Raw genomic sequence first — 72,089 nt, forward strand, 5'->3', positions numbered from 1 at the left:
AGAGTTCTTAAGTCAACTGTTGTGCTCCTTTTCACTCTGTTGTCTCACTTTTCTTTTGTCATCTTTGCCAGGATTGCAGTACTTGGGAACCCAGAGAGGAATAGGGAATCCTTATGCAACTAGACAGTGGAAATGGTTTTGAACATGTTACATGCTGAGAACTAGAGCCTGTGGTGAATGGTGCTGAGGAGCTCATGAGATGCGTTACACCACATCCTGAGCCTGGTTTGTAGACCTGGGCTTGGCTGCAGGCACCCTTCAGGGGCTGGTGGCGGGATGTCTCTTGCTAGCTCCATCCTTTAACACCCCATGATCCTCAACCCTTCTGCCACCAGAACCTCCTCCCTTGGCTTTTCACAGTGTTTGCTGACTTATCTAGGAGATTGGGGTTAAGTGCCCCAGGTAAATACCTTACAGCTGCTGTGTGTACTATAGGCAAGGAATTCTAATTGTTGATGTTTGTATTGACAGCTGGTCAGCTGAGCAGCGCTGAGGGGTGCAAGGGCAGGTGAAGGACCAGGCTGGAGTGCACAGGGGACAGGCTGAAGTTACACATACTTACCTGAAGCTGCATGGGAAGGAGTCAGTGAGAGCTGTGGCAGAAACAGGAAGGCTGACATGCAAAGTCAAATGCAGAGTTGCTATGCATCTGGTAAACATTAGTTCTGTATAAACCAAAACAGATTCTCCATTAGTCATCACAATGTGCCATTTGATTTCTGTGTAGTTTCTAGGAGTCTGCTGGCCTTACTTCTGCCCAACTTCTACTGCTTAACCTTAAAAAGCCCACCTTAAATACCAGAAGTGAAGTAATTTGTTTGAAAATGACTGGGAGAAACCAAGAAGTAAAGATGAATGGAAAAACCTGTCTAAATTTTAAACTGAATCAAAACAATATATGTATTTCTTCCTTCTCTTTAGAAATTCTTCATTTGCATACACCTGGAAGACAACAGATTATGCTGGAAATACTTCCTGCACTTCCACTTCAGTGCTGTTGCTCTGGGATGGCAGGATGGTGTCTCAAACAACAGGTACAGAGATGTGCTAAATCTCACTCATTTTTCACTTCACAAAGTGCAAACAGAATGAAGAGGAAATTTAGCTGTCTGGCCCCAGACTTGTGTCATCATTGAGGATGTTGTGTGCCCCTAGTCTCAGGACAAGTCTCCAGGGCCTTAGAGATCAAATGGGGAATTAAATCTCAGGAGCTTCTCCCTCTCAGAAGAATACATTTGAAAAATCTAGGCAATAAATATGTGTGAACATCAAAGAGAAGTTCAGATATATGCTGGTGGTGTGGGTGCACAAACCTATACTGTGCTCAAAAACATTCTCTTTTTAGTGTCTTAAGAGGGCTCAGAGTGGAGAGGAGTTACTTCTTATAACTACGCTACACCACTACACTTGTACAATAAAATTATTCTTGTATTGCATGTATTGGCATCATCTTGTGACATAGATATTCAGTAGAGTCAGACCATATGCCCTCTTTATAATAATTTTTAAAATTTCAACAATTATGAATGGATAAAAAACATCATATGGCAATGAATTCCTCTTTCTTGCTTACTATTAGCAGCCTGAAGGCGTCATGTGTTAATTATTGCATCACTTTCTTGCCACGCTTGCCTTTTTCAAAAATGATGGTTGTAATTTGTGTAAATGTACATTTGTTTCATGCTAAGAAGAACTATTTCAATTTTCTAGTTTAGTTTCTGCATAGTCCAGAACAGGTCACCTGTCGGTAGATGGTGACAGAATTGGGGCACAGCTGTCTGATCTTGATTGAAGAGTTCTCAAGAAAGGGAAGGCTGCTGTCCTAGTTTCCTCAGGACAACTGTACCAACATCTATGCCATCCTCAGAACCTTATACTTTTCTACCTTCATCTTCCCATTTCTGGACAATACTGTGCATTTATTGATCCATCTGCAAAATATTTTTTGCATATGGGAACTTTAGCCTTTTCTCCATATGGCAGTCAGCAAGTGAGAAAGATTTTAATACGGTTTCTCTTTTTTCTTTATGACTTTGACCAAAATTCCTTTATTTTTTTTTTTATTTTTTTTTTTCATGATGGGCTGAAAGTGCACCAGAAACATGTCATACTGATTTCCATGAATGCCATATTGTATGTCTTGGAAAGAGCCATGACGACACCTCGGCATGCAGAACCTACTTAAGAATATTGCCTGGAGTTGTTAGGACTCAGCAGGAGGGACTATGTAACCTTTTAGCTTCCTCTGAAAAGCAGAAGGTCCAGTTTGTTCCTTCCCAGTAGTCTAGGGTCAAATGTTTGCTCAGTGGGGAGCAAGACATTTTCTGTATACTCTCCAGCTTCAAAGGAGAATTGGTGTGAGGCCAAATGCCAAGTACTTTGGAAATTTTTCCCAATAGAATGAGGGCTACAGTTTATCTTAAATTATTGCTAAGAGAGGGCAGAGGTTCATCATGGGGAGTCTTGATAAGAAGCTCAAATTTAGGAACTGCCTCAAATCCTTAGCAATAGGTGTTTGGAAAGATACGTTGAGAATTGGGGGTGGGAGAATTTCTCCCTTTACAAAGTCTGTTGTCTCCATCAGATAATCTTGAGTTCTTATGTCTCCTGGACTGAGAGTTGGGAGAATTTTCTGAAACATATTTTTAAAATTGACAGAGCAAGTGTGCCTAGGTATATAATTTCCATCAACATATGGAGCAAAGCTCAAATGTGCTGTTTGTGTTAGGTTGCAAGATTGTCTGTCGTTAATTCATAATGTATTTAAATGTTCTCAGACTGCATTAGTATAGCTTGCAAGTTGAATGTCTGACTGAAAGAGAAGACTGATATAAACAGATATGAATAATAGTTGATTCAAGGGCATAAAAAATACAGAAGAAATAGTTGGAGTATTCTGGATATTTTTCATTTTTTATGTTAAAAAAATCCTCCATCTGTAAGTATGTAAATCCATTTTAGTTCCCAGAATAAGAGGAAAAACATTTTATTGATATATTGATTATTGGATATTACTGCTGCTATTTTTTAATCTCTATGTGTAATCTGCTATTTTTTAATCTCTATGTGTAATTATAAAGTATGGGCAATGATGTTCTACTCTTAAAGTTGTGTGCTATTATCAGTGATTTAAGGCACTGAGAACACATTGCCAAATTTTCACTGTGCAGGTTTAGTTTTTCCGTATTTGCTCTATGCCTCAGGCAGAGTGTTTTTAACAGTTGAAGCAGCAACAGTGATGCTGATTCTGAGAGCGATGTCAAGGAAAACAACTTCACTTGGCTAATGCAGAAAGATTTAGACTGTTTCCTGGAGAAGCTCTGGTGTTCTCTGGGAGCACTGAGTAGATCTCTGGCAGGATTTATGCTTCTATCCAGGATTTGCCTTTGCTAGAGCCCTTGAATTTGACAAGTTTATAATTAAAAAACAAACAAACAAACAAACAAAAAAACACCTCCAGTCCATGCTTAGAGAACGATCAGTCAGCTACATTCCTGGAAAGCTCCACAGACCTGAAAAGCACCCTCCTTTCCCACCGTCCATGCATCCCTCTGAGCTTCCCCATAGCTGCCTGCCCAGGCAGAGCTGTGGAAGCCTGGGTACAGGAGACATGTTCAGGTGGTCTCTTGTTACAACTGTGAGAAACAGAGGAGGCTCCAGGTGCTTCACAGCCACACAGGCAATGCAAGAAGTTACAGAGCTTCAGTGCAGATCAGTCACTGCTCCTCTTCATCAGCTGAGACCTGGTAATGCCCTGAATTGCCTTCCTCCCTTTCACTGTGAGTCACCCAAATGCACAGCATTTCTTGTAATCGCATGTGCCTGACATCTACACATTACTGTTTAGTGCTGAATTAATAAAATTGCTCTTTTCAGCATGGGCCAGCAAAGTTAATCTCTCTATTTGATACCGTAAGTTTCTTTTCTTCATTCCAAACTTAGAAAGGTCAGGTAATTGCCTAAAGAAAAGCATGTCCTGATGAAAATAGCAGGAGTAGGGAGAAACCATGTCCAACAGGTGGCAAAGAAGCAAATCACAAGAGGATGAAGAGGGTAGATGAAAGCCTGTAGGCAAAGTTCAGAAATAGAGGTAGAGACTACTGATGGCTTTTGAGCATGGCAAGGCAACGTTCAGACACTTGCATAGGAAATGATCCAGGTGCCACAGTACTGGACAGAGTTTATTAACTTTTGCATGCTTCTCCTTCGATGCGTAGCAAATAAGTGTTCCTCAAAATATATTGGAATAGCTCACTCGAACTCAGAATCTGATTTTTTTTTTTTTTTTTTTTTTTTTTGTCAGTTAGGCTGAAAGCTGGTCCTCCAGCTTCTAAATAGGTTTAGTTACAGGGAAGCTTGTTGTCGCACTCACTGTCAGCTCAAACAAGTGAAAATACAGGCTCTGTACAGCAAAGCATTTAAGCATGTAAAAAAAAATAAATGCAAACCAGTTTAGTCTGGGTTTGGCTTTAACCCTAAGCATAGCCTTAAAGGCTTTTGTCAAGTCCCATGTACAATGTCTGAGTCCTTTGCTCTGCCAAAAAAAAATCTGCTGAATTACATTGATTTTTTTCCCCTCCTCTCCAACATAAATTTTGAATATAACTAGTGTTTCTAATTTTTGTCTACTTACTTTACACAGGTACATGTCTGAGTTATAGCATGGCCGCTCAGCATCACGACTGTCATTCAGGATTTGGCAGAAACAGCCCTTTATCTGATAGTAGTTTGGTTTCTCAAGAGCAGGCTGTGGACACAAACAAGAGATGTAGCCCTCAGAAACATTCCCGAAGTATCCTTCAGGAAAGGAGGGGAGGTTATCCAAGTCCCCATGCTGCTGTACTCATATAAATGCTGCTGGACTCCAAAGAATAAAACCAAAACACAAAGCAGAGGCGGCACCACTGAGCGAATGCCACAGTGTTCCCTTAATCCATGTGGATCAAAAACATGAACGTTTTGATTCTGTAAAGAATCTTCCTCAGCATGCTGGATTAATCACATGGATTAATAAAACACTGTTGCACTCGCTCAGTGGTGCCTCCTCCGCTTTGTATTTTCTTTTATTATTCTTTGGAGCCCTGCAGGAACAAAAGAAGGAGCATTTATAAGAGTGGCATAGGCACTGGGAATTTTATAAACCTATCCCTGTATAAGGTATGCTGCTTGTATTTTTCCCCATGGATTGTGCACTGCAGATTTGTCTGTCCTAAAACCTGTGCTAGTGTTCCTCTCTGCCTGAAATGTATCCAGTTTTATACCCAAGCTTTTTTCTTTCATTGTGTTTCTATGCAAAAAGTGAGGCTAACGGCACATGTGGAATGCTCTCACTTGGCTTCTTTTGCGGAGCAAACACTTTTGTGTATAATTTCTGTGACTGGCTGGAAACTGGAGCAGGGGCCAGCTTCAGAGAAAGCCTTCTCTAACGGCTTTCATATGCAGGAGTGATTTGGGAAGTACAGACTCACACTTTTCATTAAAATACACTCACATGCAAAAATATATGCTAACGTTAGCTCTGTGAAGCCATGTGATAAGCTGCCAGAGTCCAGCATCTGACTGTCCAGTTCGCTCTCTGTTCACTGGTTCCAGCTCTCTGTATTTTTTACAACATCTGCTTTCAAAAATCATCCCAGGTTTTGGCTTGTAAATGTGAGGTTGACCACTTCCTCTGCTCTAGGCCCCGCAGAATGTAGGTGCCACAACAAATCAGTCCAGCACTGCAATTTTTCTCACGCAGTAAGTTTCTATACACATGCTACGGTGGGCATTTTCTCTAATGGCCAGCAGAACGTCTTTCTCAGGATAGCCCTCCTTGTTTCTCTGTCTTCCTACATTCTTTCCACTCCTACCTTCCTACCCATGCCTCTGCCCTGGCACACTACTTGCAGTGTCCTATCTGTGCATGCATTGCTACAGTGCTGGATGACTCTTAGTTTGTACCCAGTGCTTACAAAATGCTCCAGAGCTCATCCCCACTGACTTTGGTCATTCAGTGTCCCCTAACCTTCATGGGGTACAGCTCTTCAGACTCCTTTCCTTTGTGTGCTTCCGTTTACTTCCTCCAAGGACAACTTACCTCCCCTCCCAGAGATTCATAATCGATTGACTGACTGTAGCATTATACCACCATTTTCTTTTTCTTTTCAGATGCTGCTCTGAAAACAAGTCTTTTTTACACTGATAAGGCCAATTTCAAGCACCAGACATCCTGCAGTGAGCTCCTACTTTACTTTCATAGCGTATCTGCTTTGTCCAGGATTCCCCTTTTTGTAACCTTCTTTATTCTTTGAATTTTAGAAATTCTCAAGTGAATCAAGTTAAACAATTGATTTGTACTACTTAACATTTTTTTTTTTATCCAGTATTACAGAAATTGTGGCACTTTGTTCTTCAGTTTCATTGTGTGAGCTCCTTCTTTTGCTATCATGTTTTGCATCCAATATTATTAAAATATTGTTTGAGAGTATTACCTGTCAGTGGTAAGTGATTCCAAGGTTGGGCAGCATAATTTTCCATATAAAAAGAAATTCTGAAAGCAAAAAAAGGTAATTACATGGGAAGAATCACCCAATAAACAGAATTTAAAATATATAGGGTGTAAGTTCTTTCACTCTGTGGTAGTTGCCATTCATTAATGATGAATATAGAAACATATTCCCGTACAGACTGGTGTCACTGGAGTGTCCACTATAAAGTTTCTTGCATGTTTCTTTTTTCTCTTAGGTGCTGGCCAAAGTCCTGTGGCGAAAAGAGTGTAATATCCCTGATGAAATGGTAAGGCTGTTGGTATATGCGATATGTGGCAAGGGAATCACAGACGATATGTGAATATGTATTACTACTGCCAACATGAACAACAGCTGTAGAGTTACAGTTGCCTAAAGTGGAAGGAATGACTGGCACTGCAAACATCTATTTGTTATCCCTTAGTACTTCTGTGTCCAAACATGTTTCTGATCCACTGAGGTGAAAGAAAAGACTTCCTTCCTCCCAGTATTTTCATGATAAATGAAATGCGTGGATTCCTTTCTATTGCTAGATGAGAAGCATTCATGTTTTGAGCTTATTAAGGCTTTAGAGAACACCTGATGTGACACTCTTCTAAGCAACTAGAGAATTATAGTATAGCATGCTCTAGGATAGACTAGGTGCAAAACTGACTACATAACTAACTATTCAGCAGGCAAACAGCTACAATTTGCAGTGGCTGAGATGATGACTGAAAAACGTGGCTTACCCTGCCAGACACAGGACAGAGCCTATCTGTTCTGCTTAGCCCTGGTCGCTGGGGTGTTTTGGGTACCAGGCCACAGGAAAGATGTGCTACCCATTGTGGAGCAAAAAGGATAAGAGTCTTGGCAAATCAGGGAAGAATCTTCAAGAATATGAAAGGCTGTTGCAAGGAAGAAGGCAGTAATTTTTTCTCCCTGTCCATGGCTATTCTCAGAATAGCTTCAAGAGAAATCTGTCAAGAGTAGGACAGGTAAGCTGATTTTGCTTGGAGTGGGAGATGGAATGAATGATACCTGACTTCCAGTGATCTCAAACAGATGCATTTTGAAGTGATTGTCTAGACACTCTCTTCCCATTTCCCACCAATAAGGAAGTAAGAGGCAACTTGCCTTTCATCAGGCCAACCCAAGGTTTAATGTTTTGGAGAACTGGGACTTCTTTTAAGACCTGAAAACCTGGGGTTAAAATAGCTTTATTTATTTATTTATTTATTTTTAAACTACAACGCCCCCAGGTTAGTTCTAACTTCGTATTTCTGTGTCTGACTGGAGGCATGTTTCACAGCTTTTGGGTGTTTACCAGTTAGTCAGTTAGTTCATGTAAAGAATGTGAAAAGAATTTATTGTAACACATCAAAGACAATTTTGGGTGGGCTGACAAGAGTGGTGAGACAATTTTTTTTAAACTTTTAAAAATTATTTTAATTTTTTTAATACTAATTTGACACACCACTGTAGCTGAAAGGGACAATAGCAAAATCATTGCCACCATGCATTCTTGCAATGTTTTTCTTTGGTCTTCTTGTCTGAAGTTAAATGTCAATGCTCAATCAGAGAAGGAAAAACAACACTAGATTTAGGTTGTTCTCATCTCCTAAACTTGAAAAGACAGTCAGTATAACCTAATACCACAGCCTTCCAAGTGATTTCCTTGGTCTCAGACATATGCATATTACCTTCTGAATTTTAGTTAGTTAATTAGTTAATTAGTTAGTTAGTTTGTTTTTGTGCATGTGTGTATTCTGTAGGACTTTGTTGGCTGGTGCAGAGCAGTTAGTCTGAAGGTTATTTGTGCATTTTTGCAGTATACATGCTGCACAGTCTGTAGGCATTGATTAGAATCATTGTTTGCTCTGGCTATCCTGATTCCTTATAAGTGAAGGGAAAAAGTGTATGTGCTTTTCACTCTTAAGTACTGCCTTAAGTGCCCCTTGCTTTCAGTGTTAGATATCTACCTTAGAAGCAGGGCTACACGTTTCTCCCCATTGACCCTAGATGACTGCCTTGTCCTTCATCATTAGATGAGTCCCAAAATTACAGAGAGGTAACAATGACTCTTGCAAGATATAGGAAGATTTGGGTGTTTGGTTAGAGCTGGATTAAAGCTATCACAGATTGGGATATGGAAAAAAAGAGAAGGAGGGAGAGGGGAGCGAAGAGCCTTAACCTAAATCATAGATGAGATGAGTGTTCCTTTTATAAAAAAGAGGCCTCACACCCTCTGTAATACATGCCAAAAAGCGAACAATCGAGTGTACTGTAAATGGTCTCTCTTACTGGAGCAGTGATTATATTCAGTGTAATAGTGAGTACTGGATAAGCTAATTGCTAGAACCAGGAAAGAAGGGGAAGAGTGTGATTTTGCTGGGACTTTGTTCTGAGACAATGTGTGTTACAGGAGCAAAGAACCAACCCATCCTCTTGAAGGCATATTGCAAGATCATACTGACATACTGATAATGCCGGTTCTGGTTACTGAAGATTGCAGCCCGTGTCCTTCTGCTCAGCGCTTGAGTCTGTCTTTGTTCGTGTAACTTCTTGTGATGTACTTGTCTGTGCACTTCTTCCAGCATTAAGCAGTTTTTTGTATTTCTGAGAACCAACCCAACAGCGTGCAGGATGAGTATGGTGAAAACCTAATGCAATATGCCTTTCCTCCACTGGAAGACATAACAATAGTACTTAACTAATTAAATTGTGAAATTAAGCAACCACAACAGGCATCTTGTGGAAATCTTGAAAATATCATTAAGAGGATATCTTATGTGAAGAGTGTTTGATACTGTCCATATGATCAAAATAATAATAATCTGATGCATTTTTTCAAGACTCATTCAGAACAGACGTGCAAGCATCCTGTATCCATCTTCAGTGATTCATGTAGTCTTGAGGTGACAACAAGGAATGAATAGGAGGGGTTTTCTGAAGCCCCAATTCAGGAATTTTTAAGTGCTTTTAAGAATGTGTTGAGTTGTATTCTCTTCCAGGAGTGTATTTGAATGGGATTTAATCCTATTCTCAAACCCTTTTTCTGAAAGTGGTTGTCTTCTGGAATCAACTTTCATTTCCATTTGTGGTCCAGTGACAGCCCCCACCTGGATTTGAAACGAGGTCACTGGACCTGAAAGGTGGGGGTAAAGGTATCTAAGTAGCTTTCATGGAGACTTATGCTGTTGCCTATAGCTACTTTCATCTTAAATAAGGAAGTGTGGCATGTTTGTATTCACAAATCCCATTGTGCAATGCTCTGTCTCAATTGGGGCTGTCTGTGTCTCCATACTAAGTCTGAGGGCAGCTGCAATTTCCTCCATTTCATGCAAATTAGCTTCAGCCTTAAAGCTCCTGGCAAGGCGCCAGCACAGCCCTCTTTGGCAAAATTTGGATTCATCTGGGCAAAGGTATTAGCCCTTTTGCTTCAAAGCCTTTCTTTTGGGAAATATTTCAGTATTTTAAAGGCAAATACTTAGGAAAACCTGTATTTTTTAAAGGGATGCATTCTTTAACTGCTAGAATATTCTTAAAGATAGGTAAATAAACTAGAAATAATTTAAAGAATGGTATACGTTCATGTTGCTTATCTTGAACGCTACTCTAAATGCCACTGCACCAGTGCCATTAAAATGCATGTCAGGAATTTTCCTTGGCTGCCTCTATGCAGCCTTTTAAGATCATTCAACTACATAATGACTTTTAAAGATATTCTTTTTGAAATGGAAGGATTTTTTTTATTTTTATTTTTTTCATGGTCTAGCTGAAAAAGATATTCCACAGATTTGCAATGCAGGTTTCAAAGATATCTTAATTCCATCCCTTTGAGTTTTGGAAAACAGTTAAAGTTTTTAGATTACAGAGTGAGTTTGTGTTTTTTTGTGGCTCCTACAGTTATTCTGTGAATATTTTAAACTTTAACTTCATTATAAATACTCTGTTTTGTGTTTTATTCTGGGTATGTGGTATTCATTTTAAAGTCAGATTTGATCCCATCCTGCCCTGCTGCCCCCGCCGCCTCGGCCCGGGGCCCCCCCCCCCCAAAAAAAAAAAATACAGTAAAAATACTTAGTTCTTCCTTCTATTCTCACAAGGATCACATTCGTGGATTTCCTAGGCACCAATTATTTAAATTCTATTTCTACCTGAAGAGTGGCAATTAAACAGCATCAGATGTTCCACATTCATGTTGCTACACTGATTTTTAATTTAAATGGTTAGCAAATACGGTTTTTCTTTTCCAGATATCCCTGCCATGTACTTTCTTGGCCAGTTAGAATCAGGATGTGTTTCTCCTATATAGATTGTCATTAACAAAAGCAAAGACCCTGCAGAAGAAAATTAGAGCTGTGGTTCCACTTGTATGGACACTTTACCTGATATCCTAATTTCTACAAACCTTCTATGGAGTTCCACAGGTATTACCAAAATAACTGTCTCAAAACAGTGCAATTTCAGAGTTGTCATTGAAATTGCTGGCTTTTCTCTTTCTTATTACTGTTGACATGCAATATGATAAGATTCCTGGTTGTTTGTAGCATCTGAAGTGTTTTCAAAGGCTGGTATTTAGAAAAACATCACTATATTTGCACTATAGTAACTGAAGGCACTTTGCAAGCGACTGGCCCCTTATTCTTGTAGTTATTGAGCCAGCATTCATAACAGCTCCTGATTTTTACGCTGTCTGTTGTTGTGTGCACTTACATCTGCTTTTATCTCTCCAAGATAAAACATCGCAATGATTTCAGTTTCTCTTTAAGAGCTTTCTGTGGCCTTCTCCAGGTCTGTAGTTTCACACAGTGTCCTGTCAGCACTGGAGAGCCCTCTGTGCACATAGGGGTGAGGGCACCAAATCTGCCTTGTAATTTTCCAGGGTGATAATATATATATATATATGTGTGTGTGTGTAAATATTCATTTTCGGGAATGGGATTGAAAATTTGAGAGTAATACAGGATTGTTGATTTCTTCAGTAAAATACAGCTAGCTTTTGTGGCTGCTGTAGTTGGTCTCCTGGCCTGATGTTGTAGGTTGTTCAAACTTTAGAAAAATTTCTACGATAGTTAGCAGCTAGTACAGTCTATTGTTTTATATGTGCTAGAAAAATTGGCTATGTCACGAGGTGAAGGGACAAACCAACCAGCTTGCTAGGGACACTAAAATATCCATTGTGAATAGTCACAGCCCTCAAGCGTGACAGCCACAAAGTGATGAATGTGTCTCCTTGAACAATTTAGAAAATACTAAAAACTTTGTGTTCATAAAAAAAAGTGATAACTCTAGGAAGAATAGCTTTGCATGGAGAATGGAAGAGTTCAATTTGAAATACTATCTCAACCACTGTCAGAGGTGGTAGATCATAAACTCCTTGTAGTTTTACCTTCTTGCAGTCATAACCTGTATTTTAAAATTGAAATTTATTTACCAGGCAAGCAGTTTTACAGGGAGTTAGGTACTGGTTTGAGTGCAAATGATATCAATTTGATCACAAAGAAGGAGAATTTCATTTAGATAATATACAAAAGTCCTCAGAGTTTGGAATAACAGAGACTAACTGTTGACATTTTCTCTCTCTACTTTGTATAGGTAAAAGTCCTACTAATATAAACAAGAGAATAACTGTCTAAGGCTTTGGCCAAATATGTTATTATTAGGCACATCTATTAGCACTGCTCACCTTTCTTATGAATGCTCTTAATTGCAATAGCACACCTTGTGTCTTAGCTAATTACTGATTGGGATGGAGGTCCAAGGTATTTTGTCTGTTATTTTAATACAGAATACTTCTCTGATGAAGCATAGCTGAGACTGTGGTGGAAGCAATTTGAAGGCAGATAAACACAGAGGACAGGAATGTCTTAAACTGGATTTGTCTGTTAGATTCTGAGTCATGAAACAGTACCCAGGAGTTATCAGTCTTCATCTCAAACTTGGCCTGGAAACTGAACCAGAGCTTCAGACCCGAGTCCTGGCACTCCACCTCTTGCTGTGTGGATATAAATCTTGTCTGTGTTCTCTGTATGTCATTACCACCATTAATCAAAATTGAAATACCTTTCCCAGAAGGTTTGAGTGACTAAACAGTATCCAAAATGCTCAAAAGTTCCAGTGAAAGAAACTGGCCATATATAAAATATGTGAATGTTTTCTATGTCAAGGTGCTACCAAGGAACTTGAGGGATCAGTGAAATCACCTTTATAATTCTGCAGCCCTCTGTCCCACAAACTTAAAACTCCTGCAGGTAGTGAAGGAAAAAGAAAAAAAGAAAAAAAGAAAAAAAGAAGAAGAAGAAGAAAAAAAAAAGACAGTGAACAGGTGCCCTAGTCTGGGAAGATGAAATCCACTTTTCCATAGGCGATACCATTATCTGAATTAAACAGTGTGACTCCTGCTTGATCAATGAGATTTAGGGGAACATCTAGATGATGATTTTTCTATTCAACACACAAATTAAATGGAACAATCAGTTCCTGGACTGCACCAGAAGGAGTTAAATCTGCAACTGCTATCATTTCATAAGAAAGGAAGAAAAAACAAAACCATTGATGCTGCCAGTGCATGTCGTCTGTGTCCGAGGTTTGGGTTAGTCCTGGGAAAAAAACTGCCTGCCTAGTGCTGAACACATGATAAGATGGCAAGTGCAGATGGAGATTTCAAGACCTGCCTGCTAGTCAGATCCAGAAGGTGCTTTCAGACCTGTGCACAGCTAGCTTTTGTGCTCTAATTGACTTCCGTAGTCCAGCTGGACTATGAGATGCAGCGAGGTTGAACAACTTGCCTGAGGTTTGACAGGGACAGTCACAGGATCTGAACAGGGATCAGGCTGTGCACTTAGGTTTGCTCTGTGCCTTTCACCACTGAATGAGGTTTCTGTGAAGGAAACAGAGGTGTCTCAGCTGCTTCTTCTATCTCCTATCTTCTGAACAGTAGCTGTTGCCTATTGTTACTAGAATTGTGATGCATATTACAGTGTGCATTTCTGTGCTATACAAAATGTGTACGCCCGAATTGTAACTGTTTTCAACAGCAGTAGTTAATTACCTACAGTCCTGTTTGTAAATGGTTGCTTTTATTTTAAAACAGCTTTGGTGTGCACTGGGGAATTCGTTTATGGCAGAAAATAGCCAGAACCATCACCTTTCCTGAATGTGATCACCAGTTCAGGATGTCAGCACAACATGGGGATGTTTCATCCTATAGAGGAATGCAGGTGAGATCTCTTTTTAATTAGAGGGCTAGAAAAAAAAAAAAAAAAAAAAAAAACACTTCAGGGAGTGAAATGTGCTTAGAGGCCTTAGCTGAGCTTTTAAGTTCATTTGATGGAAGCATCAGACATATTTACCAGCCTAGGTCCTTGGAGGTGAGTGTTTGCACAGAGGTCTGGGACCGACTCCTTGAGGAGCTTGTACAGTGTGGGTATTCAGTATAAATTCATATGCATCAAGCACTCAGACAAAGAGAAATGAGGAGGAACCTACATTCTGGCTATGTACACAATGTACCTTGATTGTCTGAGAACAGAAGAAATCTGTCTGAGAGCTCTAAATTGCCAATCCTTTGTGTGGGTTCAATTCATTATTTTAAGAAAGAGAGTAATAAAATGAGAAGAGCATGGTGGTTTTTTGCAAAGTTGTTTTAGTGTTTGAGAAATTTGGTAGAATTGTACATTTTAGCCATGACTTGATGCCATCCATCACTCAGTGCCTTACAAGTCATCAGGATTCTTGTGGTGAATGCAGCTTGCTGCCAGAAAATCTCAACTTTTGTTAATGTATAGGCATTCATCATCTGCTGTTCATTAACACACATATTGCTAATGCCTGGCAATAGAGCGAACATTTTTCTGGAGTGGGGTCGAAAAACTAATTATTCACCATATGGTGGCCAGCTCAGCAACAATTGCTGAAGCCATGGAAGCAAAAGGAAGTTGGCTGGTTGATTTCTTTGGGCAGTTTGCACAGTGATGACTCTCTTGACACATGCCATTCATGTGGCCGCTGAATAACAGATGGGCTAAGGCTGGGAACTGTGGAAAAATCATGGCAGAGATCTGGTGGCAGCCTCTGTCTTTTTATCCTTCAGAATGACTTTGGGTCACGTGGGCTGTGAAAATAACAAGTAGGGGATTGTGCTCTGAGGATTTCCCTGCTTCTTTCATAAAGCCAGAGCGTAATTTTGACTGCCTTTTCGTATTTTGTTTATTAAAGGGATCAGGGTTTTAGATGAAAGAGATTACTTGGTTTGTGGTAAGGGGGCTGTGCTGTGCCCATGACACTCGGCTCATTGTTAGCAGGAAAAATGCTGGCAGTTTGATAAGGGATAAGAAAATGGAGGGGTTTTAAATTAAAATTTAAATTACTCCTTATTTGTTCTTTTCTCATTTGTAAATCTCACATAGGCAAGTTAAGATAAGAGCTGTTTTAGATTCAGAATACTCAAATCTGAAATGAGTTAGTGTTTTTTCCAGAGAAGCTTAGGGAGGGTAAGATTAATTTGAGCATGCTGCCTTTGCAACTTTTATGCTTTCTGGATTTCATATCGTTCTGATGGTGCCTGAATGGGGAAAGCAGAGAAAGTTTCCAGCAGAGATTTGCTGAGCTTTAGCATCATTCAAAATTAAATCAGGTCAGTCTGAGCTATCTGCAAATTAAATTTTAACTGATGATAGCAAATTGTGGCAGTTCAGGATCCTCTCATGTCTCTTCTCTCAAGAGTAAGGAGGAGAAGTTGACGAGCAGCAGAAGTGTGGATGGGTCCTCTCTGAAACTGTGCAGCATTCCCAAGAGGGTGCTGGTCAGGCTGGGCATAGGATGTAAAAGGAAAGTTGAAATGAAAGTATGGCTGTGCACCAAGTTGCCCGCATAAGGGAAAATTTACATGTGAACCTATCATTTGTGACTTGGGTCCATCTTGTCCAAAAAAAAGACAAAGTTTCTTATACCAAGTGTGGTATTTGAGGTCTTAATTCAAGATTCACATTAAGTAAACATTTCTTACTGTCATATTTTATCTAAGCATATACAGGACACCCCTGCCCCTGTTAATTGTAACACAGCAAAATTTAAGCCATATTTTACAATTGACTATTTTTAGGATTTCTTTTTACAAGTAAGTGGATTCATGTGGCTTATCATTGTGGCATTACTGTTGGATGTTCAGAAGTAACACTCTAATTTCTGTATCTGAATGCCACAGAGACAGCATCGTGATGCTGAACAGGCCATTGCGGGAGCACCACGTCTTTGTGTCCTCACATCAGCTCTTGTACAAATCCTGCTTTCCATTCTTCTGTACTGCAGCCAGCCTGTTCCGGCGGTTGGTTGGAGGGACCCCTCTGCAGGCTGATCTTCACTGCATCAGTGCAAGTACACAGGAGGGAATGAGCAAAAAATAAAAATAAAAATTGAAAGCAAAAAATCTGATTGTTCCACTAACTCCTCTGTATTTTCTCCTATGATGAATATGTTTTTTATCTTGGATTCTCCCATCAGTATTTACCACAGGCCAAGGACAGATAACACTAATTTTCATTACAGCATTTTGACTGCTGAAAGGTTATTCATCCAGTGATCCATGCCATCACCAGGCCTTGCAGCATCCCAGAAAAGTGCTGGTTTGTCTGCCCATGCTGGCGGCACAGCTCCCCTCTCCCTGGCAGCCCTCCCGCGACGTGGGTTTCTGCTGCCCTTTTGAGCCATCCCTGCACTGGGTTGCCCAGCACCAAGAGCTGGTTGCTAATAGGTAGTGAGTACACGACTGCATCTGGAGCTCTGGTTTATACCTCTATATTTTTGCAAAAGAGTTGCGTCTTAAACATCCACATCTTCCACAAAAATGTATTTGACACTTTCCCATAGGTGACCAAGGGAATACATTTTACCAGTTCGGTCTCCTGAGAGAATGATGTTCACTGGCCAATAACAATGCTGGCACTGACTATGTTTTCTGGAGAAGGAATAAACCAGTGTGTTTAATTTGATGAACTTCCTCATTATTTTTTTTCCACTTCATTAATCTCAGAAAGCACTATGTGGAGTTATGCTACAGTTCCCTTATCCCTGTTGTGCATGATCTGCGCCTCCAGGCTCCTGTGACCTCCTTGGTCTGTGGTGGCTCTTTTGCTCAGTTGGTGCGTGCCCCTGCTTCCCTTGGTAATTTCCCTATGCACATTAAAGGGAGGGATACTTCTGTTTTTAGCAAGAAGTGAGTCCAGCATTTCTGGGTCTCAGTGCACCAGTGCTAGTGTGTTAGAGGGCTGGATCTTCATATCACTGCTTCTCTTTAGCTTTTGGAGGCTTCTCCATACCCAAGGCACCTAACTACTGACCCTGCATGTATGTTCCATCTACTTATCAGAGCTTGCAAAGCTCTCTGCTCACCTGGCTGGAAAAAGTCCCTCAGATTTTGCATAGAGATTTGCAAGGAAATCTTGTGGTTGCAGTTTTTAAATTTGAATGCCTGCCAAATCTGATAGCTAATAGTCTCTTTTCCCATGAGAAAAATCCAGAAGAGGTTAAATATTTATTAGGAAAATTCAGCAAAATTCCTAAGACCTCATTTGAGATGTAAAGGGATTTTGCGGATTTGAAGAGTGACAAAGATGGTGTGAAAGTATGTCCTTATACACACAAACCCACATTATATATTCACGCCACATATACACATAAACATGTATTATATATATATACTTCCACACCATATTCCGTCCCTATGTGTATATAACCATATATTGAATAGCAAAATCATTTATTTTCAAAATAAAAGATGCACATTAACAATATTGTGTCACAAAGAACAAAGCCAAAACCTTAATGTAAGAGTGGTCTTTTTTCAGACTGCAAAGCCACCTTCTCTCCTAAGACAATGATGGAAAACCATTGCAATCCAGTTTCTTCATAAAGTGCTTCTAATCCAAATTATGTTTTTGTTGTGATTTCACCGCACACAATAATCTTCTTTTTGGCTGTTGTTAGACACTTATCAGTATATTATTGGTATGTGTTCTTATTTTTACAGTGCAACTAGGGAACTGGAATCTGTATTCTTCCCCTGCTTATGAAACACATTACACATGCAAGGTAATCTTTTACACTTAAAAAAAATAAATAAATTGGTATGAAGTAAGTAAAAACCCAGCTATCTGCGTTGGGATGAATATCTCAGTCTATATTCCAATTACAGAAGACATTAAATCTCCATGTTAGTATCTAATGAGAGTTCAAATGACCCTATTTTTAATTTTTTTAATAATTTTGAATATCACACATTGTGGGAAACATCATAGGACTGAATAAATTGACTGTTTCTGTTGAAGTACTTCAGAAGATTGAAATTTGACAGAAATGTTTTTCAAATCAGAATTTGCTGTTATTTGCTCAGGTTCCTTCAAAAATGGAGATGAGGTGTACAACAACTCCTTGTGTAAAAACTAATCCATTGCCATGCTTTGGTAGTTCTGATGCTCACTGAACAATTTTGTTTTTATTTGATTCACAATAACCTTATCAAAGTGTTCAGGCTTTAAAAACAGATGTTAGATGAGCTTTTTTTTTCCTTTTTTTTTTTTTTTTTAATGAATGAAGAATGAAGGAAAAAGTTGTTTAATTTCATATATTGAGCTAGGTATCAGTCCTTCAAACACTGAAGTATAGGATTTGACACTAGCTTTTGTTTAACTCCCCCTTATATGACCAGCAGGAGAAGAACTTTGAAGCCCCAGATATAATGAAAAGCTTTGTTTTGTGTCAAGATCCAATATCTGCCATGACCTTCATATAAGGTTTTGATGAATGCTTGCCTGGGAAAAAGCTCAATAAATTGCCATAAATTATGGGTGCAGAGCAATACAGCCATTTCTGGCTAGGCTTTAGAGCCCAGAGTTTAGTACTTTATCCACTCTTCCTAAATCATAAAACAGCCCTGCGCTGAGCTGAGGGACTCATCCATTTGGATAGGACATGCTGTTTGTTCTGTTGCTAGGCTAAAATGCCTGTTACTTTAAGAACAGCTGAATCACTTTGCTCTCATCCTTGTTTAATACACATCTTATGTAGATTATATGAACCAATTGGTTTAAATCAGAGATTAAGCAAGGGATATGTAGTGATTATATGTGCCTCTAAGCGTTAGGTTGTGTATTTAAAACTTTGCTGTATATTTTTGTAAGTCCATTCACATATTGAATATTAAAAACATTCCCAATCAGAATATAGGGATTTTCTCAAGAATAACATCTTAAATGCTTCTTTAACTAGTTTTGTTTCCACTTTGTCAGCTTTATCTGCTGAATCATCACAAAAGTTTATTGGATTTTTTTTACAACTTTTGGCTTTGCTACCATCTCCACCATGCTGAAGCGGGCCATTAACTCAGTGTAGTTTGGGAAACATTCCACCGTCATTCTCATGTCGCACATTAGCAAGTTTCAAGACTGTGAACAATGAAAAAGGGAAAAAAAAAAAAGAGAAAGAGAGACTGGATATTTCTTTCTATGCTTCCCTATGTTTTATTTACACAATATGTTTCCATCCTCCAGCAGCTGAGGTCAAGCAGATGGTTTAATGGGAAAACTAAACAAAGAGTCTACAACCCCATTTTTTTGTGAATCTTAGCCCAAACTCTAGTACTCATTTCCCAGGAAGCAATTTAACCTGAATTTGGTTTTAATTAGATTAGGATGGAGACCAAACCTCCCTGCTGTTACTTATAGTTCTCAGATGAAAAGTGAAGTTTGTCACAAAAGTAACACTAACCACTGAACCTGATGGTTGACGGAGACCTCACAGTGTCTGGAAGCCCCTGATGAAGCAAAGATCAGCTATGGTCATGCTGGTCCTGACTGATTTGTCTCACTGGCTTGTAAAGGCCTCCAGAGTTGAGGGCTCCCAGGCAATGTATCCCATTGTACATACCCTTCTTGTAAGGGGCTGTGTTCGATGGGTTTGCCACCATACTTGGAAGCTGTTTAACTTTGAGCCCTGGAAGACTTTTGGGTTCCAGGCAGAGGTGTCTGGCAGTCAGAGTTTTAAGCAAGTTGCTTCAGATGATCTGCTAATGGCTTGGCACAAAGGGATGTTTTTTTTGACACAAATAAGATTAATCCCATTACCATGCTGTCAATACTCCTGTGGCCTCATAAACCTGTACTCGTTCTAATGCCACTAAATGCTTTGCTTGTTATTTGATCTGGCCACTGTTACACATATTTCATTTGATGTCTGTGTCAGACCCAGCTTTTTGTATCGTCTGTCAAGTGTAGCTAAGGAAGATCGATAGTAAACGGGTCTTGTGGTTTTCTTCTATTTGCCAGAGTGTGTGTAATGTTATTCCACTTACGATAATGTTCTCGGCCTTTTACGAAGACTGTACGATGAATTCTCTATGTATATGAGACCAAGTTACACTGTATGCTTTCTTGGCAGTATGCTTCAATCTGTCTTGGAGTTGGCAAAAACACAAGCAAAGTGACTGGTGAGCAGGTTGCTTTATGATAAGAGTAAGGGATGTCAGAAAAGAGGCCAGACACTTGTACGTATTGCATGAGTCTAAGTTCATATGTATCTGCACAATTAAACAGGATAAATGCTTGCGCTAGGTTGGTTTTGTTTAGTGAGCAGGTAAACTTGGCAAACACATGAGGTGGCGGACACTGGGACTGACAACATGGCAGTGACAGAGATGACGGAAGTGAGGGCAATGACAAAAATGGGGATCTAGTAACACGTGATATTTCTTAGTGGCTGAAGAGATTGTGGTACCTATATAGTCTAGCAGGACTGGAATACAAGTATTTGTGGCCTGTAGATTTCACATATAAAAATATTCAGTTTGAGTCTATCATAGCTTAGCCAAGAAATGTATTTTCTTTTTCCCATGTAGCTTTGGTCTAGTGCACGTTTATAACACTCTGTCCTGTAATTTTATGTGTGTAAATACACAAACATACAGATGTTATTAAACTCCTGCTCAGAGCTTACTGATACAGCTGTGTGATGTGATTGTACCTGCAAGACACTGTCTGGTCTGGTCACTTAGTGAAGATGACAGTTTTTCATAACACCAAAACTGTTTCTGGAACCTACTGTTTACTGTGGAAATCCTCATGAATCCTATTGTCTCAACTTACCTTTTCCTAGAGACTTGGTTTTGGAGGGAGAAATTTTTTTTTCGATCCCAATAATGATTTATTTTTTTTTTTTTTAAGTTAATTTGTTTAGGGGGGGAAATTGATCTCTGAAAAAAATTATAAAGTAAAATAATTTGTGTTGACAGCTGGGATGTGTTGATGCAGTGGCTTTTTTCTGTTGCTATCTAATTTTTGTTCTGGGAACGTTACACAAACTCAGGCACCCACCAATTCAGCAAATAAGGTCCCACTTCCAAAGCAAATTGTAACTGTGAACATGTAATCAGTTCTGTGGCTCAAATAGGAAAGTGCCTTATGCCTATGTTTAATTTCTGTGCACTTTTTGTCTGCCAGGCTGCTCCCTCTGTCTTTGAACAAATGCAGTTTTGCAGTCAATACAGGAGCTGACCCTGTCATTCTAATAATATTTTTCCTCTTTCAGCACATGAAAACATTTGCTGCGTGGGATGTTTGGGTTTGCGTTTGGGTTTTCATTAACACGACTTGAGTGGAAGCCAAATCCTCGCTCACGGCTCTGTGGGTGTGCTTTGACTGGCAGGCGGGTGTCAGCCTAAGACGTGGGTGGGAGGTGTGGGTGGCAGCAAGGGACCTGCTTGCTGGCAGCTTGTCCCCACCCCGTGTCCCCTGGGTGTGACGATGCACCCCAAGAGCAGAGAGCTGCCAGGGGCCGTCTGCAGGAGCCTGAGCAGGCTCTGGGGTCCCTGGGGGCTTCAGGAGAAGCAGTGTGTGTCCTGCTGATGTATTCCAGGGGTGGTTTCGAACAGGGCTTTTTCATCAACCTCCCCAGTGTTTAACAAATAAAACAGTGAAAATATGTGAGAAATATTAGTGACCCCTGTGCTCTGCAGCAATGAAATGTTTGTCTGATGTGCTTTTCCTCCTGGCTACTTCCTGTCATTAAAAAAGAGGCCTCTCTTTTATTATCTATGGTGACATTTACTTGATAATTCTATATTTGTATAAAGGTAGAGGCCCCAGACAATATCAGGGCTCTTCGGAGCTCTGCACTGTGCAGTCACACAGATGACATTGCTCTTCTGTGCCGAAGAGCTTGGGATGATCTGTCACCAGAGGCGAAGAAAGATGTCAGTGACCAAACTAGCCTCCTGCTCCCAGAAGACACCCGAGGGGATAAGAAGAGCCACAATTAGGAACAACGTGTCTGATGTGTGCTGGCTGCACCCAGTGTGTGCAGCCTCCTACCACAAACAGCTTGTATGGCCGGGAGCAAACCCGGTTTGAATTTACACTTTTGGGGATCCCTGGTTTTGCCCCAGATTTATCTGTGCAATACAGGCATCACCAGTAGAATTTTAAAGATTGACTGATTTTAATTTCTTTTTAGATGGTAAAGAAGATTGGTTCAAGTATATTACTCTTTAGTGCGGAGCAGCAAAACTGATTTTCACTGAACACTCAGACAAGAGCCCTTTCAGACACTTAGCTGAAACAAGCTGGATGAACTAGATTTAAAGTCTAGATGCAGTTGATATACGTTACCTGTACCTGGAACCAGCCCTATGCCTGTGAGAGCACTTAACACATGTGAGGTGGCAGATAAAGGAACACAGCTGCAACTTTTTATGTCCAGCACTGAGGGCACAGTGGGGCTGCGGCAGACTGACTGCAGAGCTGGTGTACCCAGCCAAGCATGCTCAGAAATGTTCTGCCAGACCATCAGAGAGCTTGTGTTTTGGGAGTAGACCTTGTGAGTCAGCAGCTGAGTCCCACAGCTACGCTTATTGCAGAGCTAGTGGGTGTATTTCTCGAAAATGTCTCGGGAAATGATTTCCCATTTTGTTCCGCTGTGACTTTTGCTGTTCTGCTTTGCCTTCTTGAGGAACATGGTGACATCCTTATCTTCACATTGCAAGTAAGGAGAAAAATCATCTTTCAGAGTAATCTTGCGCTGGCATGCTGTATAAATTTCACTAGAAAATTCCTTAATACTTGCTGAGAAAAGAAATTAATCTAGCTGAAAATCTTGGAACATGATTTTTAGGAACATATATAAGCTTACAGTTGAGTTTTGTACTGCTTTTACCAAACCACAGACTACAAGTTCTGATTAATTTGTCTTTAAAGGTCTGGATTGAAGGTATTAAACATTTTTCTTAGTTCTCTTATTCTGAGTAGGCTGTGCAAGGTATAGTATAGGTAGGCCAGAGCTACATAAGCCTTAAACTATTTGATCCCTGAACATAAGGATAAATTCATCGTGGCTTCGTGAATTTGAGTCCCCTGTTTGACTGACATTTTCCTTGTCTGCCTTTTTTTGGTGCCAGGGGATCCACAGCAGATAAAACAGCTATGAATCTGCAAGGAAAAATACCCAACACCACCCCTTCCTCTGAGCAGGTACTTCATTAGAGCATGGAGAGATGATTGCAAGAAGCCTGGATCAAAAATGTGAGTGCTCTGCTGACTGGGTAGATGCAAGCTGGGCTGAATCTTCTCTGTGGTGAGGAAAGGAGATGTTTCTCTCCAGCCCTCAGCCTTTCAGCTGGGCTATGAGCAGCACAGCAGAGCTCTTTGTGGGGCATGAGGCTGGTGGAAACCTGTCTTCGTCATTCTTGGTATCTCCTGAAGAACCCGTCCTGGGCTGTGTTAGTGTAAAACAGTAAAAATGCTCTGGAAGTGTACTCCTTTCAGTGTCCTCCTTTCCCTTCATTGGTGAGTTGTTACATAAATGGTCTTCCCACTTAAAAAGAAAAAGATTTTATACAAATGTATTGTATTCAGATTCTAATTTTAAGTATGTATCTGTACAATTCTGCTAACAGCTGACTGAAGCAAAGTTGTAAATAAATAATACTTTCTGGCTTCTCGCTGTTTAGTGGGGCAGAAGATGATTGGGAAGCTTTTATTTGCTCAGTGAACAAAGGAGTCAAACTATTTAATTTAACTAAATGAATGAGCACTGATAATGGAGTCTTCCTGTCATTTATTAATTTTGCTAAAGAGACTTCTAAAAGGTTTGTAACGGTTTTGTCCCTTCCATGCCATCTAAGGGCCAGACTGTGAATGTCATTTCCTGAGAAAGAGTTGCTATAACATAGGGAATAAAACTGGCATTTAATTGGAGTAACATCACTGGCATTATTTATGTGGCTACTGAAGGATCAGTCCAAGATTTTAGTCCCCTGTGCTATATCCTTTTGATCCTGATTTTCGAATGCTTTTACAATTGAAAAGTGCATTATCGAGCCTCAAAACCAGAACGTTGTTGTTGACTGCCTGTTCCTAGTTTGTCAATGCAAGAGCTATTGTGGGAGCTCTACCTTATAGGAAGAACTGCTGTTCAGCCTAATTATTACAGATTATTAGATTAATTTTTTAATTGAGTAGCCTAATTAAAGTAGCCCCCCTACTAGCAGTTAGGAAGAATATATCTATTATCTCGTGTTCACTTTCGCCTTGCAAAGTCACTGCTAAGGAGGAGGAGGAGAGCTCGAATAGTTGCTATGCTTGCATCAGTTGCCAACTTTCAGGCGTATTCCGACAATAACAGGTTTTGACAGAATTTTAAAGCATTTTGCCCCCCTGGTTTTCGGCGATGATAAATGTGCCATACAGATGACCTTTACACAAGGCCGCATGTTAATATTCAGAACCGTGCTTTTGTTTGTCTTGAACAATGGCTGTCATTAAGAAAGCTTGGTTTGCCAATATGCCCCCCTGGTCCAGCGCCGGACCCTTCCTGATTGGGCACCGGGAAGCATCATGTGCCTTTGACTGAAATGACATGGAAGATGTATGGTCCAAGTGCCGTCCTCGGCACTACTGCTGTGATGGGAAGAAAACCACTCTGACCCAAATAGACCTGTGCTCAAACAATGTCGCACCAAACGAAGACAACATATTGGGAAGAAAAATGCTTGTAAACTGTGTGTGCTGGAAGATGTATTGGTCAGACGGCCATAGGGCAATCTTTGAACTATTGAAATCTTTAGAAATATTGTTTAGTTCTTGAACAATACTTACAAACCTAATTAATCAAGCATAGATGGTTATTTTCACTCTTTACATACTGCATCATTTTGGAACAAGAATAGGGCTGTCACATTTATTTTGCTGACCAGTTCCCAGGTGCTTACTGGCAAAAGCAGAGTTTGAACATACATTTCCAAAGCAATCCTGAAAGAAGAGCCTTAGCAGAGCTCCTCTCCTGCTCCTAACCCTTAACGTGCTTCAAAACTTCCTCTTTGTTACCATTTCTCTTTTTGTGCATTTCTTTGGCTATGACACACCATTTTCTTTCTGGTTTAATTATCTTTATATTTAGTTATTGCTAGGAATAAATTTGACATCTCATCCAGAACAGTATTTTAAACGTGCCATGGACTTAAAGTATGATGGAGCAAGCTAACAGCACAATTTTAATGTCAAATCAATCACATATATACCTCACAAGAGATCGGCAGATAAAAAGTTCAGCACATTTAATTTTTTTTTCTACTGCTTCTACTACTGTCTTTTCTAGAGAAACTCTTGGGAATGACTCATGCCATGAATTCTTCTTGACTTTGATCTCTTTCCAAAACTCAGATTTTTTGAATCCATAGTCCTACTGATTTCCAAATTCTGGTATCTCTACATTTAGATTATTCTTATTGTAAAAAATGCTTACTGGCTTCAAAATTTTTGACATACAGATTGTGGCCAAAGCCTCTGGACGTTGAAAGCAGTTATTGAAAGCAGATAACTTGACATTTTGAATTAATCTTAAAAGCTATTATCATATTAGTAAGTTTTGAAACTAATGTTTACAGACTCTAAACAATTTATTAAAATGTTTGAGGTGGATATTAAAATTTTTAACAATTGTGTACAGCAAGAACCATTAAATATTGAGTTTCTTTTTTATAATTAAAATCACTGAAATGATATTTATTAAAATGCCAATAATTACTTTTTGCATTTATTATAATATAATAATCATACAAATATGTTAAAGAGATCTCCTAAAGTAAAATACCATTCAGAAAAAAAATAATATATATTTCAAATCACTTCTGATCCTGGGCTTTATGTTAAATGAACAGTCAGGGTTAAAATCATATGTTTGAACTGCCCTCAGTGGTAACACTTTCCTGCTTCAGGGCTTGCTTGCTGTAAGATTGGAGATCCTTAAGCACATTTCAGTATATTTAAATGCAGTGCAGTGAGATATGCCCAGAAAATATGGGCCTGTTGAATGTACATAGGAACATTTTTTCAGTTCCAGCTATACATGCTAGTCAGCTATTTTCTTTTTAAAAGTACTGCGTATAGCCTACCACCCTGGTAACCTCATTTATGCATGTTTAATATAATAAGTCCATATAAAAGCATTTCCCTACCAACCAGACTTGAGGTGGTATAGGAAAATGTTCGGTCATTGGTTGTCAAAGCCTGCTTCACGGGGAACAGGAATGTCCAGTGCTAGAAGTCTTCCTATTTGCAGAAATGAATGGAAGTAAGGCATGTGAAAAGCAGTGTTGCTCAGGCTAGAACAGTGAATTTGTCTGTAAACTAATTCTAAAGATGCTAAGCTGCTAGGTCCAAGCAACATTCCTGTCTCCAGCACTCAAAAATCACTTGACATTCAAACAGTCGGGATTTTGGAGTTTATTCTGCATGGACAGGAAAAGCGGTAAGTTTGTGTAACAGGGAAGAGAGGTGGTGAGTTAATGATGTGGTTGGCTTCAGAACCAAGGCCAACGTGAGGCATTCACCATTCAAAAGTAGTTACAGACCCACCAGGCTTCATGTTACTTTAACTTGATGACTGCTGCTCTGGTGCATCACATTTTACTTTTCCTCCATCTGTTTCAGTCCATTTTAGAGGAAAGGACAGACAAGTTGTGCCATCGCAATTCTGAACATGGCCTTCCCGGGTCACCCTCACCCAGGGAGGCTACCCCATCAGGCTGAGGGGAAGAAAGGACACAGACCTCCTTGAACACAGGTGGAGATGAAGATGCTGCGTTAGGTGTGCTAGCAAAGCTTCGGGATGCTGCTCCTTGTTGGTGAGAGCAGGGTGCTCACAGGGATGGCCATGTGTCTCAGGCTGATCAGCCGTCAGGCAGAGCTCAGGTGTGAGCAAACAGCTGATGGGCCAGGTAGGTGTTACAGTTGGATTCATTTGCTCTGTTTTGCTTTTGATCTCATCCTCAGCAGCACAAAACCAACATTTCGTTGTATCAGTTCCTATTCTGCAGTTTATTTCAAAAACCAGTTACACCCTTCACGTTTAAATGCCAATTAAAACAAAACCCTATTCTTACAGCGTGTTTTCCATAGTTTGGGAAACTCTCTTCCATTTCTCCAAGAGCAATTTAAATACTGAGTACAGTGAAAATGGAAATTTCTATGATAAGGAATGTATGCTGAGGTAAATGCAGAAGAGGAACTGTGTTTTACCCTGAACAGTCCACCTGTGAAATGCTGCTCTGGCTGAGCAGTGCCTGTTCCCAGTAACAACACTGGGGTCATTGGTGACTTTGGGCAGTGCAAGTAAAACAGTGTTTTGGTTTCTGTCTCAGTATACCTCAATGAGGATGGTGGTGGCTTTCTGGCCCTGCTTTGGTAGGCAGATAATCATGTAGGTGGCCTGCGTATATACACAGTGAGCACACTGTATAGGTCTTTCTGGCTCTTTCTGTGTGCTCATCTATCCATCAGCTCAGCTGATGAGTCAAATCCTCACTTTCGGACTTTTGACATAAATCCTCTCAGGTTTTCCACATCTGCTGAGGCTAATGCGGACAGAGAAGGGGCAGGAGCAGCAGGCAGCCCTGCCAACCCGTGCCGCACGAAGGCTGTGCCTGGGTGGCAAGGGGCGGCTGCGGCGCTGGCAGCCCCAGCATCCCCTGTTACCATGGCACTGCCGACATTCTCCAGGCTTCTTCATATTCCGCGAAAAAATGCTTGGGGCAAACACCTTCTTTTGCAGAAATTTGGCATGACCGTCTCCTTCGCCACTGGCCTGTTCTTCCACCCATCTCCCCACAAAGAGGTTAATAAATGTTTACTTTTTTTCCTGTTTCCATATGGTTTGTTCACAGGCTTTTGCTTGTGTGTGTATGAATGCTCACTTGCATTGACTGCTGTGAGGGAATTGTTCTACTAATGCTGGCCATCTTCAAATCAATGCCTGCACATAACAACAGAAAGTGCCTCAGATGTAGTGGTTTCCACAGGACTATTGTTAGGCCTTTGTTAAGCATTTTTGAACCTAATAAATAATGTCAAAAGTCTCTATCCTAGCCAAAAATGTTCCTTTTGAAACAGTTCTAATAGTATTTTTGTTCTGTGATGTTTCCCAGTGTTGTGAAGAATTTGTGCCTCACAATAGGAATCTGGTATATCGCGTGCCACTTTGCCATTTTTTTTTAACTTATTTTGAGATGGGAACCCTTGTTTTCTGGGCAGGCATTACCATTTCTTTACATAAATGTGACTTTTTCTTGAATAGCCATATCTCTTGGAACTTCGGTGTTGTAAATGCTACTAAAATTTGCAAAATACAGAAGGATCGAATCTTAATAACGATGGAATGAAGGGAGGGAAAACAAAATGCTCAACTTAATTATATGCTATTTCAGTGAACCTCCTTTGTGTTTTGTTGCATAACTCATAATTAAATTAAGTCTAAAGCAGGGTTTTAACAATTGCTTTATGCACTGAAAAACAATGATAACGATGGTCAAACATGATCACAGTAGTACCCTCTGGCCATAGTATCTATTCATCTAGACCTTAATGACTATTTATTCTGAAAGAAGTTCCAGTTGGTGACTCACTGTGATTCATTATATTTTATATAGTACCTATTAACAATAAACTTGAGCTGTCCTTAATTTGTAGTTTAATTTGTGGATAATATTCCCATTTCTGCAGTCCAATAGTGTGTAGCAAATCAAACTAGTATGAAGCATACTTGAAAGACATATTTTTTTTCTGTGCAGTTTACTTTGCTTATTTTAATTGGACTCTGGGGAAAAATGTCAAAAATCACATTTCTGTGCATTCATATTCTCTGTGGCACCAAAGCTGTTGGATGCTAGCTGTATCAAACTACTGTTCATTCTGTCGGGATTTTTGCTAGTCATCTCTTCTCAGTTTAGTGCAAAAAGTGACATTTTAGCTTGTTTTCTGGGTACAGGAAAAAAATAAATATTAGGGGATATACAGTAGGAAGTTCTTACTTGTGGTGTTAGGTGGGAGGGCCTAAAACAAGTTTCAGCTCGATACAGTTGTAACAGAGAATTAAACTCCATTTGGAGCACAGGCCTCGATAAATTGAGCTTCTAATATTCCTGACAAAAGTAGTGGTCATACTGATTTTAGCAGAAATTGTAGTAACGATTTTTTTTTTTTTTTTTAGCTGCCATCTTCCAATTGTAATCCCAGACAAGATCTCCAGATATCTCTGGAGAAGGTTTTGGCTAGGAATAAGTTTTCTATCAGAATTTAAATAGCAATAATATCAAAGTGCCTTCTAGAAAGGAAAAAGAAAACTCCAAAGCTTGTATGAAGATTTTTAAAAAGAAGTATTAGGAACTTTTGCTATTGAAATTATACAGAGGAATACTGGATGAAACAGATATATTGGATGGGATATGTGCAATAACAGTTTTTAATATAATTGCATTTTTCTTTTTATGTTACAGCATGAAGAGAAAACAATGTTGAACTTTTTCTTAATATTTGAAACTCAGTGGAATTTCAAATAGCAGAAATCAGAAAGAGAGTCTAACTTCAGTGCATCTATATGCAGGCATTAATGTCTGCCTGCTGCTTGCTTGGTCAGTTGGTAACAGCTATTGTTATCTTCGTTCACATTTAGGTAGTGTAAGAGGTAGCCAAAAAGGTCAGTGGGAATGATTTTTTTCCTTAGAAAATCCCAATCTTTTTCTTCACAGGAAGGGAGTTTTTGACAATATTTCATCTGATTATTTAGAACAGCTAGAAAAAAAAAGGGAGGGTGATATGATCTGTACTGAAACTGTCTCTAGTAAAAGATGTGTGGTTTTCTGAGAAATTAGTCTCAGGACCTGAGGACCGATTCAAAAATACCTTCATAGTATAGATTATCTGATTCATCTCTAGTACTTTAATACACAGGACAGTTGTCTGTATGAGATACATAACATAGTTTGATTTAGATGGTCCAAAGAAATAAAATGATATCTTGAGCATTGTAGATAATTAGCACACACAGCAGCTTTTTTTTTTTCCCTGTCACAAGTCATAGAATCATGTAATTTTTTATGTTGGAAGGGACCTTTAAAGATCATCTAGTCCATGGGCAGGGCCATCTTTCACTAGATGTGATTGCTCAAAGCCCCATCCAACCTGGCCTTGAACTCTTCCAGCGATGCGACATCCACAGCTTCTCCGTGTAACCTATTAACAGTGTTGTGCCACCTTTGATCAGTAATTAAAAGCATGAAGGAAGGTTACACTGTGGACTGGAAGAGAGAGAGGACACACAGAGGGCAGGGAAGAAATCTGTTCGTTGCTGTCGGGCTTTGGCAAAAGTAGAAAGGAGCAAGGGATCTGAGCAACCTGATTACCTTTCAGCTTGACGAATGTGGCAGCATCAGGTGTGCTGAGCAGTACCCGTGAGCATTGCTGAGCTAGTGGCAGTGCTTTGGGTGCCAAAAGTCCAGCTGTGACCACAGCTAAGTCTCCATGTGTGTGCAGTTTGAAGCTGTACTAATTTAATTTGAACTGTGACTCACTGCCTTTCAGCTGCAGACATGATATATATATTTCCAAGGGCAAGATCATTACTTCACAGTAGTTTTCCTTTAAATGAAATAGGCTTCCTGTGGGGAATCTTCACTGGTTCTGGTGAGGTATGTTTTCTTTTAGATTATGCTTCTTTCATGCATAAAACCTGGACAAAAATGCAACTGTTGCTGATGGTAAGGTCATGAAAACCTTAATATTAAATTGAATGAGAGACAATCTGAATATAAAGCTTTTTGGAGATGGGAGTTCTTGGTGACCAGTATCAGCTGTTTCTTTTTGTATGCCTATTTTTCCAATTTTCCTGGAGACTGCAGAATTTCTTAGAAGAAATCAAGAAGTCACTCAATTCTTGCCTCACCTTGCCTCTCTTCTCTCCTTGTCACTGTACAGTGAATACCTTTGAATGCAGCAGTAAGCAACGTGACTGTCATCTGTCATTCATAGCTGCTGTCTTCCCTGCTTGCATCACCTTCCTTGTGACCTCTTCAACTTCTCTGATTTTGAGAACATTCGCCTTTTGTGACGGCTATTAACCTTGCTTGCCAACAGAGCCCTGAGGAGGCACAGGCAATGCTGATGGTGCTCCTGCAGTGTAGCTTGCCTGTCCTTGGAAAGTGTCCAGAGCTGTCCTCCAACAGTGGGACAGGACTGCACAAGCCTCAGCCAGGGGTTTGGTTACTGTACACATCAACCCTTGTCTGAGTGCTTTTCATCTGGTAAAACTTTGCGTGTGCACCTGGCCTTGCTACCTTTTGGGCCTAGGTCATGAAGAGTATTATTTGGGACTAGAATGAGGAGAGTATACATGATTCCTTGTTCTCTCAAGCAAATAGAAATTTATTGTGAGAATGGTGGGGCAATTTCCTTAGCAAATCTAAAGGTTTGGTAGATGACTGAGTGAAATAACTGGATTTCCCCAAAAGGATGTTTTTACCCACGTTTTATACTTGGAGCCTCCTCCTGGCCTTCACAAGGCTTTTTTGAGGACTCCATGTCAAATAGCAAATATCAGCTAGCTCCTGGGAGCCTCATGTCTGAGTAGGATTTCCCGTCTACTCCTTGAAACACTGTCATCTGTCAGCTTTTCCATGCTTAATAAACACCTCAAAGCACCTTCAGCTTTTACAGTAGGGCTTTTTGCTGTTAGAAGTTCCGCAGATCCTGGAATATAATTTTAGCTAATCATTTTGATTGGTGACACTTGAAAAAGGACAAAGATGTATTTGTTCTCCTAATGATAGATAGTAAGTGGATTGTTGTGCATTGGTCAGGTGTACACTCCTGAGATCAGAGGATATGGGCTTTTTTAGAGAGGAAACCCCCTGATACTTGCTGCCTAAATGATTCATTACAAATACATTGTCAGGTGAACTAAGCACATTTGCTCTCTAATCATTAATTAAAATGAATTGAATTTTTGAAGCTGTTTATTGCCTGAAACAGACTTAAGTTTGTTTCAGAAAGCTTCCACCTGCATTTTCTGTGAACTGTTACTTGTGATGTATAGCTAGTCTTTATTCATGGAGCATAATTGCTTTTCTAAGACACATGAGATTGCCTCTTTCCCTTGATTTGAGGACCAGGTCTTCTTAAACAGAACAGTAACGAACTGAAATTAAAGATTGTTCTTGGGTACAGGTTCACACATGAATATCAGAGAATGGAGGATGCTGGAAAATCACTGTCTATCTTAAAACCGTACAAATATATATGAAAAGCATATAATTGTTGCAAAGATTTTATTTTTTATTTTTTTAAATAAAGGACAAATTCACTGCTTGCGCAACTCTCCCTTTCATAGAGACACACCAACAGAAAATCTGACTCAGCATTTCTCAGTTATCCACAGAATGATGTCAAACACTGGGAAATTTAAATCTCAATTTTACTTTAAGAAAAAGAAAACAAAATCTAATCACATTTGTCATGAGAAGTTTTTATACTTGATGTTGTATTTTCAGTTTATTCCATCTATGGTGCTGTTAGTGATGTCTGTACACATTTATCATCACAAAATCTTTTTTCATGCATGTCACTTAGCAGAGAGAATGTTAAAGCTGAAGTTTTTCTGCTAGGTGTCAATGCTAGGATAAATTTTTTTTGGAAAAATTTGGCAAATACAATTTACCAATTTATGTCAATAGAAATAGATGTAAGAGGATATTTTTCTTTTTCTTACAGAGAAAAAAAATGTTCATAATCATGAGAATAAATAGAAAAAAAAAAGGAAAAGTGTTTTTGTCTATATTTTACAGCTGGAATGTGGTGAGGAGGAAGACATGGTGCCTTATACAGGATGTGAATTTAGATTCATTCTTAGGTCCTGAAAATAATTTGCACATGTGCACTGTAGCTGTGTTACAAATCTGAGTTTGGCATCTCAGATTTCCTAAGATGCCACCAGCCCTGAGCCTGCACAGGTTTCATGTATCCTGAGGAGATGACTGTATTTGTAGCATCCCCATTCCATGATATCAAAGGCTGAATGTATCTCATCTCCTCTTTTGCCTCTGGCTGCTGCAGCCTGCTCTCATACTTGGCATCAGAACCCAACAAGGGGACAATAGGTCCCTTATTCTCTGAACACCCTGGCTGTTGAGACTCATGAACCACAGAGGGGAAGAAGTCACCCAAAGGAAATGCAGAGGGTGAGGAACATGGTGTTGTGGGGGATGGAAGAAGAATATCAGAGGGGCTGGAAGAGGAAAACCAGAATAATGACATAGCTTGAGTTGCCAAACAGTGCTGGGGGGGAAGTTTTGTACTTTGACCTCTTCCAAGGCATTTCTTCTGAAGCTGGGTTAGTCACATATGTTTGAATTACACAGGAGGACAGTAATTTTGTAATGATCATTTTCACCCCTGTTTTGAATGGTCTACTTTGAGACTGGTTTTGCAAAAAGCTTAAAAATCACAACTGCTGTTGAAAATAGTTCATTCTGAAAGAGGCACTGATAAAGTACTGCTGTGACTCCCATTACTCATTAGCACTAGATAATCACTCACATAAGGTCATAAAAACATGAAAAAATAATTTCTGAATTCAGATGTTAAGGATGTGCAGTAGCAAGGATTAGTCTATGGGGTTTTCAACTCAACATATTCATAGAAACGTTTAGTGACAGATGAACACTGAGGCATCAACGTTTTTAGAAATTTATTTTTTCTTGTTTGTTGTAATCCATTATATGAGTGTGAAGTAAAGAAACTGAGCAGATGAAATTGGATTTTTTATTTTATTTTTATTTTTAACCTTTAAAAACTGACCAGGGCTTGCTACGGGAGAAGTTTTCAGTGTTGTCTCTGGGATGAAATCATTTGTCAAGAAGAAGGCTAAAAAATATTTTATACCTGAAAAATGACCTTGGAAACTCTTGAAAACATTGAGTTTTGATTAATATTCTAGGAATAGCTTGCTTTGATTTAAAGAAAGCACAACAAACAAAATAAAAAAAAAAAGAAGAAACTTGGTAGCAGTTTTGAGTAATTTAAGTTACTTTTTGTAATGGGAGGGAAGATAATGGGAAATAGGTTGTTACATTTGTTATTTCTTACTCTTGTAGAAATAGGCTACTATTAGAAATCTTGATTTTAAATTTAGATGTGAATTTGAACTTCTTGAGTAAATAATTCAATTTTTCATGGTCTTCCTGCGTTTTATGGCCGATGTCATTTTATGTTGACTAAAAGAGAATACCGCAGGCCACATTCTCAGCAGCTGAGCGCTGGCTCATTGACTTGGGAGGTACAGAAGTTACACCACATTAGAGGCCAGTTCTGCATCTTAGTAGACAGAAAGATGTAACAAAGTTCAGCTCCATATTCAAGGATTTTCCAAAATGTAAGGATCCATTCAGTTGCATTGCACTGTTTCCTATTGTTGTCTTGCCGGGAGGTTGGAAGAGCAAGAAGGGAGAAGCGGCTAATAAAAAAACATATGCAAGACCATCACTGACCTAAACCAGAAGTACAAAATGTGGAAACAGAGCTGACTTCTTGTCCCCAATAATGTTATTGGAAGCTTTGTCACTAACTTCAGCAGAGTGGAAAGTTCAGGCTATTTCCTTTCTGAAGTAGCTCATAATGGAATGCTTCGCTGCAAATGCAGATGCAAATGAATACACTTAAATTCATGACTAGTTACGCTAAACTGAGACTCTTTCAGGCTTGGTGCATATATTCCTATGCATTGCTCCATTGAAGTATCAGAAACAAGCCAAAAAATTGATGAATAGACAAATTAGAGTAATAACAACAATAACAACTTAGTTTATATAACCAAATGGTTTTTGAAAAATCTTTTATTTCACAGATGATTTACTTTTGGAATTAAATTTCTGTAAATTAGATCTGAAAGCTTTTTTAAAATGGTAACTAGCTTTCACGTAAGCATAAAGAGAAGAACATGCACAAAAAGAGGTTTCAGTAGGTGAGATAATTTGCAGGCAAGGAAAGATATTTTTTCAAGTTTACATCTTTTTCCTTTAAAACATTTGGTAATGACATAATTTGGTAAAATCCATTTCAGTACCTAAGATGCACCCATTCTTTCTAGCTGTGAAACATTCAGTGATTTCCAGGAAATGTTGTGACAATTGGAACAAGACAGATAGAAAAGTCATAGGAAAATTATGACTATTTCTATCAAGGTTTGTGTTGTTTTTTTCCTTTGTTTGTCATCTCTGTTGTCTTTTCTGTGCTTTGGATGCATGTTGCTAAATAGTGTCATATTTAGACTAAAATTCCATTTATCCATTTTTACAGCTATTTTTTTTTTTTTTAATCTCCATTTCTTTATGAGATTACATCAGTATTGTGTGTTGTCCTCCCCCACAACCCCATAATTCCACAGTTTAAAGATGTGCTCTTTTAGATTTTTTGTGTGTGACTTTAACAATGTTCTGTTCACATTTCCTTGGATAGACCCAACAATTGCTTGTTGACCCATTTTAACCCCTTTTGAGCATCATCTTCAAAGTGTAACTGTCCTTGACAATGAAAGAGACCTTCCTATTGTCTGGTCCTTCCAGGCAATCTTTAGCATTGAGTTAAATGGCTTTCAGATGGAGGAGTTGGCTGGAAGGAAGGAGACAAAGTGGCCTGTTGTTTCTGAGTGACTTTGCCAGAGTTTCCCTTTTTTCTTTTAGAATGGTGCATTTCTATAGAAGATGACAGACGTTTTGACAGGTGCAATATGCTTTGAACTGTTGTGTCAGATAATTCTTTTGTCTTGGTTTTTCCCAGCAGAGTAGTACGTCTCCTTAGGATGCTGATATGCATATTGTTTGCTTTTCATTTAGTGTGGTGAAGCCTTCCATCCTCCTTTTCTCTCTCCCTCTCTCACTTTTTTAATGGCTCTTTGCATATATGTAGCTAACCCAGATGGGAAGGCGGAGTGACCATGACTTAAACCTCTCTCTCCAACCTTTTGATCGTGATAACTGACAGTTATAACTCAGGAAATGATAGTGGTAATAGAGAAAGAGCTGGCAAAGACATACAAAAGCATGACCTCAAATGTTATAATCTCATCTCTGGCTGCAGTGAACTATGTTTGTATCAAAATGACAGTTTCGAGACTGTTACTTCAGAACAGGAAGGATTTAGCTTTGCTAACTTACAGATTGGCCTAGGTAAAAACAGTCTGCAGTCCCATCACAATCAAAGCTGGGTTTAGAGGAAAAGAACTCCAAGCTAATGTTTTAAAAATTAAAAATTATTTTATTTTATACTCCCAAAGTCACTATGGACAGCATTTGTCAGTCAGGTAACTTCATTTTTTTGGAGTGTGTAGACTATGTTCTACATTTGTGGTCACTGTTTTTGCAGTGTCAGTAATAAGGGTTTTTAGGGCTGCTACTGTATTATAAATAGGGCCACTGTTAAACTGGTCATGTGGAGAAGATATTGGGATTTGTACCTGATAGTATCTTCATAATTGTCTCTCTGCCTGTCTGTTTGGGGCTTAAATGGACTTTCCTACTATTACTTTTGATGTTTTCTTTTTACTTTTGGAGTTAACACCTCTTCTTTTGGTTGCCTGAGTATGACTCTCATTCATTGTGTCATGAATGACATCCGTGTTACTGAAAGACAACCTGACCCTGAAAAATTGAAAACAAGATCTCTTTTTTGCAGTTGCTTCACATGGCATAAGCTCAACGGGGAAGAGAGATTTAAAGGCTGCCAATCAAATGGAGGAATGGATGACATAATTTACTGTAACAGGGAGAGGTGGCTTGGAAAGCTTTGTTTTATGAATTTCCAGAACATCTGAGAATTTGATTTAATAGCTCATGACCTAAGTGTTTAAAATATTTAGACCAAGATTTTTAAAAATTGGGGACTCACATTTAAATCTCTGTAAATGATAGCTCGATGACCTGATAGACTGATTTCTAAAAAATGGTAAAAATGAATCAACATTTGTGGTTTTCACAGCCATCTGCTCTGAGGAATTCTTCAGAACATCTTATTCTAGTGTTTCAGCCTGCTTAGCAATTTTAAAACTCTATGTGTTATAATGGTATATAGTGAGCAATCTTGCATTTTTAAAAAATGTACCTTTTCTGAAATAATGAAATTTATGGGAAGCTTTTGACTGGTGATTATGATACCCCAAACAGTAAATGACTATATTTATTTCTTTTCTAGAACATACTACAGTGCAGCAAAGTGTTCTACAGCAGATCTTAAGCATGTAGGATGAACAGGACTGAAATACATGGCTAAAATATCGTCTGAAGTGCTGACTGCTGCCGTAGAAGGATCCTAATAAACCTTATACTTGAGCGTAAAAGTGCTTCTTTGGCATCATTGAATTTTTCTGTCTCTTCAGTTATTTTTTCAAGTAATGCCAGTTTAAATTTTAACTCTTGCAAGTCAGTCGTTTAAACAAGATACAAAAGCTTTCAATTTTAGTAGCTGTACTTCTTAGCTGAAAGCACAGTATTTTTGCCCTCCATGTTCTGAACTCACCTGTTGCCTCTAGTCTTTGGTTGCAGATTTATCATGTAGACTGATATCTAGCTGGAACTCCTTATGTCACAACAGAACAAAATATTATTTGCACCACTGGGAAATTCAAAACACATTCATGTAGTTTTACATTGTAGGCAGCTGAAAACACATGATGAAGATGAAGACTGTTGGGCAGTCTTTCCAAGAGGTCTACTTACTGACACTGTCTCTAATTAGTATCTGTCACTGAAAGCTCTCATGTTAAGAGATTTGACATCTTTCAGTGAAGAACCAAATGGAACTGATGTTAAATTGCCTCAGACTCTTGCAAAGCAGAGTGCTAACTGAAGCTAGGAGAATTTTGTCAAAGGACCCATGAGGCAAGACTTTCTTGGGATGATGTGCATCACATTTGGTTTTATGGTTTCCCTTTCACTGTTCAAGGACATTGCATAGCTGAATAGGTTGAAGCGTAACCCACGCTTTTTCACAGGAGTCCACTGTAAGCATGGCAGACTCCTTGTTATGGTCATCAGTGAGCTAGTTGTTTATCACTTGATTGGTATCTAAAATTTCTATAGTGTTCTCTTTAATAAAATAAAGGTGGTTGCTCTTTTGATCAGTTCTAGTAGGAAAATATGCAGAGTTCTCACAGGCTGCTGATGTCTCAAAATATGCTCACTGTAACAATTCGGAGGCTGTACAAACTTCATGGTTGTCAAGTGTTCTGCTTGCTCTTGCCATATAAACTTCATGGTTGTCACAGGAGATAGAGAGCTGTACCTCCTGCTCCAAAAGCATAGGCTCCCACTGTCAGGATTGGTATCATGTTGCCAGCATGGGGAGACTATGCAAATTGGATAACGTAATGCTGCTCATATGGGAGCTGACTGGTCTAATTCCATTGCTAATCCTGTGAGCAAATGAACAAACTACTCATAGGCTCCAATGCTTGTTGAGGCCAAGCCATGTACTCCCACCTCGAGAAGAGCTGCGCCTTCTCTCCAGGTAATCTGTCTCCTGAGTACTCGGTAAATGCCACACCTGCCACCTGATTTCCCATTGCCATTGCTGTGCTGAGTATACAATAACCTGTAAGGAATCCACTGATGAAAAGCCAATTAAAATCAGCTGGGATTTTTTCCACCAATTTGGCAAAATTTGGATCACACTGTTAACAAGAAAGCCACACTGAACACATCCTTTCCCATGGGAATCATTTCACCTGCCTGGCAGGATAACAGGCTTTTTTAGAGTGACAGCACATGGGAAATCCCACTTTTTTTTTTTTTTTTTTTTTTTTTTTTTTTTCCCACAGTTGGTGTTCAAGAGTCAGTTCAGGCCCACAGGATGGGAAAGGGACGACTACTAAGTCTTTCTTTGGTAAAAGTAATATGTTGGCTCCAGAGAACTGAGTTAAGGAAGAGGCAACATTGGTGTCATCAGTGATAGTTGCCTACTGAAAAAAATCTTTGACATTTTACCTTTATGAAACTTTGAATGCCATCACATGAATGTAGTTTTGCTTTTACATAAACTTTGGCCTACTGTGACAGTTTTCTATATTTTTCTGTTCTTAGACCCAACAAATGAGATAGCAGCTTGAGCATCCAAATGTAGTGGTTCACAAGAGCCCTTAGATAATCTTGGAGGACTTCTTCCATCCACTGGCTCCTCTTTGTCCTGACATAAAATATCTTGTCTGACAAAACAGAGCCATATCTCTCAGGTAAGCTTTCCTGCTCATTCCTTCTCATGCCTACCATAATACCTTTGCAGAGAGCGTAGCATTTTATGAGTGTGCTCTTCACTGAGGTTAAAATCCAAAAAGAAAATTTAAAATTAAGTTTCTACGCTCACATTTAGACTGAGTCTACTCAGTCAAGTTTCTACTGTTTTTTAAAGCATGTTAGCATGCTACAAAATTAATGGTAGACAATAAAATCTCCATGAAAAGGCATGAAAAGTGCTAGTCCAAAATCACTATATTTAGTAGAGGACAAACTACATCTCTATGTGACTAGATTCAAGTAAAAGAATGGACCCATGATTTTTCATCGCTGTTATTATGTCCATCAACATAGAATTCTCTCATGAATTATCTCAGTTCAGTACTGAATTGATGCTAATGAGATAATGTTAAACTGTTAAGGTGTTCTCAGGCCTTGTATCCAAATATCCAGTCAAAAGTTAGTCCTCTTTTCTAGGAAAGGTTAGTATCAGATGTGGTACTTATTCTGCAGTGTTTTCTTTGTCATCTTTAAAATATTTAATCAGATTGAATGTGTAAATGAACAGCACTACAATCTTGTGTTCCATAGCTATAAAAAAGTTTGTCTATGCACTGACATATATTGCCCATGTGGTAAAGAAAATACTGAAACTTAATTGCCTCTGATATCTTCACTGTATCATAATAATGATGTTCAGTAATTAAGATTTTTCATTTATGGCTGTTTTTCTCATATAAGAATGAACTAAAAGAAATGATGAACAAAAGCTAAACAAAGTTCTCCTTCTTACTTTGAATTCTACTGAAATATTTCTGAAAGAATTAGGTGATTTCTTAAATGGTTCTGAACAACCTTAGACTTTTTATTTGGGCTGATTGAAAATTTCCTGTTTGTGTATTTTCCTTAAAATGATTTTTGATTTCAGGAAACCTGTATGTTTCCCAGAATCATACTGATTTTATTACTATTTTAAAAAATCCCCAGCGATTTTTTGTAAGTTCAAATTATTTTTTGATCAGGTTTTACTGTTCATCTTTTATTTTATAATTTGTGTTATGATACAAGACAGAAAACAAATTGGAGGGATGAAATATCACTGTGGATCATTTGATAATGTCAAAACAAAATCCATCATTGCATCAATTTCTCTGCAATATATATATTTTTAATACTGATTATTTGGGAAATATCAACATAACTTATTGTAAGTCACAAGAATACTAGAACCTGCCTGCCACTTGTCTTGTATGTTTTCCTTTTCAGGTTTCTCAGACATGAACACAGTACAGAAAATCAATAAACAAGCAGTAGTTGCTTTCTCTTTGTCTCGCTGAGATTAGTTAATGTATATGTTGCTGGGTCAGGATTTCTTGCTCTTCTTGCTTGGGTGAGAAACGAAGTCAGTCACTCGGCTGGGGTTTTATCTTCCTGCTGGTAGTCTTGAGGGTGACCACTGTTGTCAGCAGGGTGACTGATAGGTAAATTAAAGGAATTAAGTTATTACTCTTTAACTGGGATTTATATTGAAAATATCATTCACTTCAATGAATGCTGGTTCAGATCACCTGATCCTGGAACCTAACTTCAGCTGGAATACATTTGCTGATGTTGACCCTAGAGAAAAGGATCACAAAAGCAATCTCAATACTATGTTGCAAGAGGAATATTACAATTATTTTCCTAAAAGAATAAAAACAAAGTCATTTGAAGGTTTCTTTTTATTTCTCCTTATATTAAAAACCTACCAGAGTAATATACAGTGAAACATAAACAATTCTCGGGCTCTATTTCTTCCCTGTTTCCTGCTTTGAATCAACATTTAGCAACTCTGGGAGTCAAGCACAACACATTCAGTTACTTTGCACAACACATTCAGTTACTTTGCATAGTCTACATGACTACACATGCAGAAAAGCCCTGGAGAATCTGGATATTGTACACACTCTTTAACCCCTGTCTTGCTGAAAATTAAATTTTGTGGCATATTTCCTTGCCCTTTCTCTTCTCAGAAGAAATTCTTAGATAACTTCTTTCTCTGTTAGTAAGCCAGGATATCAGTGATGTATCTTAACAATTCATTCACAGCAAAATGTGTAAATCATTGCAAATGTATTTTTACCCTTTAGAATATTTTCAGTATAACTAGTGACATTTTTTCCCTGGTTGAACTGATCTTTGAGCTTTGGTTATGTACATAACAGTGAATGAGTGGCTGATACCAGACATTCTTTGCTGGAGCACTAGAACAGGGGAAAGATGTATCACAAAAAGCATAATTACAATGATTTGGGAATAAAGCAAAGTTTCATGTGTTTCATGATTTAGAGGCAAAATACTGTTGGATGTTACCACTACCATCATCAACAGTAGGAAGACGTTTACATAAATGGCATTTTAGTTCAGAGTGTTTCTAATCTTCACCTGGACAATAATTAATGTATTGCCTGTAAATATGCTAAGTCCAACTATCTGCCAAGACAGTTCTGTTGAGGATTTTCCGTTAGCTAAAGGAAAGAATGAGAAGTGGAGAGAGGTAGAGAGGTAAAGAAGATCAAACAGTGACAGTGGTCTGGGGTTGAAATTGGTTCCAGTACGTCATGAGCAGGTTATGCTGATTACCAAATACATGGAAGGCACAGTTAAATACAGACTGAAATGATGCAGCAACCAGACTACAGACTGCCTCCCTTGTGGTATTGCATTCAGTGCTAGGCATCAGGTTATTACATTCACTTCAGATGTAGATAGAACAACACACTTTTCTTTAGATTTTGCCAGAGTCTCACTCTCTCCTTAGGGAACTGTCTTTAAAATGCTTCATACTGGCTTGACATATATTTTGAATTTTGCTGTCTTTGGTTTCCTATTACGCACAATATGTGAGAAACCATACTAATCATGACAGTCACACCTGCAAAGAGGAAAATTGCCTTAGTTAAACTGCGACAGGGACAGAAACACTGCATGTGTAACAATTAAAACTAGTATGTCATCTACATTTGCTAATGAATAGTTTCAGTATCAGAACTTACAGAAGGATGTACAACTTGAAAAATCATTGCCTAGATGGTGAACTATCTTCCTCTCTCCTGTCGTTCCTTTGTCTTGGTAACACGAAGAAGAGTTCTGGAAGAAAGGCAGATGAGACTAAATAGCATACAGCTTTTCAGCATTCATTCTGGATATCATGCACTTTTCTGGACGTAATAGATGAGAGTATAGATCCTGTACAAGCTTTAAAATGTTTCTTCAATGGTTTTCATCTTCAGGTATCTTTCCTCTATTGAGATGAAGATTTCAGAAGATAAATTGTTTGACTTATGGCCCAGTTTCAAAATATAAAGATTATATGTAAGTTATTCTGGTTCAAAAAGAGGAATGACATTGATAAACAGTTTTTCAATTTAATTTTAATTTTACTGATGGATGAATGTTGAAAACAGTCCTAGCTGATTTTTGTGTGTGTCAGCAGTTTAGTAAAAGGCTGATGTGGGTTTCCTTGGTACCTACTGATCTGGTTATGATCATGGTTGGATGCCCCAAAGTGATATCTCTATTGATATTTTAGTTATATGGAGGAGAGGAAGGCAATAACAGATGTATATTTTCCATAGTTAAGCCCTGAATATTTTAGAACAGGTGGTTTGAACAGAGATTCTTACTGAACTGGCTATATAAGAGCAAGAGTAGTTTTTCTCTTGAATGACAGGGAAGAATATTTCATAGTGTACTTACAGCATATTGAAGCCTGTTTAACTACCAGAGGCAGGTCTCTAGTAATACGTATAGACTTGATCCTGAACCATTGCTCAAAACAAATACAATAAGCATCATTCCAAGGCCAAGTTTTCCAGTTTTTTTGTCCAAAGGCTATGCAGAAAGGCTCTCCAAAATGAGGTAAAGAGCATAAACCCTTCAGCTCAGAAATGGTTTCTTGGGCAGGTTGATCTTTTAGAATACCTATGACCTGGCCACCTAGGTAAGAACAAACTAAAACAGATGAGATGCTTCAGCCTGCAAAGAGCATTCCTGTTCCTGGCAGAGTTTTTCTCCTGGGAAGCACGATGCCAGCAGAGCATCACTGCCTGACTTTTTGGCTATGGCACGGCTTTGGCTGCCTTGGAAGTCAAAGATTTTAAAGTCTGAAAAGTTTGGAAACTTATGTTTTCCCCACATACTTTATTGTATGTACAAAGGAGAAATAAGATATATATTTGTTTTGGTTTAATTTGGTGGCATAGGAAAATGGGAAGTATGTGTGTGTAACCTGGCCCTTGACATATATTGATACGATGGCTACATGAACACATTTCTAATGTCAAACTATTAAGAACTCGGCATTTATGAAGTATTATTCTGATTTTTGATCAACATGAATGACCAGCTTCCTGCTCAAGCTGTATTTTGTGCAGTATTTAACTCACATGTAGGCACCCAGTTATAAATTTGCTACAAGATTTGTCTATATTTCTCACATAAGCTAATGTAAGTCACATGAAATTATTTTCCAAGTTAGCTTACATGAGATCAACTTAGTGCAGAAGGAGTTAAAGGAGTAAACAAGGAATCTGGGAACATTCTGGGCTCTCTGTCACTTCCAGCCACACTGTTACCAAATGAGCCAGTTCACTCAGGGAGTAGCACTTGCTGAAGTGGGGAAGGATTTTGAAAGCTGAAGACCATACTTCTTTGCAATTATTTTTCCATGTAATTTTATTTGAACTTGTTAGCTTCAAGATAACACTCCTTCCAAAAAAGCAACTGGTATCATTATTACATAGTTTCATGGCTTGTAAGTCATAGGATGTTTTCCAAACCTGTTTTACTTGGCTTGTAATGACACAATGACAATGTTTTGTTTTAGATGTACTAAAAATTATAATGGGTAAAGAAAATTGAGCCAATCTGCTAATGGAGGATGAGAAGTTATTTTCTTCCTAGTTTCTTATTACTCTACTGCTTTAATTCCTGGCAGCATTGCATTAATGTTAAGCATTGGTCCCCAGCACCGAGTGGCAATTTATCATCTTTCTTGGCAGGCTTCCTGCTTCATCCTGCACCTGCCTCCTTGAAAGAAAACAAGACATCAGATACTTATTCAAATAATGCAATAGCTGATCAGCAGAGTATCTACACAATGGTAAGTTATCCATGATAAAAGGACAACTTTTTCATGCATTATATGTGACATATGTGTCCTTTCTCTTAAGATTTATGACATTCATGACGGTTAGTATTGTTACTATAATCAAATCTTTTACAGCCAAGCTGCAAAGGTTCAACTTATTGTCAATAGATTTCTATATAAGAGTCAATCAAGCAATTTCATAAATGCTTTGAAACACCTGCACGCTTCTTGGAAGTGCAAAAAATAGCAATATCATAGTCTCATCTTTCAAGTCATAAGGCTACTATGTCTCAGTAATTCCCTATAGGGAAGCAAAGTGGAAGAGTCAAAACTGTATATAAATCTGTTACATACATGTGTGAGTCTGTATATTTATATGTGTTCACACCCACCTATTTTGCGTGTATATGTGAAGAATAGGTTGTAGTCTTAACCCAGTAATACAGAAGAAATCAAAGAATGGCTGTACCTATGACTCAGGGTGTGAAGAGAATGGTTGGAATTGTTCATAAAGAGGATATATAAAATCTTATTCACAAACATGAAAGGAAAGGTCATATGTTTTACTAGGAATTTGCATTTTACAAGCCTCACTGGAAGCAAAGTACATAACTGCTAGGAAGCAGGATGTCATGTGCCTGCTGGAATGGGAGGTGGGTCCGTCAGTTAAGGCATTAGCCTGTGATCTGGAAACCAGTTTTTTGCAGAGCCATAGGTCCCCTGGGACTGGCTTTGAGTTTCTTCAAGCCCCATTCCCCATCTGTAATATGGCTAATCTTAGCCCTTCCTTATACATAATCAGTATGTGTAGTTACCAAAGACACATACAAGCATCGGTCAGCTTCTTATATTTGTTCCAAACTATTTGAAATATTAGAACAGCTCAGCTGCATATGATGACATGGTGATCAATAAAGCCATGGTCCTCTGAGGAATACTGTACAATCCATGATTATTATAAGAATCCATATCAACAACCCACCATGTTAGGAACTGTATAAAAATAGAAGAAAGGGTAATTCTTGCTTGAGAGCTGTCAACTTAAAAAAAAAAAAGATAGAAATATTCATCAGGAATAGAGCAATTAAGTGGAAAGTGACAGAAAAAGAGCATATGTAGACAAGTGGTGCATATATAGAAGTTCCTGAGCTTTCAAAACATCTTATTAGAAGTGCTAAGAAGGAAATGAAATAAAAATCTGACCTCAGGGAATTATCTCTTTGCCATAAACTTGCCCAATGGGGAGAGACAAATGGAACCTGATGGACAAAGAGGTCATAGGTGCATGGAGGACTTTAGAAATGATGTTGCATGTGGAAGAGATACCATGTAGAGCTGCTCAAATCATTACAAGACAAAATACTTCTTTTATGTCCCCATCTCAAAGCAGGAGCTTGAACTTGGAAAACCCCATCCCAGGCAAATGCCCAAAGCCTGGTGAATGGCCCCTCTCCCTCTTTCTCATCAGAGCTCTTGTTGTGCTTAAAATTTTTGAACTTGGCTATGAAGAGGGACTACCACTGGGACAAAAAAATATTTTAAGGCAAGATATTTATTTAAAGCTCATGTTGTGAAAGATTTTAGCTCAGAAGTTTAGATGTGCCTACTGAAATATCATCTAAAGAGCTGTTTGATCCAGAGGCTAATTCTGGTGTCTGTCTCCTGAAATATTTTTTATACTGATATTCTGATTAGCAATTTGCATTTATTCATAACCCAGTCTTCAGCTGAGGTCCTGTTTTGTTTTCTGCTCATGCAAAGGGAAGATTTGCTAGTTCTCTGCAAAACTAATTCTACAGCTATGACACAAAAGGCTTCTAATTTGTCCTGGGCTGCTGAGCATTATTTGATACCTCCTGGAAATGTGAAGGTCTGGTTCTGCATTTATCCCCAGGGTTAGGAGAGGATGATGGTATATTTTGCAGGCTTCTTGGAAGACTTTCCCATGTTGTAGTGTTTTCAGTGGTGTTAACAGCTGTGCTGAAAGGCTGGTGGAGGGTTGTCTTGCTGTTTCAGAGCTTTGTTGGTCTATTGAATATGAGCCTTTTAATTGCTACTGTATTTGGAATAGTCAATTGGTTTTCATTATCCCAGGCTGGAAAGGTGAATTTTGCTATATTCATGTGACCTTGATTTTTGACAGCAGCCACCCTTCCTGTGAGGAGTGCAGAAAAGAGAGGCTAAAGCATACTAGTCACAGTGGCACTGCTCTTACCTTATGAAATCACCCTTTAAAAAGAACCAGGGCCACGTATCTGTGAACTCGTGGAAACTGACAGACAGTACTGATACAATGCTTAAACAGCGCTACCAGAGTCTGTAGGTGTCCTGGGTGGTGATAATTCATTTTTCTCCTGTTCTCCTGCTCTTGTTGTAGCACTGGTGAAGCTCAGTCACGATGGACAAGTGGGGTATCAAAGGCTTTCTCCAGTGTATCACCCCTGCAGAAGGCAGTCCTCTGGTCCCCACAGCATGACCTAGGTATGTGCTGCAGCTGCTCAGCTGCAACGTGTGGTGGGCATCACCAAGCAGCTGGGGGTGACCTGGGGAAATGGTCCTAGCTGTTGCACCTCATAATTTAGAAGAACAAAATGACCAGGAACACTCACGATTTTTTTTAAAAATTTTTATTACTTTTTTTTTTTTTTTTTTTTTTTTTTGTCATGCTGTATATGTGGCTCTTTTCTTTGATTTCTCAGGTTTCCTTACATGTTTGGATATCCCAATTTTCCTAATGAGCCCTCATGTGCAACTGCTCAGTAAATACCAGCCTTAATGCTTGTGACTTAGAAGCTTCGTTCAGTAGCAACAAAAGCAGAACAAATGCATATGGCTTTGTGTATCTGGTTGCTTGGGCAAGTTGCCTTACTTAGCAAATGCAAAGATATTAAATTTCTATTCAGATGATTAAAAAAGAGCTTCTTCATGTTTTACCGCATGACCTGCTCTGTTTACGCTGCATTAGGTGTTTACTATAGGGATAGAAAAATGGCACCTTCTCCATCTCCCTCTCTTCTCCTTTGTAACAGATGTTTCTTCAGAAGGACTTGCCCATCACCTGTGTCTCCAACAGCATCTAACACACTTGCATTAAAAAAATAAAAATTAAATGTATGCCTGTCTTTATTTTTGAAGATGTGATTTCAAAAGGTAACAGCTAGTGTCAGGTTTCTCAAACTGCTCTTTCTAGTTCTTGTTTTCAATTGAAACAGTGTGCCGTGTCAGCAAAACCCACAACACACTGCCACACTCTCTTTTGTTTTGTGGTAGTTTGACACATAAAGCTTGCAGCTGCTCTTAAAGGACCCTGCAAATTAGCTGTATTAAAGATACAAAACATGAAGGGGTTCTTTTTCATGATGGTGGGAAGCTTTCTTAACTGCGTATAATTCAGGGCTAAACCTCTACTACCATAATTAAAAAGATGAGTGAAATAAGAGCATGTTTTACATGCAACAGGATGACAAACACTGAGAAGATGGGATGAGATGGGATCAGAATTGGCCATGGAAGAGTTATAGGCTCAGTTCTTCCAGCTGTGGCCCTGCGAGGTACATAAGCAGATACAATCTGTGCAGTGTACTGGATATGAGAGGCTGAAACAGAGCCCAGAAAGTAGCACTTGGAAAAGAAATTGTTTCTCTGCCAAATTTTGACTAAAACTGGGAAATGTTGTTTCTCTGTATACTTCTGTTATACTCACTCGTGATCACTGGTGAGGCCTTGCCATATTATCCAGAAAGGAATGGTGAGGAGTGGTCCCTGTTATCTGTTTCACAGTCTACGTGGCAATGACAAACAGCAGGGAACTACGGTTTTGTGATCACCATGACGGTACACGATTTATCCAAAGTAATATACCAGATCTATATCAGAACCTGAAGAATGAGCCTCAAAGCTGATTACGTACCTGAGCTGCGTGCCTACTCTTCTGTACTCGGGAATCGTATTCTTTTTGTTACAGGAGTGAATTTGGAGTTTGGGTTTTGCTGGGTCATCCGGCTGACAAACATAAGAAGTCTACATCAAAAGACAGGCACTGTGGATCTGCCATGTGGAAGAAGCCATGTCAGTTTGCAGATTTTCTTCCAGAAGAGAAACTTCAGGTTTCTATGAGGTGCCAGGAGTGCCTGTGCGTATTGGCAGGGCCTTCCCAAGTGACCCACCGGCCATCCAGCAGCCTGACCCAGGGAAGACTGGCCTCAGAGGGGAGGTGCCTCACAGGAGTGAAGGAGGGAGGCTGGCCACACCTCACATGAAACTGGATTCGGTTTGACATGGAAGGAAATGGATCTTGACATCCTTTGGGAGGGGGGGGGTCATGAAGGAGAGCACTGGCTGGAGGCGATCTGGCAATATGGAGGCAGTTCAAGTGCAGAATTTTTTTGTGGGATGGTTTGCTCGTCCTCTCCTCTCAGGTGACCTTTTCTTTTTTATCTTTTGGGGTGGGGGTTATTGTTTTTATCTGAGGAGGAAAAAAAGACCCCAGAAGATGAGCCAGGCAGGATCTTTCTATTGGAATTTATTTATTTATTTATTTTAATCAGAAAATGCATCTTTCTACACTAAGTTTTCTATGAGGAAAACTGACCTCGATTTAAGCCAGTTCTGTCCAAACTGTGCTTCAAAGTCCATCATACCCCATAGACGAGATTACAATATTCCTGGGGAAGCGAGGCAAGAACCAAAGGAGGGGAAGCAACCTGGAGGTAAGTTTCCCAAGGAAAAAACGCAAACCCAGAGTGTGCTGGTTGTTTCCACCTCAAGAATTTCCTACTGTAACCAATCTTTGTGCTTAGATCTGAACCTGACTAAAACATACAGTGAGAAGAACGTCCTATACTTCAAAAAGGAAAAGAGACACAGGCCCCTAAAAACTCACCAAGGACTTGACTATTGCTGATCTGTTTTTTTTCTGCAGGTGTTGAGATTTCATCACACTGGAGGGCAGTGAGGCTCTGCTTCAAGCAGATAAGGTGTTTTGTGTTGGTGGAAAGACAGGTGAGCATACAAATAAGTGGAAAGTGGGCTTTAGGTAGGTGTCCTTCTTTGTGTAATTCCATATCAACGTGGAAGTTTTGATACATATTATGGATTTTGAGTGGAAATGGAAGAATGTGGAAAATGCATTAATAGATTGTGCATTGCTTTTAGAAACTCCCTCCAGCCCCCGTATTAAAGCCTAAAGAGGATTGAAAGCCTCATGCTGTATTTCTTCAGAATGTTTAAAAATGTTAAAGACCCATAGTTGATCTAAATAAATAAACAAAGTATGAGAACTATTTTTCCTATCCTGCTTCTGTTTTCCTGGAGAAGGTATTTTGTCATTTCAGTTACTTTATGAGTGGGACCTATAATGTAGATAACTACTTACTGCTCTGCTCTTTTATTGGAAGCCAGAGAACTTGAGGGGTTTAGTTCCTCAGGCTCCCAGCAACCTCTCACTTTAAAGGGTGTGAAACATTTTGTCTGTCATCAGGAGTGCATAAAGGAGTATGTTAATTTGTAGTAGGAGATTTTTGTCAACCTGACATGTTTAATTTGGCTCCATCATGTAAATTATGCTAACCATACAGTGTTCAATTGGATAATGCCTACCTGATGTCTGTTTCATGAGTAGAACTTCCAATTACTGAGCAAAGCCAAAGTGGTCTTATAAAGGAAGTTACATTTGCAAGGGAATGATTAAAAATGACAGTTCCTTCTTGAGATCTCAGCAAAACTTCTCTGCTGGTAACACAAACGGCATGAACCAAGAGAAGACAGGAGGGATATACATATCTGGGCAGAATCCCAAAGGACTGACATTGTATATATGCTGCATAAGGAAAATAGTGGGATCTGGGGATATGGTGTCTTCCACACAGAGGTCTAAGTGTAGACTGAATAAAATCTGTGAGAAATTTCAGGGATTGGCATCCAGGCCCTGCTGGCCTAGAAGGCACTGGAGATCTGGAACTAGAAGAAACTGGGTTAAACTGTAAATAGGTCCAGATCCTCTAACTCATCAGAGCTCCAATGAATGTGTCAAGTGACCTATTACTGTTAAGGAAGTTGAGGAGAGCTTGTGACTTAGTCTGACCATGATGTGCATATCAGGTGAAAGTCGATGTGAGAACCACATGTTTGATTTGGACCCTGAAAATAACTACTACTTTGTTTTCTACAGAGATCAGAGAGGATCCTGCCTTCCTGTCCCCCAAAGATCTGCATATCAGTTTTTAAAGCTCAAGGAAAAAGCATCATTTCAGTTGTATGGTGGGATACAAAAATTGCAAATGCTAGCTGCTTTTTCTGTCTCGGTGAAGTTAGTGATGTTTCTCTGTTTCTCAATGATACAACTGCAGAAGGGATGAGCAATATGCAGGCTTAGCCTCATCTGAAAGTGACACAAATAACCAGAAGTTTTTCCTTTGCCTGCAGTGGCCTTTTTTCTGTACATTTGTACTATATGGCAAATGATATGCAAATTAAATGATTCATACAAATGAATACATAATTAAAAGTTTAGATGGTCTTTGGTACATTAACAGTTTAAGTGACAATGTAAATTGTGAGCCAGATATTCAATGGAATGTCAACACTTGAACCATTTGCAAATCTGGAAATATTTGATGAAAGTACTTGTGACAAGCTTTGAATAATTTATAGGTTCAATACGTTCACAGTCTGTCCACAATGATTCACTTAGAAATAAAGGTGAAATTCATCAAAAATATTTCTAGCTGCAAATTATTCTTTCAGTAACTCTTAATGAGGCCAGCCACTGTTTAGTACTTTTATTTAATAAATGAAAAAATGTAGGAGCCCTCCGGTGGTCAAAATAAACCTCTCCAGCTAACTCATATTCCCCTTAATGCTAAGCAATTTAGCTGACAAATGTTTTATTCCAGTTAGTATATTAGTTACAAGGTATTTTAAAGATTTTTTATTAACACTTCTGTCATCCTGCAACTATGGCTGAGAGAACAGTTTTTGTTTGAGGACTACGGCTAAGACAACTGAAAATTTCCACTTTAAAATCAAGAAAAGCTATCAACACTAAACACAACAACACTAAAAGCTACCAACACTAAAAACAAATAAATTAAGCAAAAGGCATAGGTAGGAAAGAGAAGCTCCTGAGTTCCCTGTGTTTTGTTCACATTTTACCTGAGCACAAATATAGTCTGAAGCAAGCGGTGCAAGCTCCTGGTGGCTCTCCATGGGCATGTACCTCCCAGTGTAGTGAGGTCCTCTTCTGTTCTTGGAGACCTCATGTGTTTCATGATACAGAAAACTACAGATAATAGTACTTTGGCATCTATTTGATGCCACAGCAAAGGACTGTTTGTGGGGCAATGTGACTGTGAACTAGGTCTCTGGTTGAGCTTGTTCTCTGGGAATAAGGACAGTTCGTTGGTAAGTACTTAAGAATACATTTTCACACTTTCTTCTCTATTACTGAGGTGTTTTATAAGCTGCAAAGAGAGAAGAAAAAGAACTCTTGGCTGTAAAAAGAGACTTGGTAAAAATTAGTTTTATACTCACACTAACAAAATGTAGTTACAGCCAGCTTGGTCTCTGAATTCAGAGCTCCCCTAGTGAAGGTTTATGGCAAAACCATAGTAGGGTTAGTACTTACATTCTCACTGAATTACTTGGTGTAAACCATTATTTTGCTTAACATTTGTGGGAAGATGAGAAAAGGAAAGATCATGTTCATGCATGACTGTAAGTAAAGGTTGATTCCCTAAGTCATGCAGTCTCTTCTGGTTCTCACTGGCACTGCATGGGCATATGCACCCTCAGTTTTGTAGTTCTTCTTGCTTCCTGCCTTTGAATATGGCTTTTCTGTTTGATGACCACACTCTGGTTTGGGTGTTCCTGGAGTCCCAAAAGACCTAAAGTAGGCTTGCACCCTGGCCTTCCTCTCACTGCCAAAACATTTCAGAATGAAGAGACTGTGAGTTTATAGATCATTCTCAGTGTAGCTGCTCACAAAGTAGTTCATGGCCAGAGCACCCAGCACCTTGTGTAATTGAATCTTAAGTCTGTGTGTCCTTACATGCAGTGCAGGGTGTCTGCACTAAGAAGGATGCATTACTGATGTGCACTATGTGTCTGACTTTACCACACTGAAATTACTGTCAAAGATCTTGTTCTTTGCAGTAGGGTGGGTCTGGATCTAACATAGCCTTGAGTATCTCTTTATTACTAGGAGATATTTGCAAGATGCAGTATACTTCAGAAGGTAAATTACTTTTCATTGCTCCTTTGTTTGCTGGAATAGAATCACAAAGTACCCTCAGGAAAGCTTTATCTACCCCTGAAACATATTGCAAAAAGCAATTGGGAATAAAATTATCTGAATCTTCTTTAGTTGAAGACTGCTGCTTGCTCTATTGGTTACCAGATAAGTAGGAAGCAGACACAGGCAAACTCTAGTCTTAAAGTGATATGTGCTGCCTACTTTTCTTCCCCTAAGAGAGCAGGAGGGAGAGACCTAACCAGGATTGTTACATCCAGCACTTCTCAAGGTGATAAGGTAGCTATCTTATAGCCCTCCCTGAAAAGACATATTTTCCTTTCAGCAAAAATCTTATCTTCATGTTGAATAGATCAGCTTTCTGGGGATGTTCAGCTTCTCATCTTGCAAGCAAGGGGAGGCTCAAATAACTAAACTATAACAGCTAACAAAAATGAACTGCGTAAGGTTATTAAACAAAGAGAAATTGATGGTATTGCTAATACAGCACTCTGAAACCCAACCTAATATTCTTGCCTAATGCAAGCAGCAGGTTGGTGTGGTTTGTTCTAATAATGTGCTGCTCTTCTTGCTAAACGAATACCTTACCTTATTGGTGTCTGGCATTAAAGAAGGCAGAATGACTCTGCATGTCTAAGACAAATTTTGCCCAAAGTATTGCTGTTTTCCCAAACCAGACAGCAGTCTATGCTGCCACAGTGCTAACCAGCTGCTCATTCCTTGGACAAAATCAGGAGACTGAGTAGTGAATAAAGGACACTGATGCTAAAGAAGAAAAAAAAGTCAGAATCTGGAAGCACATGGATAAGAACAGGTTCTCCCTATCCCTGTCACTACCCTGTGCTTGTCCTGCATATTGGACGTGCTCCACACACATCTGGAGATGCTCTGATGACAGTATGTGTAGGCCTTCAGCTGGGGACTGCAGACCTCAGAGCTGCACCAAGCTAGCTGCACTGCTAGCTGTTAAACTGTGCTCTTAAAGGAATGATAGAGCCATTATTTTTCTTAATTGCTTAGTGTTTTCATTTTGTTTTGCTGAAGTTTTGTAATGAGTATGACCACAGAAAGAACATTTAGCTATTTAACAGAAGAATAAGTTGTTGTAGGGATGGGGACAGATACAAGAGCACGACATCTTCCTCAGGGTAATATCATGTATTTTTTAATGTGAACCTGTTCAAATTACTCTGTTCCAACCGACTGCTTAGTAGGGACTGTCTAGATAGGAAATGTGATCCTGTTTGTCACAGAGTCTGTCAATGTGTGAATGGAACTGCTAAATTGATTTACAGTGTATTAGCACAGCTACTCCTGGACAAGCGAGGCTAGAGTTACAGAACAATTAGTGTGAAGACATTAAGGGTATTTTATTTATGAAAAGTCTGCTCATGTTCTGTAATTGGGCCAATCCAACCACATTTATTTATGAGCTGCAGTTAGCAAAAAATATTCTCAAGAAGTTAATTACAGTAAGCAGTGACCAAGGAAATCCAGATCCATAAAAGTTTTGCAGCTGAAACTGTATTCACAGATATTTTCACTTAAGAATTTTTAGATCCTCCCTACTTCTTCCATAGGACATGTTCAGAAAGCATGTGCAGAGGAAATGGCACTCTTCAGACCAGATGCAGAAGCTGAATATGTGCATAGTCTTAGCCCATCAAAATTTGGAAAGTAGAATGAATGGGCTTGAAGTTCCACTCAGGATGATTTAAGTCAGCCTATGCTCCTTTGCTTTGCTGTGGAGCAGGGAGGTGTACAGTGGTGAGGCATAGTACTTCCTGCAAACATGCTGCTTGCGTTATCTCAGTCTTTACAGATAAATCTTTACACCTGCCTGATTCTTTGGCAAGTTTTGTCTGAATGAAAATCAAGCAGTCAACTGTGACCTGAACATCAGCTTTTCTATGGTGCCCCAGCACCAGACCAAGATGCAGATTATCATTTTGTTCCCCTGAGACTCCTTAAGAGTTCTAAAATTCAGAAAAAAAACATTGTCACTTCCTTGCATTTTTACCTGATCAAAGTGGCTTGATTATACAGCTTATTTTGCAGATGACAGCGTTTGCTGCTGTTAATGCATATAGTATTTTATTATTATTATTATTAATTATTGTTGGCTTTTTTTTTAGATTATTCAGAATCACCAAGTGAGCCTAGGTATCTGTCCTCAATGGGTTGTATTTTGAAGAGGTAAAGACGCTTTCTCTCACTATCAGTTTCTTTAAAGGCAAAAGGATTCTGTGTAGGAGCCAAGACCTTCTACTGTAATATTTTTGTTGGCTTTGGCAGGAGCACCACAAAACATGCAGTGAAAGCAGATGAAAATAAAGGAAATAAACCCAATGGAAGCAAGGAAGCAATGGAAGCAAGTGATATTACCTGCAGGTCTTGCGTTTTGGTTTGGAGGGTGTCATTATTGCATGCTTGGCTTAGGTCTGAACCTGAATTTTGTTGGTAGCTTGGGGCCCATCTATCCAGCAACTCCCCACAGCCAGGTTGTTGTGTCCCATAGCTTGGATTTTAAGTTTCTGCAGGATGGAGAGGCTAAGGCTAACCTTTCTGAGCAGCTCAGCCACTGTTGTTATGGATGATGCAACAGTGAAGTCACAAAAAATTATCCTAAGTGATGGAAACCAGCAGGAGCATCTTCTGAAATCAGCTTTCCACCACTCTGGAGGAAACATCCCCCACTGCAGATTGCCTTGAAGTGGCTTGCACATCCCTGTTCGCCTCTGCACTTGCTAGGGACAGAAGCGCTCATGGAGCCATGCAGGCAACACGAAGTTGGTCTTTGTTCTTGGGCAGGCACTGGGCAGAGGGCAGGAGATTTGCTGGGACATGAGGCAAATTTGCAGTGTGGCCATCACCTTTGTTAGAGTAACTCTCTCTAACATGCAAAAAATTGGAAGAGAAGGCATCCAGATGATTTTTTTGTTGTTGTTGCAGTTTCTGTTCTCTTTCACAGATCATCGACAACAAAAATAAGCCTCTTAAGAGGTCTTTTAAGTGTTATATTATTCATTTATTTAAGATTCCATTGATCAATAACTCTTCTAACATTCACTTTCAAGTATTTCTTCAGATATGTTTTCTTGGAATAAAATGGAAAGCCAAGACAATTATGGTAAAATAAGGGGTTGGTGACTTATACTGCTAATCTTGTTAATATTCAGAATCTGATAAAAATCTCTTGGCCCTTCTTTCTTCTCATTTATAGTAACACTTTCTGACAGGTTTACATGAAATTGAATCCAAGCTGAAGAACTGAGACCCTTGTTTTACTGGGCAATTGTCGAAGACTCAGGATGGTACACGTAAGCTGAGGATTGTTTCCTTAAAGCCTTCTTAACTTTTATATGTTGCGTTTACATTCTCATTAAAGTGCACCAGCCTGTGTGTATAATAGTAAATGCTATGATTCCCTCGATAAACTGCTAGTTTATCCCCCACTTTCTAGTCCCTTTTCTTATCTGATCTCAGCTCATGCATGTGTAGTTTTTTTTTTTTTTTTTTTTTTTTTTTTTTCCCTCTGATCTCTCACTTTGTCTTCATTACACATCTCAGGGATGGCTAGTCTCAAATAGCACTTGCTTTTGAAGGTCCAATTGCTTGATTTTGGGACCTAAAAGCTCTTGGCTGCTATATAATTCAATGATTGTTTCTTTCTCCAATATTACATGAATTTGTTTGCACTCTTTCTCTGGCTTTAACTATAGCGATGTATTTATACAGATAAGAGTATTTCATAAACACTACAATGGGAAAAATTGGATGAAACTTATGAAATACTATATGTAGGTGTATGTGTCCGTGCATATCTTCACAATTTCCAAACCCATCAAAAATATCTAAAAGTTACTGGGTAGAAGTTTTATTTTGCTGTCAGAGAAAGTAAAACACATGAATGCCTACTGATGTGAGTGTTCATATAACTATGTTATTACTGTTGTTGAAAATCCTGAAAAAAAAGTAAAGGCCTTGTATAAAGAACATCTGGAAATGGGCATGTCAATTACTTTCAATAGCTTCTTGTCCTAGCATTTTTTGTGTGGGCAATTTCCCATAGAAATATGAATGAGAAGTGTTTATACATGGTGATAGTGGGCATGATAGTGGGCAGAATTCGTTTGATGCAGAGGAGGGTAGTGATTTGATAATTCAGGTTGGGCGTCAATTCCTACATCAAATAAATGTGGGAAAACAATGTCAGTCATGTTCTGAGATGGATAGAGGCCAGGTACTGGTGGTGCTTGGAAGACAGGAAGCAATGGCGGCAGAGAGAAAAAACACTTAAGAGTGGTGAAGTCACTTTGAAATTGATGACACAAACCTTGAACTTGATGCATAAAGATAAGATGAGACAACATGATAAATAGATGATCTTAGTCACTGAAGGGCTCATATCCAAACTTTCTTGCCCTGGACTTGCTGATGTGTAAGGCAATGTAAGTTGGTGCAACTTCAGAGTCAAGGGACTTGTAACAAAATAGGTCATCTCTCCTGTCCTTCTTCACTTTCTGAGAGCCTCTTACATGTAAATCATGCCAATATACTCTCTCATGAGCAGAAGCAGGGCAGATGCAATGTTGATTTAAGAAAGCTTCCCTGAGTCTAGAAACATCTAACATACTTTAAAGAGATCTATTTGTTCCTTACTCATTCCTTTAACTAGTCCAAAGTGTCCAACAATTTTCCTCTTTAATTCTCAACCATACATTTACATCTTTGCTGAACAACTTAATATGATTTTTATACTGAAAATATTTCCACAACTGTCAAGCTGCATACACCATTTCTGGATACACTGGAGCTGCTGAGCAAATGGGAGCAGAATTCAGACTCTTAGGCAAATATCTGAAGCTTAATTTTTGTCCTGATCTAATGAAGGTTACTGTGAATCTGATTATACTAACACTGAATTGCAGGAATAGTAGCTCTGAAAATACATGTTAACATTGCAGGTCCATGGTCACTGTCTGCTATTGTGTTCCAGTTCTTTATGCTGAGACTGACAATGCAATTGTAAGACTATGTGGATATAGTTTTCGTTGTGATTAAACAAACTCTTGCTGGATCTTTTTGACATTCAGCTGTTGCTGAAGATGTTAAAGCAAAAGTAAATGTACTAATCATTGGTAACAAAGCAGCCTAATCCATGCTGACCTACAATTTGTTTAGGATCTTTTGGAGCAACAGAGAGATTAAAGTATATAAAAAAGAAGAGGTAAACAGTGGGTCAGAGATTAGAAGTGAAAAAGGAAAAGGCTGGCTTCCCCCAGACCACACACTGATAGTGGACCTTTGGTCAGTGATTGTTAGAAAATGTTTCATGTTTCATTTTCCCCTAGAACCTTAGAAACAGAAGGTTTGATTGGCACTTGTCATGGCTGATAGAGAGACGAAGATGCTTTGGTAAAAAGGAGAGGGAGGCAGCCGTGTCAAAAGCAAAAGTAGTCAAAGGATGATTCCTCCTTTCTGTGTTTTTGTCTCTTTCTAAATTATTCAAATCTGGGTGGCATCTGAGGATAACTGGCATTTTGACACAGCTTAAAGGATTGTCTCACTAACTCTATTGAACTAAGGCTGCCATCCTTTTTAAAAAAAATTATAAAGAGGCAGATCTTCTATAATCTGATATGTATACAAACTAAAGGCAGCTTGATGCAGGCATCTTAAATATTTTGGAAGGGGGGAGGCAATTTTATTCATTTGTCTTCTGCATCCATCTGCAAGAATGCTACTTATTGGTTTAAAAAAACCCTTTATTTGATGTTCTTTAGAATATCCATAGTTGCTTGCAATGCATCTGGTGGTTACAAATCCAAGTCAGGCCAGCTGGATTATAATCAACAAATGTAGGGAATTTTCTTGGTCGAAAGAAGGTACCTCCCCAATGGGGAATCTCCTCTATTGATGGTCCTCCTGATTATGGATTTTTCTTTTAGGGGCAATTTTCTTTCTTTCTTTCTTTTCAGAAAGGGACCGTGTCCCCCCTTAGTGCTTTGTCTGAACCGTGCTGGCTGGTGTAAATGGGCTCCCCAGGGTTAGGAGCTCCTCTGTCATTCTAAGCTGCCATTTTACGCTTTGGTGTCCTCTTCACTTATCCATAACCAAAGCCAAATCCTGCTCACTTTATTCACAGGAATCATCCCACTGAAATAAATAATTGCATAAATTTACAGGATTAAATGTCCGGTGGCATTCTGCCCTTAACATATTAAAATAACTCAATGAAGCCGGTGCTTCCCACACTGTTACAAACATTATAACTAACTGTAGTTAACAGGAAAAATATCATCTTGGTCCCTGTATTGGTGAATTTTCTTTGAACTCCTAGCAAGGCAACTGTGGGCCTTCATTGTCTGTATCAGTTGTTTAATTCCCAATGAAGAAAGTCTTCACTTTTCTGAAAGGGCCAGCTGCATTAGGCAGAGTCCTTACACATGGGGTGTCTAGGTGGTTTCAGAGGTCCTTCATCTCCACACAGCAAAGGTTATCAACATAAAGGTTTCCTAATGGACAGATTAAAGTGACTTTGTCAAATAAAATTATTTGTTTAGCCAGAGCTTTTAATGATAAAAGCCTGAACGCTAGAGAGATTTGGCTGATTTTTTAATGTTTTTTTCTGAGGAAGCCAAATTAGCCCAGTAGATGACTCTTCCAGAATTTTATGAAAAGGGCATATATATTCATGATTCCAATAACACAGACCAAGGTATTTTTGCAAGGTTACTGAGTAAACAACTGAAATGAGAGTACTCCCAACACTGAGAACTAGAGGCAAGCACGATTTTACTTGACAACAGAAATAGGAAGAACTGATGCTTTGAACTGTGAAATTGTGTCTTAACTGTTCATCTGGGAAGGGACAAAAGAGATGCATACCTAGTCTATATATATATATATATTTCTGATTTGGCATGATTCTTACTATTCATGAATTTAATTATGATTTATCTTTTATTTTCTAGTGTTGGAAGAACCAGCTGAAGGTTCACATGAAGAAAAAGATAGCTTTTGCACAGGAGGTGAAACTTCTGAAGTCTGCAGAAGGCTTGCATGAGATTCTTCCGGCAGGCTAGGGTAGACTTCCCAGCCTTAATCACAGAAATCCCTAGGAACTAGAACATCAACAGGAAGAAAAGGAGGAAGAATCACAATTTTTTCATTTTTATTTGAAATGCAAAAAGATCAGAGCTGCCTTGCTAAGGTACTGAAAATATGGCTGTCTCCAGTTTCTGAAATTGTGAGTTTTTATGTCTAAGTTTGTATTAAATGCATTCTAGAGATCAAATGTGAGGAGGGTAGCTGCACCATTTTTTTTCTGCAACCTACACTGGAAAGAAACTCCTGCCCTCACCATTTTCTATTATGTTGCCATACTTCAGGCTTGACTATGATTATCAAATAACTCTTTAATCAGCAGGAATACACTTCTGAAGATTATGTTCTCTGTAAAGTGATATCTTTCACCATAGTAGAAGAAAGGCAGGGGGTCTATTTTCAAAACTATATATTACACTCAAATTCAGAGCATGCTTTCCTTTTACACAAATGAACCAATTTTTGTGTGTATGAAATAATTGGGTTGTCATGTGCAACTGCCCAGAAGAAATCCTAAATCTGCACCTATGACATACATGAAAGTTACGATTTTTTGCATGTGCAGTGTAAACTGCTCTGCTATATAATCCTGACCCAGAAAGTTTTGAAATGTGCTGCTTTATCTGGTTAGAACAAAACCCATCCTTGTTGGTGTCACCGTGTGATTAGCAATCAAGGCTTACATCCTGTAATGCAAAAGTCTTTATAATCTCCAATGTTAGGTCCCAAATTTAAATTAGACATCAACAAATAAAGCAAAATGCTGAACCACCAGAATATCTTAAACCAGAATTATTTGTCCAGATTGCTGAAATCATTGGCCTTAAAGTGACGAATGTATGATCCGTATTTTCCTCAAACTGTGAAATTATGTTCCTTTTATGGACCCATCGCGGTAGTATTGAGCCATTAGATACATCATACCACACTTGTCAGCCAGCCTTCCCTGTTCATCGGGACTGTAAAGCATATTAAGCAGACAATAATAGTACCCTTCAGGATGATTAGGTTGTCACATTTCCCAGCTGAATACAGTACGTTGCTCCTACATCCTTCAGGCAGCAGAGGGCTTCTTCAAAACCCAAGTCCCCTATGTACCACTTGCAGAGGGTGGTGCCAGGGACATTTCTTCTTCCTCTGCTTTAGAGTTTCCTTCCCAATGTGTGGTACCTATGAAAGTCAGCACAGATGCCAGGTCTTCAGCCAGCCACGCTCCATCCCTGTGGTGCCAGTTCCTGGAAAGAGGCTGAAATGTGCTGGCAGGCTGCAGAGTCACAATGCACAGTGAAAAGAGAGTTGTTCAAACAATGTGTAATGGACTTAATCCCCACTTCCTGCCCTTTCAGGAAAACAACCCAGTTTCAAAGGCAATGCAAACTAATACACAACTCCTAGGAAGAGTTTGACAAAGTTAAAACATCCATCAGACTGGAACTGGTGGCAAATAAAAGTCTCTCAAGAGGCTAGAAAGGTGAAAGACACATTTCTTTTGTGAGTATTTCAATCTACCCAGCGACCTGCAGCCTGGCCATGGCCAGACGTGAAAAATGCAGCCTGCCCAGAGCAGTCCCTGCCCGCCTGGCCTCAGCAGTCTGATTTCCTCGCTGCCTGTGCCAAGACCTGGGTGGCTTGGGAGCTGTTTTGGTGCCATGCAGGGAAAATAGCAACTGGGGCTTGTAGGATGTTAAAGTTAGCTTAAGAGAGGCCAAACTCGTATCTGGCTGTGTTTCCTTTTTAAGCTCATTAGGAGCTTTAATGGCCAATTTCAGGTGTATTGTCCTTGTGTTTACTTCTTCCTGCAGCTGCTGCCTTTACTTGGTTGTATCTGTAGAGAACAAAGAACAGCCCCTAACCCCACAGAGATGTACTACCTCTGCTTCTCAGGAAGCTCCCTCCCAGGGATGATGTGTTATTACTGTTTTTAGGCCTCCTGCTGTGTCAGAGGTCCAATGGCTGTGGAGCAAAGTCATGATCGGTGTTGATGGCTTAACTTCATACCTTCCAGATCTGTTCTAGATGAGTGTTGATCATCTGGCTACTGTTTTTCCTTCATCAGGCCTTGTCTGTCCTCTTTCAGGTGACATTAAGCCAGCAGAGAGGCATTAGTATGGCACAACTCCTTGCTTTACGTCTCTGGCTCCCTTGACAGAAGTACAGCTGCATGTTGATGCCTGGTTTGGTTCCCATTTGCAGGTCTGGGGATCTGCTACAGCATGTTCTGCTAACAATCATAGCGTTGTCATGTAAGTCTTTCAAGGTGTCAGCTTCAAAACTACTGCAGGGACACGTGTATGTGCAAATGAGCCATGGGGTTTCTTGCCCCATTGTCTGTCATGTGTAATCTGCTGGCGCTCCTTGCCTGGGCTGGGGTATCCTCCTCCACTGAATCACTGCTGACAGCTCCTAACAGCACAAACAGCGGCCCTGCCACCACTTTTCCCATCCATGCCTGCTGTCGGCAAGATTCACTCTGAAAATGTCACCAAAGCAAATTATATGCTATTGTACAATCATGCTACAATCATTTCTGCAGAAAATGTGCCTTTAATAAGTGCATTGTAAGAAGTTCCCTTCTCTTTTGTGCTTAGCATAATGAACCTTCAGATAGCATTTTAAAGAAAGCATAGCAGTCACTAAGCTCCTATTTCTGTGTTTATTTATCCAGCAATTTACATTAAGCGACAAGCATAATTAGCTTTTCTGGGTAAACACTAAGCAAACTGGTAGTATTTTAAAAACATAATAGGGCACCCTGCAGTGGTTATCTTTTTCTAATACTTTATTCAGAAAAGATATTCCCAGATGCCACATGTTCACCCTGTTTGGCGTGGCCCAATGGCTGCTGTCTCAGGGCTGAGCCTTGTCTGCAAGCTGGCAGCTGCCCTCACGAGTCATTGCAAAGCATGGACTTTACGTAGCATAGTATTCAAAGGTGTGCTGCTGGATAGTTTGGCCAAATTAACACTTTCTAACAGTCTCATCAAATCAAGCAATTCGGCATCGAGTCAGTGACATACTTCCCTCCATTGACCACAGAGGGAGCCTGATGCGTCCTAACTTAGGCTACCTACTAATGCTGCCTTTTAAGAAGTGTCTTCCTTCTGCAGGCCACAGAAATAAATAAATAAATAAATAAATAAATAAATAAATAAATAGCTCTTCCAAAGCCCTCTGTGCTAGCCTTCTAGGAGCTGTTAGCCCTGCTCTGGCCGAGATGCCAGTTAGAGCCATGTACCCTCCCTGGTAGAAAAAACAGCATGAACTCCAGGGCTTTGCAGACTTGTAACAAGACTGCAGCAGTTCCTTTCACCAGATGAATAGCAAAGGGAAGGAGAAACTGTATTTAAGCATCAGGCCTTTCCTCTTTCACACCTCCATAGTGAACATTTGGATGTTGCTTATTTTTGGAACAAACAAAATGCAGCAAACACCATCTGCTTCTGACAAAATGAGCAACACTCACTAAAACAGAAAAAACAATGTGCATTAAAATATCTCAGAAGGAACAACAGGCCACATAAAAATATAATGAAAGCTGAGGTTTGTTTAATGCCAGAAATACAGATAGAAAGAAATGTTTAGGTGTTAAATCTAAAATAGAGCTGTACCTAACTGGATCCTAGAGTAAACCAAAAAATGACTTTGATTTTTTTTTTCCCATGTAAAGTCAGAGTCAGAAATTTACTAAGTGCTTATTAATCTTTCTCCATCACAAGGCATCTGGGACACCACACAGAAGTTACAATGGCAGTTTGAGCACATCTTCACTTCTGCGCTGTCATGAGTCTGTTTTTCCCTTACACAGAACAGTAAGCAGTTCAACCTGAGCAACAAATTCCAAGTTGCCTTCTCAGATACTTTCATTTGCTCAGCTTTGTCTTTCTGGAAATGATGCATAGCAGTGAATGTCCAGTCCCTAGTGAAGTGTTCCATAAATTAAGACCTTTAGATTAGCTTTCTGGCTTCATGCTGGAAGTGATGGGTGCTTCAGGATGCTTCTCAATGTCTGATGTAATCATCACTCAGTGTCATAAAGAGAGACTCTTCAGCACTTGTATACTGAAAAGAGCATCACTCTACATTGTGTGGAATGGCTTTTCTCTGGCTCCTTCTCAAGTGGAGTAAAAAGATGGGATTGTACTGCTTTTTCATGACATTGGCATTCATATCACATCGAGGATAAGTTAACACTGCCCATTTCCAAGTGCATTTCCATCTGTGAAAATGTGTCTTCACCTGGGCAGTCACCCACACAACAGGCCTTTAATGTGTACTCAGACTATTCTAGGTCTCTGTACATGTTGGACCACCCAGACAACAAGCTGCTCACACAGGTTCTTGTTCTGAAAGATGTTGGCAAATTTGTAATGATGTCTACAAATGTTCTACATCACCCAAATGGAGAAAAGGGTATGGGCCTCATGTTGAGAACAAGAGGAAGCCCAGGCCATGGAGTCTAAGATCTTGGGGAAGGAGACAACCACAGCAGGAACATGTTCATGTAAGATGGTATAATGTCTGGAGCAACGTGGGCAGAGGTGACCTGGCCATGTTGTAGGCATTTTAGACAATTTGGGCAGCTCCAGGTGGAAAAAATATTGCGGGGGGCTGAAAAGTACAATAAGGGAGAGATGCCATCTTGGTGGCACTGCCTTCCATACCAGCTGAGTACTGGCAGGGCACTTAGAGTGGAACTTGAGTCTTTTCAGTGTACATGGTCAAGAAATCAGGCCTTAAGATTATCTCCAGTGAGTTTGTTTCTAGCTAGAAGTAACGTAACAAATCTAGGCCTCATTCATATTCTGTTATTTATTCATGTGAAGCTGTAGTAGAGCTGTTGGCCATGGTATTGAGCTGGAAGTTCATGTGCAGCTGCATATTCATGATGACCCAAGGATCTTTGTATTAGGAAGTCTTTACATCTGGTCACTTCAAAGCATGTATTACTTTCCTGTGTTCAGCTAGCTAAACTATCCAGATTACTCTGGATCAGCAACAAAGCTGCTTAATCATTTATCATCCTCCTGAGCAACTGGCCCTCTGTGGTCTTCATTAGTGACAAGTTTTTCTTCTGCATCAAAGATGTTAAATAGAGATGGGCCAAGATACAGCTTAATAAATGTTCTTCATTTGTAATTACTTTTTTAGACCTGTCAGCCAGTTTTAAAGCCACTGAATAGGTGCCACGATACTTTTGTGTCACTCTGGTTTCTTAATCAAAATTTCATATGATACGGAGTGAAATACCTGGTTGAAGTCCTAAGTTTATTACCTATATCAACCAAACCAGTAATCTTATCCAAAAAAGAAATCAAGTTAGTTTGACAAGATCTATTCTCATAAACCTGTGTTGACTGGCATTAATTATATTTCCCTCCTTCCATTCTTTATTAATCAAATCCCTTATCAGCTGCTGCACTGTTTTGCCTGGATTTGATGTCAAGCTGACAGGTCTATAATTACCTGGGTCGTGCCATTTACCCCTTTTTAAACAGTGGCACAATATTATCTTTCCTCGTAGCTCTGGTGCTTCCTCTGTGTTTGGTTAGTGAGGAGCCAAAGAACTGCTCCGATTTCTGTCAAAACTCTTTGAAACAATTTTCTGGGTTGGCTGATGTCTAACTTTTGTGTCTGCTTTTTAATTCCCCTGTAAGCTATTATTGCAATGAAAGGCACTTCATGATCATCCTATGATTTCATTACATCAGTGAGTTCAGTGTAGTGATTTGTTTTTCTTCTTTTAATTACACCAAAGGGATATATATTGAGCACTTCTGATTTTTTTTATTGCTATTATTGGTGTTTATATCCTTTCTTCTAAGTGTCAGTACACTAATGCCATCTTTAGGATTTCTTTATTTTCCGATATAATTTAAAATTTTCATTGTGGTGATTTAACTCTAAGTATTTAGAGAGCTTTAGGGAAGCAGACTTCCAAAACTACTCACTGATTGATTAAAGACCTCAGCCCCATTCAAGTGAGCACATCATTTCCCAGGTCCTTTGCAGCACACCTAGATGTTGCCACCATGCCACCATTGTGTGATTCACCCAAAAAAGCCTGGTCAGTCAGGTCTTCTGAGGCTTAGCATATGCTGACTTCATGCATTCTTTCCAGGGAGAAAATGAGGTAGTGCTGTTGTAGAAATGGGCTATAATGCTTACTAACTGACTCAAGGACCAAATAGGTCTTTCTCTGGAAACCCTGTAGAAACGTAGTGACGATCTCTTCAGAAAAAATAAAAATAAAAAAAAAGAGTAGAGAAGAGAGGGGTGAGTATACAATAAAGGGGATGGAGGAAATTCTCAAATATTAAAGAGCGGGCAAAAAATATTTTCTTGTCTCAGTGGTATGGGTGGACAATATGGGAAAGCACAGCATAAATCTCTGCTCGTGTTCCTCCCATTTTGTTGAGGAATGCTTTGTTGTTGCAATGTTTAAACATTAAAGATGTCTTTTTGGGAAGGAGAGGAGAAGGAAGGCAATTGTTTTGTGTGGAGTTCAATTGTTTTTTAGACATGCTCCTGCTTTAGATGACCATTTCATGGTACACTGCACATAAGAAAGCAACCTGTGTCCTTTAAGGGAAAGTGTGTGGGGGTGGGCAGGGTGCTGGCTTCGGGGAAGGGGAGGGAACCGGCAAGCACTCAGTATGTAATCAGATAAAGCGAGCTGTTTGGTATTAGTGTGTTAGCATTGTCCGAGCTCCTAGCATCTTCAATGGGCCAAAGCGCTCTCTTCATTTGTCACCCCAGCGCACCTTTTGTGTGAATAATTTCCCATTGGTATTACCCAGAGCTTGGAGTCGATAGCTGACTAGCCTCTTTGCTTGTACTATTATTTCCAGCAAGCTTCATACATCTGCAATAAATCCAGGAGGATTTGCAAGTGGGCTGAGGAAGTATGAGTGACAGAATGAGCTGATAAGGGCCGAGTCCCACAGAAACAAAAGGCTTCCCATTTTGTCCTGACAAGACAGGCGCTGCCTTGGAATTGATTTGATTTGATCAAGTTTTTGCCAGCTGACCCCAGAAGTTCATGCAAGTGAAGAATTAAGCCCCCAAGTGCTCTCATGCTCTCTAGTAATCCTTCACGTCAGTGCCAGAGATGAGAATATCTGTTATGAGTTGGATTGTCTGTTTGTTTTCATAAAGTAGGATCACCAATGTACTGGGAGGCTTTTTCTGCTGATACTTTGTTGATGCAAAGAAACTGCAAAGTGTCCAGTGATCCACAGCTCTTTGAACAGAGGATTTTGGAAGAAAACTTTATTGCAAAGCCAGATAACAAGCTTTGATACTACAGAATTTTAATACACTCTGGAAAGTTAAGACCTAATGAGGTAAAGCATAATAACTGTCTGTAAATCCTAATTCTTATGTTTATGCCTAACCAGGAAAGCATGAGACAAAGCAGCATAAATTGGAAGGTCTGCCTGACCTTATATAGAGCCAGGTGACATTAAAAAACAGTGAAAAATCTTTAGGAGGATGTAAAAGATGCAAGACTACTCCTGCTTTGTTAAAAGTGAAGATGAATTTGACTTACTGACTTACACAATGTATGGCAGGCAAGCATGACTGTATTGGTCTTCTGGGCCAGCAAAGCAGAAGCAGGTGTCAGAAAGATAGACCTTTCTGAAAAGAGTGGGGATTTGAGAGAAATGGATATTAAAGAACAGATATCATTAGTTGAGCACATTAGGGATGTATATAGGCCTTCATTTTCTCATTCAGATATATTCCACTTTAATGAGAAGCTTCTCTTACCTGTGTACTCTTTATCTAATTGGTTGAATTTACTTATTTCTGCTCAGGGAGGTTGAATTCAGTGATACAAGGCATATTTTTTTTTTCTGTCTTGGCCATTGCTGTTACAGGGAGAGGTCTAGGGACTGCAGACTGGCTGTCCCTTGCTGTTACAATGGCAGTCCCACCCTTATTTGCAAAGAATAGGTAACATTTGCATAACCTAGGGAGAGGTATCCAAAATATAAGGATATCTATGTTTATGTGTATGTGTACAAGAGAAAAAAGTGGGAGAAGTGAAGAGAAACTAGTTTCAGACCAAAGTCTGAATCTTGAATTTATAAGGTATATTTCTTTTTAAGTGGGAATAAAGTGAGTTATTTACAATGCTTCTTGGATGCCACGCCTGGGAGTTACAGGAGTGTCTGTTGGGGCCACCTGTAAAAGGAGGTGCCCTTTGGACCCCTTTACCCTAGAAAAAAGGTCTCCTATTTCATGTGAAACAACGTCACTTTGTACATCAACTTGCTTTTACTTCTGTAGCATGGAGGTACAGACTTAATAGATTCTTGAATTTATTCTATACTTTTATCTAGCAGTAATGATGTGTTAAATCTACTGCACTTAATACAGATCATGGCAAACATTGAAAACCTGTGAAAATGTTAAAAAACACTATTTAGAAAACATTTCTCTTTGAATAAATTATCGTGATATTGCATGGTGATATTTCAGAATTATAGCTGAGAACTTGAAGGTTTGCATTCTCAGCCCTGATGTTAGATTGACCAAGTCAAAACATAAGGTAAAGGAAAGCTAGAATTTCTCCTTCAGCTCCTTTTAAGTGGTGAAGTTTTAGCATTTAATTGAGCCCCTGATTATTCTTTTCCTTGTAGTTTTCTTTCAATCTGTTCTCATAAACGTGTATGATTGTCCAGTCAACAGCATTACTTAATTTCCTGAAGATCCTAATCCAGCTTTCCTGAAAAGAAAAGCATCATAGACACAGTTGCCAGTTATTCCATTATCTCTATTGACAGTCTGGTATAGTTTGATGTCCTTCAAAGCTCTGACACAGATATCTATTGAGAGAATATTGTCTCCAGTTAAAGCATGATGCTGAAGACCGGTGATTTTCTGAGTCTGCTAACCACTGTGTTTGCCAGCTTTGGAAATGTTATTTAATCTCTCAATTTCCCTATCTGTAAAAGGGGAATAATGTGTTGCTCAGAAAAGGTTAAGAGGGTTAATCCATTGATGTTCATAAAATGTTACAAGATCTTCTTTATGTTTTAAGAACATGCAGCACATGCAATAACAATTAGTGGAAGTTATGGAGGTGGGTAGGAACAGAGGTTGCACTGATTAACTGTTACAGCTGCCTCATTTTTTAAATGTTATTATTGTTTTGAAATATTTTGAAATGCCAAAGCTAAAGTTGCCAGTACAGTCTCACTTTTATCCCCCTCCATCATGAGGTGGCCTTTCAGAGGCACAGTAGTATTTTCTTTACTTTCCTAGCCTCTGAATACTTGACTTTTCAGTTTTAATACTATTTTAACCGAAGAAATTTACTGTCTGAGATTTTTAGTTTACAAAAGCAAAGTATCCCACCTTTTCCTCCTGCCAGAAGGGGACCTGCTGCCAACACTGATGTGGCCTGTGAGCTCTGTGTAGCCGTGAGGTCCCTGTGCAAGTCTCTCCCAGGAGCTCACTCTGTGTGTGTCCTGCATCCTCTTATATTTCCCTGACATCTTTCTTGCCCTTTCCCTGACTGCCCTTGCTCATACTGACCTGTGGGCCCTTTCCCTCTGCAAACTTATGCCTGTTTTGTTGGACATATCCTGTGTACCCAGTGAAGCATGCAGGAGGAGTGCAGGAAGCAGTTATACAGGTGCGAATGTGTGGATGGAGCAAGTATTACAGGTGGAATGGAGCTTGATAACAAAGGAACAAAGACTGATTTTCCCATTCTCCATGACAGTAATGTGTCTTATTCTTCCTCTTAAGTGCCATTTTGAAGTAGGATCTTACATATACTAGAATAGAAAAGTGTTCCAGTATGGGCTACTGCTTCTTTTTTTTTTTTTTTTTTTTTTTTTTTTTTTTCTCCCATTATGGGATTAAATTTTAGTTGGCAATCCTGTTTGAAATACTTGTTTAGAATGATTTCTGCTTTCAGTTAAAATAGTCTATTGATTCCTCAACATTAGGGAAAAGTATTCAACTTGTGCATAAGAAAGTAATAGCCTTCCAATTATGTTGCTGCAAAGATAGAATATTTCTACACTTTGGAGTCAAGACTCAGCATTTGGCACAAGGTGACTGACTAGTCCAGTGTGAGGGATGCACTCACTCATAGTGCCGTAAAGTTGGCCAGTTCATCACACAGAATGTTTCAGTACAGACATGCTCAGTACAAATCTGTTTTGAGTTTGGCAGCTAATTTTTCTTAGGTTTTCCTCAGCTCCATGCAAGCTGAATAGCGATGGCGAGAGGGCCTGAGCATGACTTTGGATGTAGTCACTTCTGTCACCAGGACTAGGCTCTCTGATAACGATGGGAAGTGGAAAACAGAGCCTGATGGGTGGCAGGGCACAAGAGTGTACCTGGCTGTGAAGTACTGAGTGACAGCGGGACAGATATGGCAGACCCACATTTGGGTCTGTGGAGCCCAAAGCAGCCTTTTAGGGGTATCTATTATGAGAGATACAAAGCACATGGGGCCCAGTTTCCCCTAACCTCAGTCTCCATGACTCCTACTGGGGGCACTGCAAGCAAGCTTATATTGAAAGCTATGGAGCTGTTTTTAAACGGTTCTTTACGGAGGAGAATAATTAATTAAACAGGTGGTTCCATGAGCGGCGCTACTAATGATGGCTGCTTTCCAGGGTCTCTCTCTCGTGTGGATTTCGGGGCTGTAACAAAGGTTGAGCTCATGCTGGGGCCTTTCCCTCAATGAGGGAATTAATAGGGCCTCCCTCCCTCCCTCTTCTCTGCTGCCTATTTTCATGAAACTTGTAGGTACTTAATTCCTGTCAAACCTCTATGCCTCCGTTGCACTCGGTCAAAATTGATCGGTGATTTTGAAACTTCCTGGGGATGGGAGGGGAACAAACAAAGAGACAGAAACAGATGTATGAGGAGACTGGCTGGAGAAAGCCCATTCCTTAAAGTCAAAATTATTGCCCAAAATTGGAATAGCAAATGGCACTCTTTATTTGTACCTTTGGCCACACAGGACACCAGAGGGAAATATAGTAAGTAAGAGGTCTATGCTGCTGGTGAGGCTGATCATATGGTTTCGGTGCCTATGTTTTAAAAAGATTTCACCCTTTGAAGGGGAAAACAAGAATTATCAACATTTCTTTAAGGATTGTAGAAAAAGTCTGACAAAAATACTGACAGAGCCCCACTTAATTCATTTATTTTGAGTATGAACTTCACTAGAGAGTGTAAGTAATTTTACAAGGAGCAAAGACTGGATACTAAAGAGTACTGTAACATTGCAAAGACTGCTGTTGTTGAGACTAAACACAAGTTCAAGTGACATGTAAGCCAAATGTCGATTTCAGAAATATGCACCATACATCTATATGGGATTCTCCGTGTTCTGACAGGTTCAAATCAACACAGGACATTCTTGCAGAAAACTCTGCTCTTGGTAGGTACAGCTAATTGGATTAATTATACAGGGATATGTGACATCCTTTGGACTTCTTTATGAGTAGATGATGTAGGAGCCTAATCTAGCCTTAAAAGTTGATTAAATAAGAACTAAAGTTTGCCTGGTTGTAAAGGAGAGCAATGTCTGTCCTCTTCCCACCCCCAAAATTGTTACAGAGCTATTTTGTTAGCAACTCAGTTGGAAATGAGGTGGCAATGTTATGAAATACTTAGGGAGAAGAAATGTCATGATTTTATTAAGAGCAAGCATGACACATTTTCTTTTATGGTTTGATATTTTCCAGAATCACCAGATGGCGCCAATGCAGATAATCCTATAAGTGATATTTCACAGAGGATTGGAACATCTATGTCTTCCAAACTGATCTCAGTGAGCAAACAAAAGAAGGCAACTTCTGCAAATTTCTTGTAGGGAGAATAGGTGTTAAATCCCGGGGCAGTGCTCAGTACTAAGTGTGGTGCAACACTTTTCCAGAAGCTAGGCTACTAGTGCAGTTGGTCTTTTTGACTTAAATCCTTCATAGATGCTGCCAGTAAGAGAGATATGTGTAAAACTAATTTTGTCAGAAATTAGTTTTATCATTCCTTTAAGTATCGTAGTTTAGTTTGGAATTCAGAAGTACATCATGCAATAACAACAGATCCCAGAGCATCTGTTGATTTTTACTCAAAATAGAAACCTCTGTTGCTGTTTTGCCGTGGAAAACCAAGATATTTTTGTTGTTGTTGTTATTGTACAGATTTGGTTCATCTGGAGCATACAGGATAAGAAGCAATGGCATCTAGGCTTCTTTGTTTGTCCTTTTGTATTGTTTAGAACACAGCTATAAACAAACAATGAGCCTTCACCCCCAAGAGGAACCTTCATTGCACATGCCCCAAAACACAACCTGAAGACAAATGTACTCTTTTAAAAAGAAGTGGGAGATTTATGTTGCGAGCTTGTTTAGATACCAGTCAGAATACCACATTGCTACAATACTGCAAAACACTCCTTTCCACTTTACAGTAAAGTAATGTTACTGATAATAGTGATAATGATGATAATTCATAAGTTTTTCCAGGCCCCTTTTGCAGACT

At 39.3% G+C, this 72,089-nt stretch overlaps 1 long non-coding RNA gene across 1 annotated transcript; it reads left to right on the forward strand.

Annotated features, from left to right (window-relative positions):
* The first annotated feature begins 22,926 nt into the window (after positions 1–22,926).
* On the forward strand, positions 22,927–50,931 carry LOC118175486. Its single transcript, XR_004754989.1, has 3 exons — positions 22,927–23,008; positions 44,127–44,227; positions 49,137–50,931. It is a non-coding gene; the product is annotated as an uncharacterized LOC118175486 (long non-coding RNA).
* Positions 50,932–72,089: the final 21,158 nt, after the last annotated feature.

The sequence above is a fragment of the Oxyura jamaicensis genome, chromosome 1, assembly GCF_011077185.1.
Source record: "Oxyura jamaicensis isolate SHBP4307 breed ruddy duck chromosome 1, BPBGC_Ojam_1.0, whole genome shotgun sequence".
NCBI lineage: Eukaryota > Metazoa > Chordata > Aves > Anseriformes > Anatidae > Oxyura > Oxyura jamaicensis.